The 72,089-nt window shown below is 41.3% G+C and overlaps 1 pseudogene; it reads left to right on the forward strand.

Moving 5' to 3' along the window:
• The first annotated feature begins 17,951 nt into the window (after nucleotides 1–17,951).
• Nucleotides 17,952–19,747, forward strand: LOC148005610 (igE-binding protein pseudogene; annotated as a pseudogene).
• The last annotated feature ends 52,342 nt before the right edge of the window (nucleotides 19,748–72,089 follow it).

Below are 72,089 nucleotides of genomic sequence, written 5' to 3' on the forward strand. Positions count from 1 at the left end.
AGGTAAATGAATTAAAAATGGAAATAAAAGCACAAAGGGAGACAACCCTGGATATAGAAGACCAAAGGAAGAAACAAGGACCCATAGATATAAGCATCACCAACAGAATACAAGAGAGAAAAGAGAGACTCTCTGGAGCAGAAGATTCCATAGAAATCACCAGCACAACAGTCAGAGATAATGTAAAGCGGAAAAAGCTACTGGTCCAAAAAATATAGGAAATCCAGGACTCAATGAGAAGATGAAACCTAAGAATAATAGGTATGGAAGAGAGTGAAGACTCCCAGCTCAAAGGACCAGTAAATATCTTCAACAAAATCAGAGAAGAAAACTTCCCTAACCTAAATATAGAGATGCCCATAAACATACAAGAAGCCTACAGAACTCCAAATAGATTGGACCAGAAAAGAAACTCCTCCTGTCACATAATAGTCAAAACACCAAATGCACAAAACAAAGAAAGAATATTAAAAGCAGTAAGGGAAAAAGGTCAAGTAACATATAAAGGCAGACCTATTAGAATCACACCAGACTTCTCACCAGAGACTATGAAAGCCAGAAGATCCTGGACAGATGTCAGACAGACACTAAGAGAACACAAACGCCAACCCAGGTTACTGTATCCAGCAAAACTCTAAATGAACATAGATGGAGAAACCAAGATATTCCATGACAAAACCAAATTTACACAACATCTTTCCACAAATACAGCCCTACAAAGGATAATAAATGGCAAAGCCCAACATAAGGAGGCAAGCTACACCCTAGAAAAAGCAAGAAACTAATCGTCTTGGCAACAAAACAAAGAGAAGAAAAGCACACAAACATAATCTAACATCCAAATAGGAATATAACAGGAAGCAACAATCACTACTACTTAATATCTCTCAACATCAATAGACACAACTCCCCAATGAAAAGACATAGATTAACAAACTGGATACACAATGAGGACCCTGCATTCTGCCACCTACATGAAACACACCTCAGGCACAAAGACAGACACTACCTCAGAGTGAAAGGCTGGAAAACAACTTTCCAAGCAAATGGTCTGAAGAAGCAAGCTGGAGTAGCCATTCTGATAGCGAATAAAATTGATTTTCAACTAAAAGTCATCAAAAAAGATAAGGAAGGGCACTTCATATTCATCAAATGAAAAATCTACCAAAGTGAACTCTCAATCCTAAATATCTATGCTCCAAATACAAGGGCACCTACATACATAAAAGAAACCTTACTAAAGCTCAAAGCACACATTACACCTCACATAATAATAGTAGGAGATTTCAACACCCCACTCTAATCAATGGACAGGTCATGGAAAGAGAAATTAAACAGAGACATAGAGAGACTAAGAAAAGTCATGACCCAAATGGACTTAACAGATATTTATAGAATATTCTATCCTAAAACAAAAGTATATACCTTCTTCTCACCACCTCATGTTACTTTCTCCAAAATTCACCATATAATTGGTCATAAAACAGGCCTCAACAGATACAGAAAAATAGAAATAATCCCATGCATCCAATCAGACCACCACAGGCTAAAGCTGGTCTTCGACAACAATAAGGGAAGAAGGCCCACATATACATGGAAATTGGACAGTGCTCTACTCAATGATAACCTGCTCAAAGAAGAAATAAAGAAAGGAATTAAAAACTTCTTAGAATTTAATGAAAATGAAGGTACAACATACCCAAATTTATGGGACACAATCAAAGCCGTGCTAAGAAGAAAACTCATACCTCTGAGTGAAGAAACAGGAGAGAGCAAATATCAGTAGCTTAACAGAACACTTAAAAACTCTAGAACAGAAAGTCAACGAGATAGATAAACCCTTAGCCAGACTAATGAGAGTACACAGAGAGTCTGTCCAAATTAACAAAATCAGAAATGAAAAGAGAGACATAACTACAGAACCAGAGGAAATTCAAAAAAATCATCAGATCCTACTACTAACGCCTATATTCAACAAAACTTGAAAATCTGCAGGAAATGGACAATTTCCTAGACAGATAACAGGTACCAAAGTTAAATCAGGGACAGATAAACCATTTAAATAACCCCATAACTCCTAAAGAAATAGAAGCAGTCATTAAAGGTCTCCCAACCAAAAAGAGTCCAGGTCATGATGGGTTCAGTGCAGAACTCTATCAGACCTTCATAGAAGACCTCATATCAATGCTATCCAAACTATTCCACAAAACTGAAACAGATGGAGCGCTACCGAACTCCTTCTATGAAGCCACAATTACTCACAATTTCCTAAATCACACAAAGACCCCAAAAAGGAAGAGAACTTCAGACTAATTTCCCTTATGAAAATCGATGCAAAACTTCTCAATAAAATACTGGCAAACAAATCAAAGAGCACATCAAAACAATCATCCACCATGATCACGTAGGCTTCATCCCAGGCATACAGGGATGGTTTAATATACAGAAAACCATCAACGTAATACATTATAAAACAAAATGAAAAATAAAAACCACATGATCATTTCATTAGATGCTGAGAAAGCATTTGACAAAATTCAACACCACTTCATGATAAAAGTCCTGGAAAGAATAGGAATTCAAGGCCTATACCTAAACATAGGAAAAGCCATATACAGCAAACCAGTAGCTAACACTAAACTAAATGGAGAGAAACTTGAATCAATCCTACTAAAATCAGGGACTAGACAAGACTGTCCACTCTCTCCCTACTTATTCAATATAGTTCTCGAAGTCCTAACCAGAGGAATCAGATAACAAAAGGAGAACAAAGGGATACACATTGGAAAAGAAGAAGTAAAAATATCACTATTTGCAGATGATATGATAGTATATTTAAGTGATCCCAAATGTTCGACCAGAGACCTACTAAACCTGATAAACACCTTCAGCAAAGTGGCTGGGTTTTAAATTTACTTAAATAAATCAGTAGCCTTCCTCTCCACAAAACAGAAACAAGCCGAGAAAGAAATTAGGAAAACGACACCGTTCATAATAGTCCCAAATAATATAAAATACCGCGGTGTGATTTTAACCAAGCAAGTAAAAGATCTGTATGTTAAGAACTTCAAGCCTCTGAAGAAAGAAATTGAAGAAGACCTCAGAAGGTGGAAAGATCTCCTATGCTCATTGATTGGCAGGATTAATATAGTAAAAATGGCCATTTTACCAAAAGCGATCTACAGATTCAGTGCAATCCCCATCAAAATGTCAATCCATTTCTTCAAAGAGTTAGACAGAACAATTTTCAAATTCATCTGGAATAACAAAAAACCCAGGATAGCTAAAATTATCCTCAACAATAAAAGGACTTCAGGGGGAATCACTATCCCTGAACTCAGGCAGTATTACAGAGCAATAGTGATAAAAACGGCATGGTATTGGTACAGAGACAGACAGATAGACCAGTGGAATAGAATTGAAGACCCAGAAATGAACCCACACACCTATGGTCACTTGATTTTTAACAAAGAAGCCAAAACCATCCAATGGAAAAAAGAGCATTTTCAGCAAATGGTGCTGGTTCAACTGGAGGTCAACATGTAGAAGAATGCAGATCGATCCATGCTTATCACCCTGTACAAAGCTTAAGTCCAAGTGGATCAAGGACCTCCACATCAAACCAGATACACTCAAACTAATAGAAGAAAAAATGGGGAAGAATCTCAAACACATGGGCACTGGAGAAAATTTCCTGAACAAAACACCAATGGCTTATGCTCTAAGATCAAGAATCAACAAATGGGCTCTCATAAAACTCCAAAGCTTCTGTAAGGCAAATGACACTATCGTTAGGACAAAATGACAACCAACAGATTAGGAAAAGGCCTTTACCAATCCTACAACAGATAGAGGGCTTATATCCAAAATATACAAAGAACTCAAGAAGTTAGAAAGCAGGGAGACAAAAAAAAACCTATTAAAAATGGGGTTCAGAGCAAAACAAAGAATTCACAGCTGAGGAATGCCGAATGGCTGAGAAACACCTAAAGAAATGTTCAACATCTTTAGTCATAAAGGAAATGCAAATCAAAACCACCCTGAGATTTCACCTCACACCAGTGAGAATGGCTAAGATCAAAAACTCAGGTGACAGCAAATGCTGGCGAGGATGTGGAGAAAGAGGAACACTCCTCCATTTTTGGTGGGATTGCAGACTGGTACACCCATTCTGGAAATCAGTCTGGAGGGTTCCTCAGAAAATTGGACATTGAACTACCTGAGGAACCAGCTATACCTCTCTTGGGCATATACCCAAAAGATGCCCCAACATGTAACAAAGACACATGCTCCACTATGTTCATTGCAGCCTTATTTATAATAGCCAGAAGCTGGAAAGAACCCAGATGCCCTTCAACAGAAGAATGGATACAGAAAATGTGGTACATCTACCCAATGGAATATTACTCAGCTATCAGAAACAATGACTTTATGAAATTCATAGGCAAATGGATTGGACTGGAAAATATCATCCTGAGTGAGGTAACCTAATCACAGAACAACACACATGGTATGCACTCATTGATAAGTGGATATTAGCCCAAATGCTTGAATTACCCTAGATGCACAGAACACATGAATCTCAAGAAGGATGACCAAAATGTGAATACTTCACTCCTTCTTTAAAAGGGGAACAAGAATACCCTTGGGAGGGAATAAGGGGGCAAAGTTTAGAACAGAGGCCGAAGGAACACCCATTCAGAGCCTACCCCACAAGTGGCCTGTAACATATACAGCCACCAAACTAGATAAGATGGATGAAGCAAAGAAGTGCAGGCTGACAGGGACCAGCTGTACATCTCTTCTGAGAGACACACCCAGAATACAGCAAATACATAGGCGAATGCCATCATTAAACCATTGAACTTAGAATGGGACCCTCGTTGAAGGAATCTTAGAAAGGACTGAAAGATCTTGAAGGGGCTTGAGATCCCATATGAACAACAATGCCAACCAACCCAAGTTTCCAAGGACTAAGCCACTACCCAAAGGCTATATACATGGACTGACCCTGGACTCCAACTGCATATGTAACAATGAATAGCCTAGTAAGAGCACTAGTGGAAGGGGAAGCCCTTGGGTTTGCCAAGTCTGAACCCCCAGGGAATGTGACTGTTTGGGGGGAGAGCTATAATGGGGGGAGGATGGGGAGGGGAACAACCATTGAGAAGGGGAGGGGGGAGGGGGATTTTGGCCAGGAATCCAGGAAGGGGAATAACAATTGAAATGTAAATAAGAAATACTCTAATTAATAAAGATGAAAAATGATAAGGAAGGGCACTTCTACTCATCAAAAGAAAAATCTACCAAGATGAACTCTCAATTCCAAATACAAGGACACCCACATTCATAAAAGAAATTTTACTAGAGCTCAAAGCATACATTGCAACACGCAAAATAATACTGGGAGATTTCAATGCCCCACTGTAAGCAATGGTCAGATCATGAAACGAAAACTAAACAAAGACACAGTGAAACTAACAGAAGTTATGATCCAAATAGATTTAATAGATCGCTGTAGAACATTTCATTCTATAACAAATGAATATAACTTCTCAGCACCTCATGGTACCTTCTTCAAAACTGACCATATATTCAGTCATAAAACAGGCTTCAAAAGATATAAGAAGATTGAAATAAGCCCATGCTTCCTATCAGACCACCATGAACTAAGGCTGGTCTTCAATAACAACAAAAACAACAGAAAGCTCATATAGGCATGGAAGCTGAAAAATGTTCGACTCAAAGATAACTTGCTCAAGAAAGACAGAAAGAAATTAAAGACTTTTAAAATTTAATGTAAATGAAGGCACAATAATAACCAAACTTAAAGGATACAACGAAAGCAGTGCTAAGAGGAAAACTCATTGCTCTGAGTGCCTCCAAAAGACACTGAATAGAACATACGCTAATGGCTTGATAGCACAACTAAAAGCTCTAGAACAAAAAGAAGCAAATACACCCAAAAGGAGTAGAAGGAAGAAAATAATCAAACTAAGGGCCAAAATCAATCAAGTAGAATCAATAAGATTAAAAAAAAAAACACTTAGCCAGATTAATCAGAGGGCACAGAGACAGTATCCAAATTAACAAAATCAGAAATGAAAAGGGAGACATAACAACAGAAAATGAGGAAATTAAAAGAATTATCAAATCCTACTACAAAAGCCTATACTCAACAAAAATGGAAAATCTGGAGGAAATGGACAATTTTCTAGACAGATACCAGGTAACAAAGGTAAATCAGGATCAGATAACCCATCTAAACACTTCCATAACCCTTAACAAAATAAAAGCAGTCATTAACATTCTTCCAAACAAACAAACAAACAAAATACCAGGATCAGATGGGTTTAGTGCAGAGAATTCTATCAGACCTTCAGAGAAGAATGAATACCAATGCTCTTCAAATGATCCCACAAAATAGAAACAGAAGGAACACTACCCAATTCCTTCAATAAAGCCACAATTATGCTTATACCTAAATCACACAGAGACCCAACAAAGAAAGAAAACTTCAGGACAATTTTACTCATAAATATAGATGCAAAAATACTCAATAAAATTCTTGCAAACTAAAGCCAATGACATATCAAAACAATCATTCACGATGATCAAGTAGGCTTCATCTCAGGGATGCAGAAATGATTCAATATAAGGACATAGTCCACTGTACAAACAAACTCAAAAGAAAAAAAAACACATGATCATTTCATTAGATGCTGAGAAAGCATTTGACAAAATTCAATGCCCCTTCATGTTAAAAGTCTTGGAAAAAACAGGAATTCAAGGCCCATACCTAAACATAGTAAATGCAATATACAGCAAACCAGTAGCCAACATCAAACTAAATGGAGAGAAAGTTGAAGCAATCCCATTAAAATCAGCCACTAGACATGACTGCCTCACACCCTACCTATTCAGTATGGTACTCAAAGTACTAACCAGAGCAATCAGACAATAAACAGAAGTTAAAGGGATACAAATTGGAAAGGGAGAAGTTAAAATGTCACTATTTGCAGTTGATATGATAGTATACTTAAGTGACCCCAAAAGTTCCAGGAGAGAACTTCTACAGCTGATAACTAACTTCAGCAATGTGGCTAGATATAAAATTAACCTACACAAATCAGTAGCCTTCCTCTATTCATAGGATAAACAAGCTGAGAAAGAAATTAGGGAAACGAAACCCTTCACAATAGTCACTAATAATATAAAATACCTTGATGTGACTCTAATCAAACAAGTGAAAGATTTGTATGACAAGAACTTCAAGTCTCTGAAGATAAAAATTGAAGAAGATCTCAGAAGACAGAAAGATCTCCCATGCTCATGGGTTGGCATGATTAGAATATTAAAAATGGCCATCTTGCAATCTACAGATTCAATGCAATCCCCCACCAAAAACCTAACTCAATTCATCAGATAGTTAGAAAGAGAAATTTGTAAATTCATTTGAAATAACCATTAACACAGGATAGGCAAAATTATTCTCCACAATGGAAGGAATTCTGGGGAATCACCATCCCTAACCTCAAGCTGTATTACAGAGCAATAGTAATAAAAACTGCATGGTATTGGTACAGAGACAGACAGATAGACCAGTGGAATAGAATTGAAGACCCAGAAATGAACCCACACACCTATGGTCACTTAATTTTTGACAAAGAAGCCAAAACCATCCAATGGAAAAAAGATAGCATTTTCAGCAAATGGTGCTGGTTCAACTGGAGGTCAGCATGTAGAAGAATGCAAATCTTCTTATCACCCTATACAAAGCTTAAGTCCAAGTGGATCAAGGACCTCCACATCAAACCAGATACACTCAAACTAATAGAAGAAAAAGTGGGGAAGCATCTCAAACACATGGGCACTGGAGAAAATTTCCTGAACAAAACACCAATGGCTTATGCTCTAAGATCAAGAATCAACAAATGGGTTCTCATAAAACTCCAAAGCTTCTGTAAGGCAAAAGACACTGTTGTTAGGACAAACAGCAACCAACAGATTGGGAAAAGGCCTTTACCAATCCTACAACAGATAGAGGGCTTATATCCAAAATATACAAAGAACTCAAGAAGTTAGACCGCAGGGAGACAAATTAAAAATGGTGTTCAGAGCTAAACAAAGAATTCACAGCTGAGGAATGCCAAATGGCTGAGAACACCTAAAGAAATGTTCAACATCTTTAGTCATAAGGGAAATGCAAATCAAAACCACCCTGAGATTTCACCTCACACCAGTGAGAATGGCTAAGATCAAAAACTCAGGTGACAGCAAATGCTGGCGAGGATGTGGAGAAAGAGGAACACTCCTCCATTTTTGGTGGGATTGCAGACTGGTACAACCATTCTAGAAATCAATCTGGAGGTTCCTCAGAAAATTGGACATTGAACTACCTGAGGGCTTTCTTGGGCATATACCCAAAAGATTCCCCAACATGTAACAAAGACACATGCTCCACTATGTTCATTGCAGCCTTATTTATAATAGCCAGAAGATGGAAAGAACCCAGATGCCATTCAACAAAGGAATGGATACATAAAATGTTGTACATCTACACAATGGAATACTACTCAGCTATCTAAAACAATGACTTTATGAATTTGATAGGCAAATGGATGTAACTGGAAAATATCATCCTGAGTGAACTAACCCAATCACAGAAAAACACACATGGTATGCAGTCATTGACAAGTGGATATTAACCCAAGTACTCAAATTACCCAAGAGGCACAGACCACATGTAACTCAAGAAGGATGACCAAAATGTTTATGCTTCATTCTTCCTTTAAAAGGGGAACAAGAATACCCTTGGGAGGGAATAGAGAGGCAAAGTGTAGAACAGAGGCTGAAGGAACACCCATTCAGAGCCTGCCCCACATGTGGCCCATACATATACAGCCACCAAACTAGATAAGATGGATGAAGCAAAGAAGTGCAGGTTGACAGGAACCGGATGTAGATCTCTCCTGAGAGACACACCCAGAATACAGCAAATACATAGGCAAATGCCAGCAGCAAACCACTGAACTGAGAACGGGATCTCCGTTGAAGGAATCAGAGAAAGAACTGAAAGAGCTTGAAGGAGCTCAAGACCCCATATGAACAACAATGCCAAACTACCAGAGTTTCTAGGGACTAAGCCACTACCTAAAGACTATACATGGACTGTCCCTGGTCTCCAACTGCCTAGGTAGCAATGAATAGGCTAGTAAGGACACCAGTGGAAGGTGAAGCCCTTGGTCCTGCCAAGACTGAACCCCCAATGAACATGATTGTTGGGGGGAGGGCATAATGGCTGGAGGATGGGGAGGGGAACACCCATAGAGAAGGGGGGAGGGGTTAGGGGGATGTTGGCCCGGAAACCAGGAAAGGGAATAACAATCGAAATGTGAATAAGAAATACCCATGTTAATAAAGATGAAAAAAAGAAAAAAAAAAGAATCGACATATAGGACCTCAAAACATTGCAAAGGTTCTGTAAGATAATGGACAGTGTCAATAGGACAAAACGGTAACCAACAGATCGGGAAAAGAGCTTTACCAATCCTGCATCTGATAGAGGGTTAATATCCAATATAGACAAAGAACTCAAGAAGTTAGACTCCAGAGAAACATATAACTCTATTAAAAACTGGGATACAGAGCTTATTTGTTTCAAGGTTCCCCAGCTTGAGTCTACGGGACTTGTCCCTGGGCCACCCCTCTCTCACTTAGAAAATGAAACTCTAACTCTCAGGCTGATAATCTGAAATTTCTTGGTGCCAACCTCTTCTCACTTAGAAAGCAAAACTCTAATTCTCATGCTGATTTGGCTCTCCTGCCCGGAGCAGCACCACAGGGGACCTAGAGCCTGGGCAGAGACCTCCCCCACCCCCCACCCCAGGTTTCTTTGTTTCCAGGTTCCTGCTCAAGTCCATGTGACTAGTCTCTCAGCAGCACCTTTCTCTCACTTAGAGAATAAAACTCTCTCAGGCTGATAATCTTAAATTTCTAGTGGATTCTTTTTTTTTCTTTTTTTTAGGAGCTGGGGACCGAACCCAGGGCCTTGCGCTTGCTAGGCAAGCGCTCTACCACTGAGCTAAATCCCCAACCCCTCTAGTGGATTCTTGTCTAACACGTTGGTTGGTCACCTGTATGAATGGGGGACAGAGAGTAACAAGAGGTAGCGTGGCATGGTGCCTGGTGCCCTGCACCATATTTTTATTAATTGCTACTGCATCATTATCCTTAGGTTCATATTCCGGGTATCAGTTTGCCTTTCTTGACTATTTTCCATTGGGAGATTTACAAAATGCTTTTGTTATTGTCAGTAATTTCCTAGAGAAGGAATCTGTTAAAGCAAAACAAGATAATAGGCTTGTTACATTTGTGCTCTTTACCAGTGTTAATTTTTTATCAGATATATTTCTTTACTTACATTTCAATTGTTATTCCCTTTCCCTGTTTCCTGTCGATAAGCCCCTATCCTCTCCCCCTCCCCTATATGGGTATGCCCTTCATCTGAAAGATCCCCAGAGCAGGGAGACCCTCACTCAAGTCTCGGGATGACGCGACCCCCCTGCCAAGAACTCACACAAGACCATCCTTGCTGTAATCACATGAAGTTCATTGATAGGAACCAGTGCACTGGGGTCGAGACTCATATCCCATGCAGGGCAGTGGAGTTTGACCACCAGAGGCTGGGAGAAAGAGTATTTAAAGGAAGAGGCTGTGAGCCCCAGGGGATGAGGGGATGTCAAAGGGGAATGTCAAAGATACCACAAGTTACAGGATTGTTTTATGGCTCCAGGAGATAAGGGGATGCCAAAAGGTTTCATGGCCCCCTGGTTCCTGGAACAGAGCTACTAAATCAGGAGAAGGGTCGGTTCCTCAGGTCCTCACTATTTTTATCTCTTGTCCTATCAGGGTAAAAGTTTGTCAGAGTTGATGAAGCATCTGCATTTGAAACACATCTGGTTAGGCTTGGGCAGCAGGTTTCCTGGAATGCTCTCTGCAGGATGCAATGGCTGGAAGGCACAGTGGGGGCTTAAACAAACATCACAGGGGCAGAACAGTTACTCACACCGGGTGATAATCGAAGTAGTTCTCCTGTATTTTTAACAATCTGTCTTCCTGAGGCAGGTCCTGTTGCTGAGTTTTGCGCTAATTTAAAACTCTATCTCTCACATCCATCCCCCTTACTGCCCCCTCCATATTCCCCTGCCCTGGGGGTCCAACCTTGGCAGGACCAAGGGCTTCCCCTTCCACTGGTGCCCCAACAAGGCTATTCTCTGCTACATATGCTGTTGGAGCTCTGTTTAGTCCCTGGGAGCTCTGATTGTTTGTCATTGTTGTTCTTATGGGGTTGCAAGCTCCTTCAACTCTTTCAATACTTCTTCTACTTCTCCCCAAGGGGTTCCTGTTCTCAGTTCAGTGGTTTGCTGCTAGCATTGACCTCTGTATTGGACATGCTCTGGATGTATCTCTCATGAGAAATCTCTATCCAGTCCCTTTCAGCGTGCATTTTTTTTTTGCTTCATCAATCTTATCTAGTTTTGGTGGCTGTATATATATGGGCCACATGTGGGGCAGCCTCTGAGTGGCCATTCCTTCACTCACTGCTCTAAACTTTGCTTCCATATACCCTCCTATGGGTATTTTTTTCCCATTTTAAGAAGGAGTGGGAGCATCCGCATATGGTCATCCTTCTTCTTGAGCTTCCTGTGGTCTGTGGATTGCATTTTGGGTAGTTCCAGCTTTTTGGCTAATATCTACTTATCAATGAGTGCATACCAAGTGCTTTTTTTTTCTGTGATTCGGTTACCTCACTCAGGATGATATTTTCTTTCTTTTTTTTTTTTTGGTTCTTTTTTTTTTCTTTTTTTTTTTTTCGGAGGATGATATTTTCTAGTTCATTCCAGTTGCCTATGAATTTCATGAAGTCATTGTTTTTGATAGCTGAGTAGTCCTCTATTGTAGAAATGTATCACATTTTTTGAATCCATTCCTCTGTTGAAGAGCATCTGGGTTCTTTCCAGCTTCTGGCTAAAAGGCTGCTATGAACATCGTGGAGCGTGTGTCTTTGTTGTATGTTGAAGCATCTTTTGGGAATATGCCCAGGAGAGGTATAGCTGAGTCCTCAAATAGTTCAATGTCCAATTTTCTGAGTAACCTCCCACCAACAATGGAGGAGTGTCCCTCTTTCTCCACATCCAGGCCAGCATCTGCTGTCACCTGAGTTTTTGATCTTAGCCATTCTGATTGGTGTAACGTGGAATCTCAGGGTTGTTTTGATTTGCATTTTCCTGATGACTAAGGATGTTGAACATTTCTTTAGGTACTTTTTGGCTATTCGATATTCCTCAGCTGAGAATGTTTTGTTTAGCTCTGTACCCCATTTTTAATAGGGTTGTTTGACTCTCTGGAGTCTAACTTCTTGAGTTCTTTGTATATTTTGGATATTAGCCCTCTATCTTTTCCCAATCTGTTGGTTGCTGTTTTGTCCTAATGACAGTGTCATTTGCCTTACAGGAGTTTTGTAGTTTTATGAAGTCCAATTTGTCCATTCTTTATCTTAGAGCATAAGCCATTGGTGTTTTGTTCAGGAAATTTTCTCCAGTGCCCATGTGTTCGAGACTCTTCCCCACTTTTTCTTCTATTAGTTTGAGTGTATCTGGTTTGATGTGGAGGTCCTTAATCCACTTGGTCTTAAGCTTTATACAGAGTGATAAGAATGGATCAATTTGCATTCTTCTACATGCTGAACTCAAGTTGAACCAGCACCATTTGTTGAAAATGCTATCTTTCTTCCATTGGATGGTTTTGGCTCCTATCCCAAAGATTAAGTGACCATAGATACTTGGGTTCATTTCTGGGTCTTCAATTCTATTCCACTGATCTATCTGCCTGTATCTGTACCAATACCATACAGTTTTTATGACTATTGCTCTGTTATACTGTTTGAGTTCAGGGAGGTGATTCCCCCAGATATTCTTTTATTGTTGAGTATAGTTTTAGCTATCCTGGGTTTTTTGTTATTCCAAATGAATTTGCAAATTGCTCTTTCTAGCTCTATAAAGAATTGAGTAGGAATTTTGATGGGGATTGCATTGAATCTGTAGATTGCTTTTGGCAAAATGGCCATCTTTACTATATTAAACCTGCCAATCTATGAGCAAGGAAGTTGTTTCCATCTTCTTGTTCTAGAGTTTTTAGGTGTGCTGTCAAGTTGCTGGCATATGCTCTCTCCTGTTTCTTCTTGCAGGCATGCAGAGCTATGAGTTTTCCTCGTAGCACTGACTTCATTGTGTCCCATAAGTTTAGGAACGTTGTATCTTCATTTTCATTAAATTCTAAGAAGTCTTTAATCTCTTTCTTTATTTCTTCCTTGACCAAGTTGTCATTGAGTAGAGCATTGTTCAACTTCCATGTATATGTGGGCTTTCTGTCATTATAGTTGTTATTGAAGACCAGTCTTAGTGCCTGGTGATCTGATAGGATGCATGGAATTATTTCTATCTTCCTGTATCTGTTGAGGCCTGTTTTGTGACCGATTATATGGTCAATTTTGGAGAAGGTACCATGAGATGCTGAGAAGAAGGTATATCCTTTTTGATTTAGGATGGAGTGCTCTATAAATATCTGTTAAATCCATTTAGTTCATAACTTCTGTTAGTTTCTCTATGTCTCTAATATCTGTTTCCATGATCTGTCCATTGATGAGAGTGGGATGTTGAAATCTACTACTGTCAGGTGAGATGTAATGTGTACTTTGAGCTTTAGTAAGGTTTCTTTTATGAATGTAGGTGCCCTTGCATTTGGAGCATAAATATTTAGGATTGAGAGTTCATCTTGGTGGATTTATCCTTTGATGAATATGAAGTGTCCTTCCTTATCTTTTTAAATGACTTTTGGTTGAAAGTCAATTTTATTTGATATTAGAATGGCAACTCCAGCTTGTTTCTTTGAGCCATTTGCTTGGAAAGTTGTTTACTAGCCATTTACTCTGAGGTAGTGTCTGTCTTTGTCTCTGAGGTGTGTTTCCTGCATGCAGGAAAATGCTGGGTCCTCTTTACATATCCATTATGTTAGTCTACGTCTTTTTATTGGAGAATTGAGTCCGTTGATATTGAGAGATATTAAGAAATAGTGGTTGTCGCTTCCTGTTATTTTTGTTGTTAGAGGTGGAATTATGTTTATTTGTCTCTCGTTTGGTTTCATTGCAAAGAAATTATATTCTTGCTTTCTGTACGGTATAGTTTCTTTCCTCATGTTGGAGTTTTCCATCTATTATCCTTTGTAGGGCTGGATTTGTAGAAACATGTTGTGTAAATTTGGTTTTGTCACAGAATATCTTGGTTTCTCCATCTATATTGAGAGTTTTCCTGGAGATAGTAGCCTAGGTTGTATTTGTGTTCTCTTAGGGTCTATATGACATCTGTCCAGGCTCTTCTGGCTTTTATAGTCTCCGGTGAGAAGTCTGGTGAAATTCTTATAGGTCTGCCTTTATATGTCACTTGACCTTTTTCCCTTACTGCTTTTAATATTCTTTCTTTGTTTTGTGCATTTGGTGTTTTAACTATTATGTGACGAGAGGAATTTCTCTTCTGGTTCAATCTATTTGGAGTTCTGTAGGCTTCTTCTATGTTTATGGGCATCTCTTTCTTTCGGTTAGGGAAATTTCCTACTATAATTTTGTTGAATATATTTACTGGCCCTTTAAGTTGGGAGCCTTCACTTTCTTCTATACTTCTATCCTTAGGTTTGATTTTCTCATTGTGTCCTGGATTTCCTGGATGTTTTGGGCTAGGAACTTTTGCATTTTACATTATCTTTGACAGTGTGTCAATGTTTTCTATGGTATCTTCTGCCCTGAGATTCTCTCTTCTATCTCCTGTATTCTGTTGATGATGCTTGTATCTATGGCTCCTTGTCTCTTCCTTAGGTTTTCAATATCCAGGGTTGTCTCCTTTTGTGCTTTCTTTATTGTTTCTATTTCCATTTTCAATTCCTTCACCTGTTTGGTTATGTTTTCCTGTAATTCTTTCAGGATTTTTTGTGTTTCCTCTATAAGGGCTTCTACTTCTTTACTTGTGTTTTCCTGCATTTTGTTAAGAGAGTTCTTTATATCTTTCTTAAAGTCTTCCATCATTATCAAAAAATGTGATTTTAAATCTAAATCTCGCTTTTCTGGTGTGTTTGGATATCCAGTATTTTCTTTGGTGGGAGAACTGGGCTCTGATGATGCCAAGTAGTCTTGGTTTCTGTTGCTTAGGTTCTTGCGCTTGCCTCTAGCCATTGGGTTGTCTCTGATGTGTGTTTGTCTTGCTGTTTCTGAGAGTGACTTGACCCTGCTATAGGCCTTTGTGTCAGCACTCCTCTAGAACTGTTTTCCTCCTTTCTTTCAGCCTTTTCTGAGAACAAGTGCTGTCATTTCAGGTGTGTTGGTGCTCCTGGGGACTGTCTTCCAGCTCTAGGCATGGGCAGGAATCAATGGGTCCTGCCCCTGATTGCTCCTAGGTCCTTGCACCCAGGGGGCACAGTTGGCACTATATGATTCCCTCTTGGGTCTGGACTGTGGGCAGAGGGTAGTCTCCTCTGACTTCTCAGGAGTGTCCAAACTTCTGAGGGTCCAGCTCTCTCCCCAATGGGATTTGGGTGCAGGGAGCTGTTTGAACAGTTCAGTTTGATCCTGGGCACAGACCAGAACCGCAGGTATCAGCAACTGTCTGTTCCTATATACCTGTGTCCAGAGGCCCTGTGCCATTTCCCCTTGGACTGGGGATGTGGGCAGAGGTGTGCAGAAGTGGCAGTCTGTGCTGCGGACTCAGGATGTCTACATTCCTGGGTGTTTAGCTCTCTTCCTCATGGGATTTGGGTGCAAGAAACTCCAGTGTTAATTTCTTAAACCAACCAGCCTAATATAAAGGTAACAAGACTGCTGAGAAATCAGCTAATACAGACAGCTAGGAAACCACACAAGGTGAGGCTGGGTGCTAGCCTACCAGATACCACATGTATCTCAAACCATGGTGTGATCCTATCTCTCCACAGCTGGAATGTATAAATCCAGGAGCAAAGAGATGCCAACATTTTCTCTTACCATTCTGCCTGGTGACTTTTTTAAATCTTGTGTAAACAACTCAGAGGAATTCTGTGTTCCATGATCATGAGTCTGGACTCAGTAATAAGTCTGGAAACCTTAGTGTCCAGGGAATCATGGTTCTACCAGGAAACATGGTCACCATTCTGATGAATTCTGAGACTGCCCTTTGCCTATGAGTTAATAGACAGAGGAAGGTAGTCGTTCTGTTTGTCAGGGTGATTGAGCTCAATTACCAGAAGGATGTTAAACTGTGCTACACAATGGGAACAGAACTGACCATGCCTGAAAAACAAAAGGGTCACTGGGACACTATAAAGTCTTCCTGTGCCCAGGTCAAAAGAATACTACAACCCAATTAGGATAAAACACCCAAAGACTCAGGTCCTACCACAAAATGAATGTTTGAGTCCTTTTTTCAGGTAAAGCATTCTGCTTGAGTCCATAGTTTAGTTCAGGCTGCTATGGTAGAATACCAATCCCCAGCTGGCTTAGACACTGAGCTGCTCTATTTATATATAGCTCTAGGAGCTGGAAGCCTGACATCAGGCGTCAGCATACTTGTCTTCTAGACTTCTGGTGTATCAACATGTAGCCAAAAGCATGGAGCTGAAAGACTCTCCTTCATCACTCTAAACAATGGCAATAATACCACTCATGAAGATGCCAGAACCTCACCTAACTCTAATTACTCCTCAAAGGCTCTGCCTCCTAGGGGCACATAGGAGTAGGGATTCAACACACAATCATTTTATCTTAATCATCAGGGAAAATGCCAGCAGAAGATGAGGCAAATAAAAGCAATCATGAGTATGAGGTAAGTCTTATAAAGATCAGTCAGGAAGAAGTTATAGCAGCTATATTTTATAGTAATAAATTTTTATCTACCCTCTTCTCTCAGAATCTCATCACCTTAAATGAAGAATAATGGTGATTCTTAACAGTCTAGCATTTAACTGAGTGTGTGATGAAATTGGTAGAATACTGTGAGGAGCTGTCCGAGGAGCTGTCCTCACAGAGATGTGAGGAGCTGTCCGAGGAGCTGTCCTCACATATGTGAGGAGCTGTCCTCACAAACTCCATTACAAGATGGCACCGGCATCCGGCAGAACGCACCTAGTAAAAAGGGCAATACGCAGGCGCCTGGTAACGTCCCTACTCAAAGGGACACGTACGTTTTGGTACGTCATCTGGCATAATTGGCAGCGACCAGTCAGAGAGTGACACGTCCTAGGCGAGGATAGTTTCCTATATAAAAGACGGTTATTCCTCACTCTCCGCATTGTAAGCTTATGCTCTCCCTCTCAAGACGCATTAAAGCTTTTCTGTAGTAGGATCCTGTGTGTACCGCGTCGTTCCTGCTGGCGAGACGTAGCGCAGGACATCTGGTGCCAAAAACCCGGGAAAGACCTCACCATTGTCAGCACCTTCGGAGATCCCTTGGCGACAAGGAGGATTCAGAACTGCAGGTAGATACGTTCGGAGAGGCAGCCCTCTCTTGGACTTTGGTCTGGGGTTGTCACTGCCTTGGGAAGGATTTGTTGAGGCTATAGTATTTGTCCTGGGAGCCACACTATTCTTTATGTTCTGTTTTCACCGTTTTCGCTGTTAAAAGGACGATCACAGCAGCTGAAGGCGCGTCTCAGTCTCTCGTATATAAGTGAGCTTCGCGCAGCTCCCTTTTACCTTCGATTTTGACTATTGAGGAACAAGGACGCGATAAGGCCGACGTAGATAAGCGGCACCGTCCGGGGAGGCACGTGTAAGACTCCCGTACATAAGAGAGCAGCGTGTCCGTCTCTACCCTTTCACCTCACGCCTTGTCAGACAGACGTAGATAAGCCGCCGGCGTTCCTGGCCCATCATGGGATCCTCACAGTCTGTGGTCACGGCCTTGGAAACAGTGTTAAAGCAGAGGAACATCAAAATTGGAGGAGGAACACTTAAAAACTTTGTGAAGGAGGTGGAGAGGGTGGCGCCTTGGTTTGCCTGTTCAGGCTCGTTTACGATTGCCTCATGAAACAAACTTGGAAAAGACCTTGACAGAAAATTGGCGGAAGATGATCTGCGCCTAGGGACCAAAGCTATATGGAAGCTGGTTAAGAATTGTTTAAAGGATGAAACGTGTAAGGCAGCAGTAGTAGAAGGACAGGCCACTCTCGAGGTAGTCTGGGAAAGTCTGTCAGAAACCGAACGTAGTGAGAGGTTGGACGCGCGCAAGAAAAAAGACATCCTAAGAAACAAAAAGTGCCCTCCCGGTAAGTCCAAAGACAAGGGAGCGTTGAAATTTTCAGATTCCAGCACTTCCTCCTCGACACATAAACCAGGAGGGGAGCCAGCCTATACCCTGTGAAAGAGCTAGAAGCGCTGAACCTCGACAGTTCTGAAAGCTCTGAAAATAAAACCTTAGACTCAGAGGAGGAGGCTGAGCTAGATGAGGAAGCAGCTAAATATGAGGAGGAAAGATATTACCCAGATGAATGTAGGGGAAGTAATAGAAGCCTTCTAGCGTGGCCGCCACCAACGGCGCCTCCTCCATATGAGACACACTCACGCGCCTTCTCACTAGTCCCCAAGAGGGTGAGAAGAAAGCTGAGTATGACATTTCCTATCTTTGAGACTCCGGAGGGAGGACGGGTCCATGCCCCTGTTGAATATAATCAGATTAAGGAATTAGCGGAATCAGTTAGAAAGTATGGAGTCACGGCCAACTTTACTCTAACACAACTCGACAGGTTGGCCATGACAGCATTGACACCAGCTGATTGGCAGATGATTGCTAAGGCAGCCCTTGCCAGCATGGGCCAATACATGGAATGGAAAGCGCTCTGGTATGAGGCAGCCCAAACACAGGCCAGAGCAAATGCTACGGCCTTAATACCTGAGCAACAAGAATGGACTTCCGAACTCTTAACAGGACAGGGCCGCTTTGCAGCTGATCAGTCTGCTTACCACTGGGGCGCCTATGCTCAGGTCTCCAGCACAGCTATTAGAGCCTGGAAGGCACTGTCCAGGAGAGGAGGGATTGATAATCAACTTACAAAAATCGTTCAGGGACCCCAGGAAAATTTCTCAGATTTTGTAGCTAGAATGACAGAGGCTGCAGGACGAATCTTTGGCGATCCTGAACAAGCAGCACCACTAATAGAACAGCTCGTTTTCGAGCAAGCCACCCAGGAGTGCCGAACAGCCATAGCCCCCCGAAGAAATAAAGGGCTACAGGATTGGCTTAGAGTTTGCAGGGAACTTGGAGGGCCCCTTACTAACTCAGGCCTGGCGGCTGCCATTCTCCGGTTCCAGCGACGCCCCGTTAAAGGGACGGATAAAAGATCATGCTTTCAATGTGGGAAAACAGGCCATCTAAAAAGAGACTGCAGGATGACAAAAAGAGACAGGGGGTCTGCAACCCTCTGTGTCCGATGTGGCAAAGGCTACCATAGGGCTGACCAGTGCCGATCAGTGAGAGACATTAAAGGCAAACTACTCCCTCCTTTGGAGACTCGATCTAATGAGATGTCAAAAACCGGGCTGGTGGGCCCCCGGTCCCAGGGCCCTCAAAGATATGGGAACCGCTTTCACAGGGCCACGACCCTGGCAGAGGAGGTCCCCCAAGAGGCGACACAAAATTGGACCTGCGTGCCGCCTCAGACTTCTTTCTAATGCCCCAGATGGGCATTCAGCCAATTCCTGCTCAGACTGTGGGGCCTCTACCCCCGGGAACCATAGGCCTTGTCCTTGGGAGAGGATCTCTCGCCCTACAAGGACTGATAGTCCATCCAGGCCTTGTTGAAGCTCAGCGCTCTCTTGATATTCAGATTCTTTGTTCAAGTCCTGATGGGGTTTTTTCCATAAGTAAAGGAGATAGAATAGCACAGTTATTACTCCTTCCGTGCTTCCAGGCCACGATACAGGATATTAAGGGACCCATGGGGTCCACTGGTCATGATTCGGCATATTTGGTGGTTCACCTTAAGAACCGCCCAAAATTGAGCTTAGAAATTAATGGAAAGAAATTCGAAGGCATACTGGATACTGGGGCTGATAAAAGTATAATTTCCTCAAAATGGTGGCCTCAATCATGGCCTACCACAAAATCTTCTCACTCACTACAAGGATTAGGCTACCAGTCATGCCCTATGATCAGCTCTGCCACTCTAACTTGGACAACTGCCGATGGCCGACAGGGACAATTTATTCCTTATGTACTTCCCCTGCCTGTTAATCTTTGGGGGAGGGATGTTATGCAGACCATGGGACTGACCTTATCTAATGAATACCCCCCACAAGTGGCCCACATGATGTCAAGGATGGGCTATAAGGAAGGGAAAGGCCTTGGGCGATTAGAACAGGGTTGTCTCACGCCCATTGAACCGATCGCCAACCCCCATAAACAAGGCCTGGGTTTTTCCTAGGCGCCATTGGGGCAGCACGACCCATACCATGGAGGACGGAAGACACAGTGTGGGTTCCCCAATGGCCATTAACCTCTGAGAAATTACAGGCAGCTACAGGACTGGTGGATGAACAATTAAGATTGGGACATTTTGAGCCCTCTACCTCTCCTTGGAACACCCCAATTTTTGTAATAAGGAAAAAATCAGGAAAATGGCGACTACTCCATGACTTGAGGGCCATTAACGATCAGATGGAATCCCTTGGACCCATTCAGCGGGGCCTTCCTATACTCTCGGCCCTACAAAAAGATTGGAATTTGGTAATAATAGATATCAAGGATTGTTTTTTCTCTATTCCTCTTTACCCCCCAGATAGGCCCAGGTTTGCTTTTACTGTTCCATCAATTACTCATATTGAACCTGATAAAAGATACCAGTGGAAGGTCCTACCTCAGGGCATGGCCAACAGCCCTACGATGTGTCAGTTATATGTTCAGGAAGCCCTCAAACCAATCAGGGAGACCTATCCAAATTTACTGTTAATCCATTACATGGATGATATATTGATGTGTCATAAAGACTTAGAATTACTCAAACAAGCCTATTCCTTATTACAAAAAACCCTTAAACAATGGGACTTACATATTGCTACAGAAAAGGTCCAAATTGCTGACACAGGTCATTTTCTAGGATCCATTATTTTCCCTGATAAGATTATACCCCAGAAACTGGAAATCCGTAGAGACCACCTCCATACTCTTAATGACTTTCAGAAGCTCTTGGGAGATATCAACTGGTTGAGACCATTTTTGAAAATCCCTTCCGCGGAATTAAAACCTTTGTTCGAAATATTGGAAGGGGACGGCCACATCACCTCCCCTCGTGTGCTAACTCCCGCTGCAACCAAGGCCTTACTAAAAGTAGAAGATGCCATAAAACAGGCCCAATTGCAACGCATTGATTGGTCTCTACCTTTTTCACTCTGTGTACTAGATACCAAGGATTTACCCACTGCCGTTTTATGGCAACAAGGTCCACTGTTATGGATCCATCCACATGCTTCCCCTGTGAAGATTATTGATTGGTATCCAGCCGCAGTAGCACATCTGGCTATTAAGGGCCTAAAAGCTGCCATCTGTCATTTTGGGACTCCACCTCAATCCTTGATTATCCCATATACACCCTACCAGGTCCAAACTCTAGCCGCTACCTCTGATGATTGGGCAGTGCTGCTCACATCCTTTACAGGGAAGATAGATAATCATTATATTAAACACCCCCTATTGTGTTTCACAAGATCACAACCTATTGTTTTTCCTCGCATCACATCCCACAAACCATTAAAGGAGGGGATAACGGTGTATACGGATGGGTCAAAAACAGGGGTGGGAGCATATGTGGTAAACTCCCAAGTATTCTCACGACAATATTTTGAAACCTCATCCCCAAGTGGTAGAATGCCTAGTGGTCATGGAGGTCATTGAAAAATTCCAGGTTCCTCTAAATATTGTTTCAGATTCCTCCTATGTGGTTAATGCTGTTAGTATTCTTGAAACCGCCGGTATAATTAAAACCACTAGTAAGGTGGCAGATATTTTCCGAAAAATCCAAATTATCCTATTAAATAGAAGATTCCCAGTATACATTACTCATATACGGGCCCATTCTGGACTCCCTGGCCCAATGAGTTCACAGAATGATTTGGCTGACAAAGCCACAAAAATGATAGCTGTGGCCCTGGCCTCTCCTTTAGAGGCCGCTAAAGCCTTTCATGGCAATTTCCATGTCACCTCAGAAACTTTACGCCACCGCTTCTCTATAACTAGAAAAGAGGCACGTGATATAGTCACCCAATGCCAACAGTGCTGCCAGTTCCTCCCAGTTCCTCACATCAGGGTCAACCTGAGTGGAATACAGCCATTGCAAATCTGGCAAATGGATGTTACTCATAATTCTACTTTTGGAAAATTACAGTATGTGCATGTATCTATAGACACATGTTCTGGCATTCTACATGCCACCCCACTTACAGGAGAAAAAACAACACATGTCATTCAGCACTGCCTTGAAGCATGGAGTGCTTGGGGAAAGCAAAAATGTGTAAAAACTGACAATGGCCCCGCCTACACATCTCAAAAATTCCGTCAGTTTTGTGCTCAGATGCAGGTTACCCACCTGACGGGCCTGCCCTACAACCCTCAAGGACAGGGAATCATAGAGCGTGCTCATCGGAAGCTCAAATCATATTTAAATCTTGATGAAGCTGGACAAACAGCGGCTGAGCGACATTGCTCAGAGCCCAAGAGGACAAAAGAATTAGTCAAATGGAAGGATGTATTAACAAATGAATGGAAAGGCCCGGATCCTGTTTTAATAAGATCCAGGGGAGCTGTCTGTGTTTTTCCACAGGACAATGAAAATCCCATATGGATCCCAGGACTACTTACTCGGAGCATCACAGCAAGTGATCAAGAAGGGACTGGGACTCCTGCACCTCCTCACTCTTCTTCCATGGATGCCAGCAACGGTGCAGGGCGAGCTACGATGGGGAATAATGTCAACCTTTCCACTCCCGATGCCGGTGATGTACCACTAACAGGGATTTAGGGTTGGCCTATTTACCTAAGGATCCACAGGTTGAACGACTAAAAGAAAATAGGACTATTCCCCTTAAGGGCAGCCTTTGTTTTGGCATATTCAACAAAACATCTTTTGATCTCCCTTGCATTATGTTATATAATCAATCTTCTGCTTGGTTAAGGGAGGCCACATGGGGAACTGGTGAGGAGGACATTGTGGCTAACGCCACAGTTCTCTATGGTGGTGGCCTTACATTGGGTTAATGGTAGCTGCACTGATCTTACGCCCATAGCGATGCTACTTGGAGGAAAGGGCGAAAAGGGACGGTTGTCATTTTCCTGGACGGGGAACATCAAACCTGCTGCCTCTGTCTGGACAGCTACTCATATAAAATATCGCAGTAGTTACCCGCATGCCTCGCTTTATCCCGATCCCTGTTGATGCCCCGGGGACCATGACCTTATTTAGAGGAAAAAGAGATTTTGGTACTTCTGCAATTATTGCTGGCATTATTGCTACGACAGCAGTCGCTCCCTCGGTTACTGCCTCGGCATTGGCCTTGTCAAATTCAGTACAGACAACCCAAACTATCAACGATTTATCGGCCACCATCTCTGTGGCTCGGGACAGACAGGCCTCAGCCAATACTCAGATATAGGGAGGCCTTATGCTTGTCAACCAACGTATAGATCTGGTCCGAGAGCAATTAGACATTCTATGGCAACTGGCCCAGCTTGGCTGTGAGCAAAACTCCCAGGCCTTTGTGTCACCTCCATATAATATGACAAATTTACCCGAGCTGCTAATCTAAGAGTCTTTCACAGCATCTGTTACAGAATTGGACCTCGGAGTTTGAACAGACACTTCGGGAGCTGAGAGCGACCATCATTCAAATAAATTCTACCCGACTGGACCTGTCTTTGACAGAGGGATTGTCGTCCTGGATCACCTCAGCAGTCTCTTATTTCAAGGAATGGGTGGGAGTGGGACTTTTTGGAGTGATCCTCTGCTGTGGATTAGTGTTACTCCTCTGGTTGCTTTGCAAATTGAGATCTCAAACAAGAAAGGACAAAGTAGTGATCGCCCAGGCGCTTGTAGCCCTTGAACAAGGAGCGTCAGCCGATATCTGGTTGACCATGCTCAAGCAACAGGTCGCCGGCTGGACAGCTCTTGCACTCCTAGAACCTCGGTTCATTGCACAGGATTAGAGTGTCCAGCTTGAGCAGCCCATGAGGGGTGACGAGCTTAGCATCGCACAGGGAAGTTCTACCAAATATGCTCCCTGGAAGGCATGTCATATTACATGAGGGTTTCTGCCCCAGTTTTCCCTCCCTCGAAAAATGGCAGTGCGATGGGTCGGGAGTGCCCTGGGTCCTAACAACAGCCTAAGGGTATCTCTCTTGTACAGGTTCGCCAACTTCGTACGAGGATATGACCTCTGTCTTCACCCTCCTATATCTGGGTGTCCTGTTTGCTTAAAAAAAAAAAAACAGAAAGGGGGGAGATGTGAGGAGCTGTCCGAGGAGCTGTCCTCACAGAGATGTGAGGAGCTGTCCGAGGAGCTGTCCTCACATATGTGAGGAGCTGTCCTCACAAACTCCATTACAAGATGGCACCGGCATCCGGCAGAACGCACCTAGTAAAAAGGGCAATACGCGGGCGCCTGGTAACGTCCCTACTCAAAGGGACACGTACGTTTTGGTACGTCATCTGGCATAATTGGCAGCGACCAGTCAGAGAGTGACACGTCCTAGGCGAGGATAGTTTCCTATATAAGGGACGGTTATTCCTCACTCTCCGTCTCCGCATTGTAAGCTTATGCTCTCCCTCTCAAGACGCATTAAAGCTTTTCTGTAGTAGGATCCTGTGTGTGCCGCGTCGTTCCTGCTGGCGAGACATAGCGCGGGACAGAATACTATCGATGATATGTTGACAGATGCAGAGCTATATGCTTCTTGTTTTAGGACACAAACTTGGCTGCATAAAGGATGAAAGTGGGCATAGAAGTGAAAGGAACAGACTCTGCTTAACTTGTTTGTCTCTTCACATTTTCTGTTCCCTCCTTCACTCCATCTCCTGCCTCCCAAAACTAAAGCAGTGACCCTCCTTGTCTTCTAGCCCCTGGTAGTGTTCAGATGGTGATAAATATCCAAGCAATAAATGGAGGTCAGGAGACTGAGGGTGGGAGTTTCTACCCACCTCCCTCACTTTGGCCTCACCCCATCCCCACCTGTATCCCTCAGCATAAAGTGTTAGCTCTGCTCTCTCAGCTCTGTCATCATCTATTTCAAAAGTATTCTCCTTTCATCTACTCTTCCAAAGCCAGGCCTTCCTGGTTCCCAGATTCATCTTTCTCCCTTTTGAGTTATACCCTGCCCTGTGAGTAATTGTATTATTACATTCTCTTCCATTTATCCTGTGGCACTGCCATCAGCCTGCTGCTGAGATCCATCCACTCTCCCAACTAAAACACAGGTTCCAAAGGCAAGGTCTGTGTCTCACTCAGTGCTTCATCAATTAAAGCATATAGATAGCCTCATATTTAGCGTGTGTCTCTTAAACATCTGTTGAGCAAGTAAAGGAATAAGTGAGTATCTGCAATACAGGACAGACTACAGTAGTATAAAGACAGGACCAAACTCAGCAGTGAAAGGCTGCTGGCTGAGAACCAATCTATATAGCCTCAGAGCTGTTCTAATGAATATGTGGGTAAATCTTAGTTATCAGCTCAATTAGATCAAGAGATACCTAAGAAATTAATCAAGTAAACTTCTGGGTGAGACTATGAGGGCATCTCTAGAGGTGACAATGGAAGAGCAACCAATGAGGAAAGACAGAGTGATCTAAGAGTAGTAAGGGAACCCAAGTGGGAGAAGGAAATGAAGGAAGTCTCTCTCTCTCTCTCTCTCTCTCTCTCTCTCCATCCCTCCTCCCTCCCTCACTCCCTCAGACTGTCTTGATGTCAGATGATAAGCAACTTTATTCTATCTGTCCTTCTATCATGATGTTCTGCCTCACCGCATGATGAGATATAATATCCCAAAGCCTAAACTGACTGGTGCCCTTTTGAAATAAGTCTGACCAACATATACGTTTGACAGTACACATAATGCAATGGTGTGCTTTATTATTACATTATATTTATTTGTAGTTCACACAGTGACGAAATCCTAGCAAGACCTTTAGCTAAACATTTCCCCATCAAGTTCTTGTATGAAATAAACAGCTGCAGCAGCTCTCTGCTCCCAGTCCCTGTGAGAGAGAGACCCAACCGCCTGGTCAGGTGGGCACTCCTGAGGCTGCAGAGCGGAAGAGACCACCAACACTGCTCACCCCTGCCCACATCCCTGGCCCAAGAGGAAACTGTATAAGGCCTCTGGGCTCCCGTGGGGGAGGGCCCAGGAGCGGCAGGACCCCTGCCTGAGACACCGCCTGAACCTGAAGGAAACAGACCGGATAAACCGTTCTCTGCACCCAAATCCCATGGGAGGGAGAGCTAAACCTTCAGAGAGGCACACAAGCCTGGGAAACCAGAAGAGAATGCTCTCTGCACACACATCTCGGACGCCAGAAGAAAAAGCCAAAGACCATCTGGAACCCTGGTGCACTGAAGCTCCCGGAAGGGGCGGCACAGGTCTTCCTGGTTGCTGCCGCTGCAGGAAGCCCGTGGGCAGCACCTCACGAGCGAACTTGAGCCTCGGGACCACAGGTAAGACCAACTTGTATGCTGCAAGAAAGCTGCCCGGTGAACTCAAGACACAGGCCCACAGGAACAGCTGAAGACCTGTACAGAGGAAAAACTACACGCCCGAAGGCAGAACACTCTGTCCCCATAACTGACTGAAAGAGAGGAAAACAGGACTACAGCACTCCTGACACTCAGGCTTATAGGACAGTCTAGCCACTGTCAGAAATAGCAGAACAAAGTAACACTAGAGATAATCTGATGGTGAGAGGCAAGCGCAGGAACCCAAGCAACAGAAACCAAGACTACTTGGCATCATCGGAGCCCAATTCTCCCACCAAAACAAACATGAAATAACCAAACACACCAGAGAAGCAAGATCTAGTTTCAAAATCATATTTGATCATAATGCTGGAGGACTTCAAGAAAGACGTGAAGAACTCCCTTAGGGAAATACAGGAAAACATTAATAAACAAGTAGAAGCCTACAGAGAGGAATCGCAAAAATCCCTGAAAGAATTCCAGGAAAACACAATCAAACAGTTGAAGGAATTAAAAATGGAAATAGAAGCAATCAAGAAAGAACACATGGAAACAACCCTGGATATAGAAAACCAAAAGAAGAGACAAGGAGCTATAAATACAAGCTTCACCAACAGAATACAAGAGATGGAAGAGAGAATATCAGGAGCAGAAGATTCCATAGAAATCATTGACTCAACTGTCAAAGATAATGTAAAGCAGAAAAAGCTACTGGTCGAAAACATACAGGAAATCCAGGACTCAATGAGAAGCTCAAACCTAAGGATAATAGGTATAGAAGAGAGTGAAGACTCCCAGCTCAAAGGACCAGTAAATATCTTCAACAAAATCATAGAAGAAAACTTCCCTAATCTAAAAAAAGAGATACCCATAGGCATACAAGAAGCCTACAGAACTCCAAATAGATTGGACCAGAAAAGAAACACCTCCCGTCACATAATAGTCAAAACACCAAACGCACAAAATAAAGAAAGAATATTAAAAGCAGTAAGGGAAAAAGGTCAAGTAACATATAAAGGCAGACCTATCAGAATCACACCAGACTTCTCGCCAGAAACTATGAAGGCCAGAAGATCCTGGACTGATGTTATACAGACCCTAAGAGAACACAAATGCCAGCCCAGGTTACTGTATCCTGCAAAACTCTCAATTAACATAGATGGAGAAACCAAGATATTCCATGACAAAACCAAATTTACACAATATCTTTCGACAAATCCAGCACTACAAAGGATAATAAATGGTAAAGCCCAACATAAGGAGGCAAGCTATACCCTAGAAGAAGCAAGAAACTAATCGTCTTGGCAACAAAACAAAGAGAATGAAAGCACACAAACATAACCTCACATCCAAATATGAATATAACGGGAAGCAATACTCACTATTCCTTAATATCTCTCAACATCAATGGCCTCAACTCCCCAATAAAAAGACATAGATTAACAAACTGGATACGAAACGAGGACCCTGCATTCTGCTGCCTACAGGAAACACACCTCAGAGACAAAGACAAACATTACCTCAGAGTGAAAGGCTGGAAAACAATTTTCCAAGCAAATGGTCAGAAGAAGCAAGCTGGAGTAGCCATTCTGATATCAAATAAAATCAATTTTCAATTAAAAGTCATCAAAAAAGATAAGGAAGGACACTTCATATTCATCAAAGGAAAAATCCACCAAGATGAACTCTCAATCCTAAATATCTATGCCCCAAATACAAGGGCACCTACATATGTAAAAGAAACCTTACTAAAGCTCAAAACACACATTGCACCTCACACAATAATAGTGGGAGATTTCAACACCCCACTCTCATAAATGGACAGATCATGGAAACAGAAATTGAACAGAGATGTAGACAGACTAAGAGAAGTCCTGAGCCAAATGGACTTAACGGATATTTATAGAACATTCTATCCTAAAGCAAAAGGATATACCTTCTTCTCAGCTCCTCATGGTACTTTCTCCAAAATCGACCATACAATTGGTCAAAAAACGAGCCTCAACAGGTACAGAAAGATAGAAATAATCCCATGCGTGCTATCAGACCACCACGGCCTAAAACTGGTCTTCAATAACAATCAAGGAAGAATGCCCACATATACTTGGAAATTGAACAATGCTCTACTCAATGATAACCTGGTCAAGGAAGAAATAAAGAAAGAAATTAAAAACTTTATAGAATTTAATGAAAATGAAGGTACAACATACCCAAACTTATGGGACACAATGAAAGCTGTGCTAAGAGGAAAACTCATAGCGCTGAGTGCCTGCAGAAAGAAACAGGAAAGAGCATATGTCAGCAGCTTGACAGCACACCTAAAAGCTCTAGAACAAAAGGAAGCAAATACACCCAGGAGGAGTAGAAGGCAGGAAATAATCAAACTCAGAGCGGAAATCAACCAAGTAGAAGCAAAAAGGACCATAGAAAGAATCAAGAGAACCAAAAGCTGGTTCTTTGAGAAAATCAACAAGATAGATACACCCTTAGCCAGACTAACGAGAGGACAAAGAGAGTGTGTCCAAATTAACAAAATCAGAAATGAAAAGGGAGACATAACAACAGATTCAGAGGAAATTCAAAAAATCATCAGATCTTACTATAAAAACCTATATTCAACAAAACTTGAAAATCTTCAGGAAATGGACAATTTCCTAGACAGATACCAGGTACTGAAGTTAAATCAGGAACAGATAAACCAGTAAAACAACCCCATAACTCCTAAGGAAATAGAAGCAGTCATTAAAGGTCTCCCAACCAAAAAGAGCCCACGTCCAGACGGGTTTAGTGCAGAATTCTACCAAACCTTCACAGAAGACCTCATACCAATATTATCCAAACTATTCCACAAAATTGAAACAGATGGATCACTACCGAATACCTTCTACGAAGCCACAATTACTCTTATACCTAAACCACACAAAGACACAACAAAGAAAGAGAACTTCAGACCAATTTCCCTTATGAATATCGATGCAAAAATACTCAACAAAATTCTGGCAAACGGAATCCAAGAGCACATCAAAACAATCATCCACCATGACCAAGTAGGCTTCATCCCAGGCATGCAGGTATGGTTTAATATACGGAAAACCATCAACATGATCCATTATATAAACAAACTGAAAGAACAAAAACACATGATCATTTCATTAGATGCTGAGAAAGCATTTGACAAAATTCAACACCCCGTCATGATAAAAGTCCTGGAAAGAATAGGAATTCAAGGCCCATACCTGAACATAGTAAAAGCCATATACAGCAAACCAGTTGCTAACATTAAACTAAATGGAGAGAAACTCGAAGCAATCCCACTAAAATCAGGGACTAGACAAGGCTGCCCACTCTCTCCCTACTTATTCAATATAGTTCTTGAAGTTCTAGCCAGAGCAATCAGACAACAAAAGGAGGTCAAGGGGATACAGATCGGAAAAGAAGAAGTCAAAATATCACTATTTGCAGATGATATGATAGTATATTTAAGTGATCCCAAAAGTTCCACCAGAGAACTACTAAAGCTGATAAACAACTTCAGCAAAGTGGCTGGGTATAAAATTAACTCAAATAAATCAGTAGCCTTCCTCTACACAAAAGAGAAACAAGCCGAGAAAGAAATTAGGGAAACGACACCCTTCATAATAGACCCAAATAATATAAAGTACCTCGGTGTGACTTTAACCAAGCAAGTAAAAGATCTGTACAATAAGAACTTCAAGACACTGAAGAAGAAAATTGAAGAAGACCTCAGAAGATGGAAAGATCTCCCATGCTCATGGATTGGCAGGATTAATATAGTAAAAATGGACATTTTACCAAAAGCAATCTACAGATTCAATGCAATCCCCATCAAAATACCAATCCAATTCTTAAAAGAGTTAGACAGGACATCCAGGCGCCAGAGGAAAACACCAAACGCCATCTGGAACCCTGGTGCACGGAGGCTCCTGGAAAGAGCGGCGCAGATCTTCCCGGTTGCTGCCACAGCGGAGAGGACTTAGGCAGTACCCCACGAGCAAACTTGAGCCTTGGAACTGCAGGTAGGACCAACTTTTCCCCTGCAAGAAACCTGCCTGGTGAACTCAGGACACACAGAGGCAAAATTCCTCTAAGGCCGGGCACTTCCTGTGTTTACCGGAAGTCCCACACCAGCGGATCCCGGACCGCAGCAGCTCCCTGCTCCCAAACCCCGTGGGAGAGAGACCTCACCACCTGATCAGGTGGGCACTCCTGAGGCTGCAGAGCGGAGGAGACCACCAACACTGCCCACCCCTGCCCACATCCCTGGCCCAAGAGGCAACTGTATAAGGCCTCTGGGTTCCCGTAGGGGAGGGCCCGGGAGCGGCAGGACCCCTGCGCCTGAGACACTGCCAGAACCTGAAGGAAACAGACCGGATAAACAGTTCTCTGCACCCAAATCCCGTGGGAGGGAGAGCTGAACCTTCAGAGAGGCGGACACGCCTGGGAAACCAGAAGAGACTGCACTCTGTGCACATCCAGGCGCCAGAGGAAAACACCAAACGCCATCTGGAACCCTGGTGCACGGAGGCTCCTGGAAAGAGCGGCGCAGATCTTCCCGGTTGCTGCCACAGCGGAGAGGACTTGGGCAGTACCCCACGAGCAAACTTGAGCCTTGGAACTGCAGGTAGGACCAACTTTTCCCCTGCAAGAAACCTGCCTGGTGAACTCAGGACACACAGAGGCAAAATTCCTCTAAGGCCGGGCACTTTCTGTGTTTACCGGAAGTCCCACACCAGCGGATCCGGGACCACAGCAGCTCCCTGCTCCCAAACCCCGTGGGAGAGAGACCTCACCGCCTGATCAGGTGGGCACTCCTGAGGCTGCAGAGCGGAGGAGACCACCAACACTGCCCACCCCTGCCCACATCCCTGGCCCAAGAGGCAACTGTATAAGGCCTCTGGGTTCCCGTAGGGGAGGGCCCGGGAGCGGCAGGACCCCTGCGCCTGAGACACTGCCGGAACCTGAAGGAAACAGACCGGATAAACAGTTCTCTGCACCCAAATCCCGTGGGAGGGAGAGCTGAACCTTCAGAGAGGCGGACACACCTGGGAAACCAGAAGAGACTGCACTCTGTGCACATCCAGGCGCCAGAGGAAAACACCAAACGCCATCTGGAACCCTGGTGCACGGAGGCTCCCGGAAAGAGCGGCGCAGATCTTCCCGGTTGCTGCCACAGCGGAGAGGACTTAGGCAGTACCCCACGAGCAAACTTGAGCCTTGGAACCACAGGTAGGACCAACTTTTCCCCTGCAAGAAACCTGCCTGGTGAACTCAAGACACAGGCCCACAGGAAGAGCTGAAGACCTGTAGAGAGGAAAAACTACACGCCCGAAAGCAGAACACTCTGTCCGCATAACTGGCTGAAAGAAAACAGGAAAACAGGTCTACAGCACTCCTGACACACAGGTTATAGGACAGTCTAGCCACTGTCAGAAATAGCAGAACAAAGTAACACTAGAGATAATCTGATGGCGAGAGGCAAGCGCAGGAACCCAAGCAACAGAAACCAAGACTACATGGCATCATCGGAGCCCAATTCTCCCACCAAAGCAAACACGGAATATCCAAACACACCAGAAAAGCAAGACCTAGTTTCAAAATCATATTTGATCATGATGCTGGAGGACTTCAAGAAAGACATAAAGAACTCCCTTAGAGAACAAGTAGAAGCCTACAGAGAGGAATCGCAATAATCCCTGAAAGAATTCCAGGAAAACACAATCAAACAGTTGAAGGAATTAAAAATGGAAATAGAAGCAATCAAGAAAGAACACATGGAAACAACCCTGGACATAGAAAATCAAAAGAAAAGACAAGGAGCTGTAGATACAAGCTTCACCAACAGAATTCAAGAGATGGAAGAGAGAATCTCAGGAGCAGAAGATTCCATAGAAATCATTGACTCAACTGTCAAAGATAATGTAAAGCAGAAAAAGCTACTAGTCCAAAACATACAGGAAATCCAGGACTCAATGAGAAGATCAAACCTAAGGATAATAGGTATAGAAGAGAGTGAAGACTCCCAGCTCAAAGGACCAGTAAATATCTTCAACAAAATCATAGAAGAAAACTTCCCTAACCTAAAAAAAGAGATACCCATAGGCATACAAGAAGCCTACAGAACTCCAAATAGATTGGACCAGAAAAGAAACACCTCCCGTCACATAATTGTCAAAACACCAAACGCACAAAATAAAGAAAGAATATTAAAAGCAGTAAGGGAAAAAGGTCAAGTAACATATAAATGCAGACCTATCAGAATAACACCAGACTTTTCGCCAGAAACTATGAAGGCCAGAAGATCCTGGACAGATGTCATACAGACCCTAAGAGAACACAAATGCCAGCCCAGGTTACTGTATCCTGCAAAACTCTCAATTAACATAGATGGAGAAACCAAGATATTCCATGACAAAACCAAATTTACACAATATCTTTCTACAAGTCCAGCACTACAAAGGATAATAAAGGGTAAAGCCCAACATAAGGAGGCAAGCTATACCCTAGAAGCAAGAAACTAATCATCTTGGCAACAAAACAAAGAGAATGAAAGCACACAAACATAACCTCACTTCCAAATATGAATATAACGGGAACCAATAATCACTATTCCTTAATATCTCTCAATATCAATGGCCTCAACTCCCCAATAAAAAGACCTAGATTAACAAACTGGATACGCAACGAGGACCCTGCATTCTGCTGCCTACAGGAAACACACCTCAGAGACAAAGACAGACATTACCTCAGAGTGAAAGGCTGGAAAACAATTTTCCAAGCAAATGGTCAGAAGAAGCAAGCTGGAGTAGCCATTCTAATATCAAATAAAATCAATTTTCAACTAAAAGTCATCAAAAAAGATAAGGAAGGACACTTCATATTCATCAAAGGAAAAATCCACCAAGATGAACTCTCAATCCTAAATATCTATGCCCCAAATACAAGGGCACCTACATATGTAAAAGAAACCTTACTAAAGCTCAAAACACACATTGCACCTCACACAATAATAGTGGGAGATTTCAACACCCCACTCTCATCAATGGACAGATCATGGAAACAGAAATTAAACAGAGATGTAGACAGACTAAGAGAAGTCATGAGCCAAATGGACTTAACGGATATTTATAGAACATTCTATCCTAAAGCAAAAGGATATACCTTCTTCTCAGCTCCTCATGGTACTTTCTCCAAAATTGACCATATAATTGGTCAAAAAACGGGCCTCAACAGGTACAGAAAGATAGAAATAATCCCATGCGTGCTATCGGACCACCACGGCCTAAAACTGGTCTTCAATAACAATAAGGGAAGAATGCCCACATATACGTGGAAATTGAACAATGCTCTACTCAATGATAACCTGGTCAAGGAAGAAATAAAGAAAGAAATTAAAAACTTTTTAGAATTTAATGAAAATGAAGGTACAACATACCCAAACTTATGGGACACAATGAAAGCTGTGCTAAGAGGAAAACTCATAGCGCTGAGTGCCTGCAGAAAGAAACAGGAAAGAGCATATGTCAGCAGCTTGACAGCACACCTAAAAGCTCTAGAACAAAAAGAAGCAAATACACCCAGGAGGAGTAGAAGGCAGGAAATAATCAAACTCAGAGCTGAAATCAACCAAGTAGAAACAAAAAGGACCATAGAAAGAATCAACAGAACCAAAAGTTGGTTCTTTGAGAAAATCAACAAGATAGATAAACCCTTAGCCAGACTAACGAGAGGACACAGAGAGTGCGTCCAAATTAACAAAATCAGAAATGAAAAGGGAGACATAACTACAGATTCAGAGGAAATTCAAAAAATCATCAGATCTTACTGTAAAAACCTATATTCAACAAAACTTGAAAATCTTCAGGAAATGGACAATTTCCTAGACAGATACCAGGTATCGAAGTTAAATCAGGAACAGATAAACCAGTTAAACAACCCCATAACTCCTAAGGAAATAGAAGCAGTCATTAAAGGTCTCCCAACCAAAAAGAGCCAAGGTCCAGACGGGTTTAGTGCAGAATTCTATCAAACCTTCATAGAAGACCTTATACCAATATTATCCAAACTATTCCACAAAATTGAAACAGATGGTGCCCTACCGAATTCCTTCTCTGAAGCCACAATTACTCTTATACCTAAACCACACAAAGACCCAACAAAGAAAGAGAACTTCAGACCAATTTCCCTTATGAATATCGACGCAAAAATACTCAATAAAATTCTGGCAAACCGAATTCAAGAGCACATCAAAACAATCATCCACCATGATCAAGTTGGCTTCATCCCAGGCATGCAGGGATGGTTTAATATAAGGAAAACCATCAACGTGATCCATCATATAAACAAACTGAAAGAACAGAACCACATGATCATTTCATTAGATGCTGAGAAAGCATTTGACAAAATTCAACACCCCTTCATGATAAAAGTCCTGGAAAGAATAGGTATTCAAGGCCCATACCTAAACATAGTAAAAGCCATATACAGCAAACCAGTTGCTAACATTAAACTAAATGGAGAGAAACTTGAAGCAATCCCACTAAAATCAGGGACAAGACAAGGCTGCCCACTCTCTCCCTACTTATTCAATATAGTTCTTGAAGTTCTAGCCAGAGAAATCAGACAACAAAAGGAGATCAAGGGGATACAGATCGGAAAAGAAGAGGTCAAAATATCACTATTTGCAGACGACATGATAGTATATTTAAGTGATCCCAAAAGTTCCACCAGAGAACTACTAAAGCTGATAAACAACTTCAGCAAAGTGGCTGGGTATAAAATTAACTCAAATAAATCAGTTGCCTTCCTCTATACAAAAGAGAAACAAGCCGAGAAAGAAATTAGGGAAACGACACCCTTCATAATAGACCCAAATAATATAAAGTACCTCGGTGTGACTTTAACCAAGCAAGTAAAAGATCTGTACAATAAGAACTTCAAGACACTGAGGAAAGAAATTGAAGAAGACCTCAGAAGATGGAAAGATCTCCCATGCTCATGGATTGGCAGGATTAATATAGTAAAAATGGCCATTTTACCAAAAGCAATCTACAGATTCAATGCAATCCCCATCAAAATACCAATCCAATTCTTCAAAGAGTTAGACAGAACAATTTGCAAATTCATCTGGAATAACAAAAAACCCAGGATAGCTAAAGCTATCCTCAACAATAAGAGGACTTCAGGGGGAATCACTATCCCTGAACTCAAGCAGTATTACAGAGCAATAGTGATAAAAACTGCATGGTATTGGTACAGAGACAGACAGATTGACCAATGGAATAGAATTGAAGACCCAGAAATGAACCCACACACCTATGGTCACTTGATTTTTGACAAAGGAGCCAAAACCATCCAATGGAAAAAAGATAGCATTTTCAGCAAATGGTGCTGGTTCAACTGGAGGGCAACATGTAGAAGAATGCAGATCGATCCATGCTTATCACCCTGTACAAAGCTTAAGTCCAAGTGGATCAAGGATCTCCACATCAAACCAGACACACTCAAACTAATAGAAGAAAAACTAGGGAAGCATCTGGAACACATGGGCACTGGAAAAAATTTCCTGAACAAAACACCAATGGCTTATGCTCTAAGATCAAGATTCGACAAATGGGATCTCATAAAACTGCAAAGCTTCTGTAAGGCAAAGGACACTGTGGTTAGGACAAAACGACAACCAACAGATTGGGAAAAGATCTTTACCAATCCTATAACAGATAGAGGCCTTATATCCAATATATACAAAGAACTCAAGAAGTTAGACCGCAGGGAAACAAATAACCCTATTAAAAAATGGGGTTCGGAGCTGAACAAAGAATTCACAGCTGAGGAATGCCGAATGGCTGAGAAACACCTAAAGAAATGTTCAACATCTTTAGTCATAAGGGAAATGCAAATCAAAACAACCCTGAGATTTCACCTCACACCAGTGAGAATGGCTAAGATCAAAAACTCAGGTGACAGCAGATGCTGGCGAGGATGTGGAGAAAGAGGAACACTCCTCCATTGTTGGTGGGATTGCAGACTGGTAAAACCATTCTGGAAATCAGTCTGGAGGTTCCTCAGAAAATTGGACATTGAACTGCCTGAGGATCCAGCCATACCTCTCTTGGGCATATACCCAAAAGATGCCTCAACATATAAAAGAGACACGTGCTCCACTATGTTCATCGCAGCCTTATTTATAATAGCCAGAAACTGGAAAGAACCCAGATGCCCTTCAACAGAGGAATGGATACAGAAAATGTGGTACATCTACACAATGGAATATTACTCAGCTATCAAAAACAACGACTTTATGAAATTCGTAGGCAAATGGTTGGAACTGGAAAATATCATCCTGAGTGAGCTAACCCAATCACAGAAAGACATACATGGTATGCACTCATTGATAAGTGGCTATTAGCCCAAATGCTTGAATTACCCTAGATCCCTAGAACAAAGGAAACTCAAGACGGATGATCAAAATGTGAATGCTTCACTCCTTCTTTAAATGAGGAAAAAGAATACCCTTGGCAGGGAAGGGAGAGGCAAAGATTAAAACAGAGACTGAAGGAACACCCATTCAGAGCCTGCCCCACATGTGGCCCATACATATACAGCCACGCAATTAGACAAGATGGATGAAGCAAAGAAGTGCAGACCGACAGGAGCCGGATGTAGATCGCTCCTGAGAGACACAGCCAGAATACAGCAAATACAGAGGCGAATGCCAGCAGCAAACCACTGAACTGAGAATAGGTCCCCCGTTGAAGGAATCAGAGAAAGAACTGGAAGAGCTTGAAGGGGCTCGAGACTCCATATGTACAACAATGCCAAGCAACCAGAGCTTCCAGGGACTAAGCCCCTACCCAAAGACTATACATGGACTGACCCTGGACTCTGACCTCATAGGTAGCAATGCATATCCTAGTAAGAGCACCAGTGGAAGGGGAAGCCCTGGGTCCTGCTAAGACTGAACCCCCAGTGAACTAGACTGGTGGGGGGAGGGCGGCAATGGGGGGAGGGTTGGAAGGGGAACACCCATAACGAAGGGGATGGGGGAGGGGGATGTTTGCCCGGATACCGGGAAAGGGAATAACACTTGAAATGTATATAAGAAATACTCAAGTTAATAAAAAAAAAGAAAAGAAAGAAAGAAACCGGACTGAGGAAGCCATGGGAAGCAAGCCAAAAAAAAAAAAAAAAAAAAAAAAAAAAATGGGGCTCAGAGCTAAACAAAGAATTCACAGCTGAGGAATGCCGAATGGCTGAGAAACACCTAAAGAAATGTTCAACATCTTTAGTCATAAGGGAAATGCAAATCAAAACAACCCTGAGATTTCACCTCACACCAGTCAGAATGGCTAAGATCAAAAACTCAGGGGACAACAGATGCTGGTGAGGATGTGGAGAAAGAGGAACACTCCTCCATTGTTGGTGGGATTGCAAACTGGTACAACCATTCTGGAAATCAGTCTGGAGGATCCTCAGAAAATTGGACATTGAACTGCCTGAGGATCCAGCTATACCTCTCTTGGGCATATACCCAAAGATGCCCCAACATATAAAAAAGACACGTGCTCCACTATGTTCATTGCAGCCTTATTTATAATAGCCAGAAGCTGGAAAGAACCCAGATGCCCTTCAACAGAGGAATGGATACAGAAAATGTGGTACATCTACACAATGGAATATTACTCAGCTATCAAAAACAACGACTTTATGAAATTCGTAGGCAAATGGCTGGAACTGGAAAATATCATCCTGAGTGAGCTAACCCAAACACAGAAAGACATACATGGTATGCACTCACTGATAAGTGGCTATTAGCCCAAACGCTTGAATTACCCTAAATGCCTAGAACAAATGAAACTAAAGACGGATGATCAAAATGTGAATGGTTCACTCCTTCTTTAAAAGGGGAACAAGAATACCCTTGGCAGGGAAGAGAGAGGCAAAGATTAAAACAGAGACTGAAGGAACACCCATTCAGAGTCTGCCCCACATGTGGCCCATGCATATACAGCCATCCAATTAGACAAGATGGATGAAGCAAAGAAGTGCAGACCGACAGGAGCCGGATGTAGATCGCTCCTGAGAGACACAGCCAGAATACAGCAAATACAGAGGCGAATACCAGCAGCAAACCACTGAACTGAGAATAGGACCCCCGTTGAAGGAATCAGAGAAAGAACTGGAAGAGCTTGAAGGGGCTCGAGGCCCCATATGTACAACAATGCCAAGCAACCAGAGCTTCCAGGGACTAAGCCCCTACCCAAAGACTATACATTGACTGACCCTGGACTCTGACCTCATAGGTAGCAATGAATATCCTAGTAAGAGCACCAGTGGAAGGGGAAGCCCTGGGTCCTGCTAAGACTGAACCCCCAGTGAACTAGACTGTTGGGGGGAGGGGGACAGTGGGGGGAGGGTGGGGAGGGGAACACCGATAAGAAAGGGGAGGGGGGAGGGGGATGTTTGCCTAGAAACTGGGAAAGGGAATAACACTCGAAATGTATATAAGAATTACTCAAGTTAATAAAAAAAAAAAAAACAAGTTCATGAAATTCGTAGGCAAATGGTTGGAACTGGAAAATATCAACCTGAGTGAGCTAACCCAATCACAGAAAGACATACATGGTATGCACTCATTGATAAGTGGCTATTAGTCCAAATGCTTGAATTACCCTACATCCCTAGAACAAACGAAACTCAAGACGGATGATCAAAATGTGAATGCTTCACTCCTTCTTTAAATGAGGAAAAAGAATACCCTTGGCAGGGAAGGGAGAGGCAAAGATTAAAACAGAGACTGAAGGAACACCCATTCAGAGCCTGCCCCACATGTGGCCCATACATATACAGCCACGCAATTAGACAAGATGGATGAAGCAAAGAAGTGCAAACCGACAGGAGCCGGATGTAGATCGCTCCTGAGAGACACAGCCAGAATACAGCAAATACAGAGGCGAATGCCAGCAGCAAAGCACTGAACTGAGAATAGGTCCCCTGTTGAAGGAATCAGAGAAAGAACTGGAAGAGCTTGAAGGGGCTCGAGACCCCAAAAGTACAACAATGTCAAGCAACCAGAGCTTCCAGGGACTAAGCCACTACCTAAAGACTATACATGGACTGACCCTGGACTCTGACCTCATAGTTAGCAATGAATATCCTAGTAATAGCACCAGTGGAAGGGGAAGCACTGTGTCTTGCTAAGACTGAACCTCCAGTGAACTAGACTATGGGGGGAGGGCAGCAATGGGGGGAGGGTTGGGAGGGGAACACCCATAAGGAAGGGGTGGGGGTGGGGATGTTTGCCCGGAAACCGGGAAAGGGAATAACACTTGAAATGTATATAAGAAATACTCAAGTTAATAAAAAAGAAAAAGAAAAAAAAAGAAATAAACAGCTAACCACATGCTCCAATCTCACTTGCAATCCTTAAATAATAGTGCAGATAAATTATGCCAAAGCTCAGTAGAAACTTCTGTCAATAAACTAGATCACAGATGGATTAAACCCACCAAAATACTTTATTTGGTAAGTCTAGTTTCATTGCAATTGCTGTTAGGAAATACTGAAAAATACTTTTCGTGATCATTTAAACACAGTAGCATTTGTGTCGTACAAGGAGAATTACCAAGGCTTCCCATATTTGAAAAAAAATTTATTTGGGGCTAGATAGATGGGTCAACAGTGAAGAACAACTTGTTGCTCTTGCAGGTGACTGGGTTTAGTTTGTAGCACCTACGTGGTAGCTCACAACTGTCTGGAACTCTAAGGGATCTGACACTCTCTTCTGGCTTCCACTGGTGCACATACACACAGTCAAAGCACTCATGCACATCAAAATAACATAAATCTTCTTAAAAGATATTTATTTTAAGTTTTCCATGGCAAAAGAACTTTTCTCAACAGAGAACTCACACACTAAAAATAGTTAAATCTGACCAGCCCTTTTGGCAAACTGTGCCCTACTGGGCTCATTTAAACCACACCTGTTTGAAAGAGGGTTACAGAATTTCTGTAAGTTATCTGCATCTCTTCATTTAGGGTTAATGAAGGGTTTTCTACATAATATTAATACTTCAGGATCCAGATTGTATATCTGCCATATCCTGGGTCACTCACTGCAGAAAACATCTCCTTTTACCTAATCTTGGATAATCAACCTTAATTTGTCCCACTCTATATCTAAAAAGAACATTATTTGGAGTCATCGTGACTTGAATTCAAATTCCATCATTTTTTTCAGACACACAGACTCTGAGATCCTTTGTCCCTATTTATAAAATTTAACTATTAATAACCACTTTACAGAGTTGTTATTGGGTATATCAAAAGTGGATATAATGTCTCCATTTGTATACCAGATATTTAACAAGTGACAGCCAAAGCAGTCATCCTTGTCCTTGTAGTCATGACAATCACACCCATCCAGGCATCCAATATTCTGCCTTAATTTTGAAAATGCTCAGTAGTTAGGAAGTTAAATTATTCAAAATTATTCAGGAGGGCAGGGTGAATCACTAGTGAATCAGTTGTACCTTTTTTTAATGATATATATTCTTGTGATAGTAAGACAGGTTTCTTGAAGCCATGTTACTATGGAAAACATATATATGTATAATTGAGAGAGCAAGCATATATCTCAGTTGGAGTCAGAGAGCCAGTGCAGGCCAAAATATAGGTCAAGTCAGGCATTGTGGCCCATGCCTGTAATCCCAGTGCTTAGGAGGCAAGACGTCAGTGAGTTAAAGGCCAGTTCAGGTGACTGGGTTGGGGATAGGCAGTACATTAAATGTAGTTTCTGTGCTTTCTGGTTACTGTGGATGTAGATAAGATAGATTGTTCATTTACTGTATGTGAGCACCTCACTTCATTTACAACATCACCAAAACCAAACAAAACAAAAATGAAAACAATAAACAAAATATAGGTAAAGTCTGAGCTGTAAAAAGCCCCCAAAGCCCATGAATATTGCCAAACACCAAAGCCTTTATAATGTGATTTTTGTTATTTGTCATTTGCTAACTATTATTCATTTAATCAACTATATTTCTCTAGTCACATAATGAATGTCACATGAATGGAAACAAAATGTCTGAACAACTTGAAACATTTAGCTACTAGTATCTTATATAAACAAGATGACAGCAGAGAACACTCAGTAAGCCCATCTAATAAAGTCATGGATCCCAAGAGTCCAGCTATATGATAATATTACTATTGGCACAGGAATTAGAAACTTTTATAAAATAATTAATATACCAGATTACCCTTTCTACTCCTCCTTTTTCAGACAGCCTATGAGCCAAAAATTTGGCACATTCTTTCAAGTTATCAAGCATCATTTTTTTTATTTGAATAGTTTAGTACAAGAATGATTTGGGAAAAGATTAAGCATATCAGATTTTGCAACAAGCCACATGGGTAGAGGGTTTTGATGGATAAACTGATTTTATGTCTTGTTGTAGTCTCCTGTTTTTCTGATAGTGAACAAGCCTATCAACAAACACGCTAAGCTCCAGCAGGTGCCCAGAACTAATTTTGCTTGGAAACGATTTTTGAAAGCTAAGTTTAATAACAAGTCCTACCAAACATCTCCTCTACCTAGTTTCTAACTCCCTACAATGCAAGTAATTGGCAGATATAAAATTTCTATATTCTTGCTCTCTGCTCCCAGACCCTGTGAGAGAGAGACCCAACCGCCTGGTCAGGTGGGCACTCCTGAGGCTGCAGAGCAGAAGAGACCACCAACACTGCTCACCCCTGCCCACATCCCTGGCCCAAGAGGAAACTGTATAAGGCCTCTGGGCTCCCGTGGGGGAGGGCCCAGGAGCGGCAGGACCCCTGCCAGAGACACTGCCGGACCCTGAAGGAAACAGACCGGATAAACAGTTCTCTGAACCCAAATCCCGTGGGAGGGAGAGCTAAACCTTCAGAGAGGCAGACAAGCCTGGGAAACCAGAAGAGACTGCTCTCTGCACACACATCTCGGACACCAGAAGAAAAAGCCAAAGACCATCTGGAACCCTGGTGCACTGAAGCTCCCGGAAGGGGCGGCACAGGTATTCCTGGTTGCTGCCGCCGCAGAGAGCCCGTGGGCAGCACCCCACTAGCGAACTTGAGCCTCGGGACCACAGGTAAGACCAACCTTTCTGCTGCAAGAAAGCTGCCTGGTGAACTCAAGACACAGGCCCACAGGAACAGCTGAAGACCTGTAGAGAGGAAAAACTACACGCCCGAAAGCAGAACACTCTGTTCCCATAACTGGCTGAAAGAAAACAGGAAAACAGGTCTACAGCACTCCTGACACTCAGGCTTATAGGACAGTCTACCCACTATCAGAAATAGCAGAACAAAGTAACACTAGAGATAATCTGATGGCGAGAGGCAAGCGCAGGAACCCAAGCAACAGAAACCAAGACTACTTGGCATCATCGGAGCCCAATTCTCCCACCAAAACAAACATGGAATATCCAAACACACCAGAAAAGCAAGATCTAGTTTCAAAATCATATTTGATCATGATGCTGGAGGACTTCAAGAAAGATGTGAAGAACTCCCTTAGGGAAACACAGGAAAACATTAATAAACAAGTAGAAGCCTACAGAGAGGAATCGCAAAAATCCCTGAAAGAATTCCAGGAAAACACAATCAAACAGTTGAAGGAATTAAAAATGGAAATAGAAGCAATCAAGAAAGAACACATGGAAACAACCCTGGATATAGAAAACCAAAAGAAGAGACAAGGAGCTGTAGATACAAGCTTCACCAACAGAATACAAGAGATGGAAGAGAGAATATCAGGAGCAGAAGATTCCATAGAAATCATTGACTCAACTGTCAAAGATAATGTAAAGCAGAAAAAGCTACTGGTCCAAAACATACAGGAAATCCAGGACTCAATGAGAAGATCAAACCTAAGGATAATAGGTATAGAAGAGAGTGAAGACACCCAGCTCAAAGGACCAGTAAATATCTTCAACAAAATCATAGAAGAAAACTTCCCTAACCTAAAAAAAGAGATACCCATAGGCATACAAGAAGCCTACAGAACTCCAAATAGAATGGACCAGAAAAGAAACACCTCCCGTCACATAATAGTCAAAACACCAAACGCACAAAATAAAGAAAGAATATTAAAAGCAGTAAGGGAAAAAGGTCAAGTAACATATAAAGGCAGACCTATCAGAATCACACCAGACTTCTCGCCAGAAACTATGAAGGCCAGAAGATCCTGGACTGATGTCATACAGACCCTAAGAGAACACAAATGCCAGCCCAGGTTACTGTATCCTGCAAAACTCTCAATTAACATAGATGGAGAAACCAAGATATTCCATGACAAAACCAAATTTACACAATATCTTTCTACAAATCCAGCACTACAAAGGATAATAAATGGTAAAGCCCAACATAAGGAGGCAAGCTATACCCTAGAAGAAGCAAGAAACTAATCGTCTTGGCAACAAAAGAAAGAGAATGAAAGCACACAAACATAACCTCACATCCAAATATGAATATAACGGGAAGCAATAATCACTATTCCTTAATATCTCTCAACATCAATGGCCTCAACTCCCCAATAAAAAGACATAGATTAACAAACTGGATACGCAACGAGGACCCTGCATTCTGCTGCCTACAGGAAACACACCTCAGAGACAAAGACAGACATTACCTCAGAGTGAAAGGCTGGAAAACAATTTTCCAAGCAAATGGTCAGAAGAAGCAAGCTTGACTAGCCATTCTAATATCAAATAAAATCAATTTTCAATTAAAAGTCATCAAAAAAGATAAGGAAGGACACTTCATATTCATCAAAGGAAAAATCCACCAAGATGAACTCTCAATCCTAAATATCTATGCCCCAAATACAAGGGCACCTACATATGTAAAAGAAACCTTACTAAAGCTCAAAACACACATTGCACCTCACACAATAATAGTGGGAGATTTCAACACCCCACTCTCATTAATGGACAGATCATGGAAACAGAAATTGAACAGAGATGTAGACAGACTAAGAGAAGTCATGAGCCAAATGGACTTAACGGATATTTATAGAACATTCTATCCTAAAGCAAAAGGATATACCTTCTTCTCAGCTCCTCATGGTACTTTCTCCAAAATCGACCATATAATTGGTCAAAAAACGGGCCTCAACAGGTACAGAAAGATAGAAATAATGCCATGCGTGCTATCAGACCACCACGGCCTAAAACTGGTCTTCAATAACAATCAAGGAAGAATGCCCACATATACTTGGAAATTGAACAATGCTCTACTCAATGATAACCTGGTCAAGGAAGAAATAAAGAAAGAAATTAAAAACTTTATAGAATTTAATGAAAATGAAGGTACAACATACCCAAACTTATGGGACACAATGAAAGCTGTGCTAAGAGGAAAACTCATAGCGCTGAGTGCCTGCAGAAAGAAACAGGAAAGAGCATATGTCAGCAGCTTGACAGCACACCTAAAAGCTCTAGAACAAAAAGAAGCACATACACCCAGGAGGAGTAGAAGGCAGGAAATAATCAAACTCAGAGCAGAAATCAACCAAGTAGAAACAAAAAGGACCATAGAAAGAATCCACAGAACCAAACGTTGGTTCTTTGAGAAAATCAACAAGATAGATACACCCTTAGCCAGACTAACGAGAGGACACAGAGAGTGCGTCCAAATTAACAAAATCAGAAATGAAAAGGGAGACATAACAACAGATTCAGAGGAAATTCAAAAAATCATCAGATCTTACTATAAAAACCTATATTCAACAAAACTTGAAAATCTTCAGGAAATGGACAATTTCCTAGACAGATACCAGGTACCGAAGTTAAATCAGGAATAGATAAATCAGTTAAACAACCCCATAACTCCTAAGGAAATAGAAGCAGTCATTAAAGGTCTCCCAACCAAGGGGAGGTGTGAGGGGGATGTTTGCCCGGAAACCAGGAAAGGGAATAACACTCGAAATGTATATAAGAAATACTCAAGTTAATAAAAAAAAAGAAAAAGAAAAAGAAAAAAATTTAAACATTTAAATTTACAAAAAAAAAAAAAAAAAAAAGGTCTCCCAACCAAAAAGAGCCCAGGTCCAGACGGGTTTAGTGCAGAATTCTACCAAACCTTCATAGAAGACCTCATACCAATATTATCCAAACTATTCCACAAAATTGAAAGAGATGGATCACTACCGAATACCTTCTACGAAGCCACAATTACTCTTATACCTAAACCACACAAAGACACAACAAAGAAAGAGAACTTCAGACCAATTTCCCTTATGAATATCGACGCAAAAATACTCAACAAAATTCTGGCAAACCGAATCCAAGAGCACATCAAAACAATCATCCACCATGACCAAGTAGGCTTCATCCCAGGCATGCAGGGATGGTTTAATATACGGAAAACCATCAACATGATCCATTATATAAACAAACTGAAAGAACAAAAACACATGATCATTTCATTAGATGCTGAGAAAGCATTTGACAAAATTCAACACCCCGTCATGATAAAAGTCCTGGAAAGGATAGGAATTCAAGGCCCATACCTGAACATAGTAAAAGCCATATACAGCAAACCAGTTGCTAACATTAAACTAAATGGAGAGAAACTCGAAGCAATCCCACTAAAATCAGGGACTAGACAAGGCTGCCCACTCTCTCCCTACTTGAAGTTCTAGCCAGAGCAATCAGACAACAAAAGGAGGTCAAGGGGATACAGATCGGAAAAGAAGAAGTAAAAATATCACTGTTTGCAGATGATATGATAGTGTATTTAAGTGATCCCAAAAGTTCCACCAGAGAACTACTAAAGCTGATAAACAACTTCAGCAAAGTGGCTGGGTATAAAATTAACTCAAATAAATCAGTAGCCTTCCTCTACACAAAACAGAAACAAGCCGAGAAAGAAATTGGGGAAACGACACCCTTCATAATAAACCCAAATAATATAAAGTACCTCGGTGTGACTTTAACCAAGCAAGTAAAAGATCTGTACAATAAGAACTACAAGACACTGAAGAAGGAAATTGAAGAAGACCTCAGAAGATGGAAAGATCTCCCATGCTCATGGATTGGCAGGATTAATATAGTAAAAATGGCCATTTTACCAAAAGCAATCTACAGATTCAATGCAATCCCCATCAAAATACCAATCCAATTCTTCAAAGAGTTAGACAGAACAATTTGCAAATTCATCTGGAATAACAAAAAACCCAGGATAGCTAAAGCTATCCTCAACAATAAAAGGACTTCAGGGGGAATCACTATCCCTGAACTCAAGCAGTATTACAGAGCAATAGTAATAAAAACTGCATAGTATTGGTACAGAGACAGACAGATTGACCAATGGAATAGAATTGAAGACCAAGAAATGAACCCACACACCTATGGTCACTTGATTTTTGACAAAGGAGCCAAAACCATCCAATGGAAAAAAGATAGCATTTTCAGCAAATGGTGCTGGTTCAACTGGAGGTCAACATGTAGAAGAATGCAGATCGATCCATGCTTATCACCCTGTACAAAGCTTAAGTCCAAGTGGATCAAGGACCTCCACATCAAACCAGACACACTCAAACTGATAGAAGAAAAACTAGGGAAGCATCTGGAACACATGGGCACTGGAAAAAATTTCCTGACAAAACACCAATGGCTTACGCTCTAAGATCAAGAATCGACAAATGGGATCTCATAAAACTACAAAGCTTCTGTAAGGCAAAGGACACGGTGGTTAGGACAAAACGGCAACCAACAGTTTGGGAAAAGATCTTTACCAATCCTACAACAGATAGAGGCCTTATATCCAAAATATACAAAGAACTCAAGAAGTTAGACCGCAGGGATACAAATAACCCTATTAAAAAATGGGGTTCAGAGCTAAACAAAGAATTCACAGCTGAGGAATGCCGAATGGCTGAGAAACACCTAAAGAAATGTTCAACATCTTTAGTCATAAGGGAAATGCAAATCAAAACAACCCTGAGATTTCACCTCACACCAGTCAGAATGGCTAAGATCAAAAACTCAGGGGACAACAGATGCTGGCGAGGATGTGGAGGAAGAGGAACACTCCTCCATTGTTGATGGGATTGCAAACTGGTACAACCATTCTGGAAATCAGTCTGGAGAATCCTCAGAAAATTGGACATTGAATCTGCCTGAGGATCCAGCTATACCTCTCTTGGGCATATACCCAAAAGATGCCCCAACATATAAAAAAGACACGTGCTCCACTATGTTCATTGCAGCCTTATTTATAATAGCTAGAAGCTGGAAAGAACCCAGATGCCCTTCAACAGAGGAATGGATACAGAAAATGTGGTACATCTACACAATGGAATATTACTCAGCTATCAAAAACAACGACTTTATGAAATTTGTAGGCAAATGGTTGGAACTGGAAAATATCATCCTGAGTGAGCTAACCCAATCACAGAAAGACATACATGGTATGCACTCATTGATAAGTGGCTATTAGCCCAAATGCTTGAATTACCCTAGATGCCTAGAGCAAATGAAACTCAAGACGGATGATCAAAATGTGAATGCTTCACTCCTTCTTTAAAAGGGGAACAAGAATACCCTTGGCAGGGAATAGAGAGGCAAAGATTAAAACAGAGACTGAAGGAACACCCATTCAGAGTCTGCCCCACATGTGGCCCATACATATATAGCCACCCAATTAGACAAGATGGATGAAGCAAAGAAGTGCAGACCGACAGGAGCCGGATGTAGATCGCTCCTAAGAGACACAGCCAGAATACAGCAAATACAGAGGCGAATGCCAGCAGCAAACCACTGAACTGAGAATAGGACCCCCGTTGAAGGAATCAGAGAAAAAACTGGAAGAGCTTGAAGGGGCTCGAGACTCCATATGTACAACAATGCCAAGCAACCAGAGCTTCCAGGGACTAAGCCCCTACCCAAAGACTATATACATGGACTGACCCTGGACTCTGACCTCATAGGTAGCAATGCATATCCTAGTAAGAGCACCAGTGGAAGGGGAAGCCCTGGGTCCTGCTAAGACTGAACCCCCAGTGAACTAGACTGGTGGGGGGAGGGCGGCAATGGGGGGAGGGTTGGGAGGGGAACACCCATAACGAAGGGGAGGGGGGAGGGGGATGTTTGCCCGGATACCGGGAAAGGGAATAACACTTGAAATGTATATAAGAAATACTCAAGTTAATAAAAAAAAATATATATTAAAAAAAATTTCTATATTCTTAAGCCTGTCACAACCCCTGAAAGGAAAATGTAAAATGCTTGTACCATATTTCCACTTAACGCAGTGCTTCCTGGACTCTCTGATTTCCCTTTAAGTCTAGGCAGCCTCAACTCTGGCTAGCAGCTATGCAAGGTGTTTCTCAGGAGCCAGTGCAGCTTCACTCAAAGGCTCAGCTGCCTGCCTGCCAGCCAACGGCATGTGCTTTGGCTTAGGGCTATCAAGATGGACATTTACTGTCTGTGTGGAATCTCATAGCAGTCTGGCCAGTTGGCATTCTTCTAATGCTTCTGGATTAAACACCCACTTAGATGTGGTGTCTGAGGAACCATCAGCTTTGACTCTTTCTGACATTGCCACTAAGCATGTCCTTCCCTTTCCCAAATACAGAAGTCCTGTTTTGAACTAAGAGGGGAGATAGAGAATATAAATTTGGGGGGGTTGCTATTGTTTTATATCTGCATATGCAAGCAGAGAAGCTACTAATGAACTACCTAGAGGCAAAGTCTGCACTTGCTCTTCAACTGAGAGAGCAGGTGTTGGACAAAGGGTCAGAGTACTAAATGTCCTAGACTTGAGTTTTGATAAGGCTCCCTGGCAGTGCATCATCTTAATCACTCTGAAAAGTATGGAGACATAATAATTGCCATCAGAGAGGTGGGTATTTGCTATGAAGAGCAAGCATGAGTATATATGTAACATACAATCCCACTTTCCTTCCAACTGTCTTTGTTTAACAAGGCAATGCAAACTTGCTTTGTGTGCACTTCATCACAGAGAGTGCACCAACAGAAAGCAAAGCAAACACCTTCCCTCATCGTAGCCCTGGAACATGACTTTAGCAGCTATTATTGTCCTGTTTTGTAGATAAAAAAAGCTGAACTGTAAATGGGTAGAATCATTTTTCTAAAGCCTAGAGAAAAAGATAAGAGCCCATATTTCATCTGGATCAACCAACCCTCAAACCCAGTTCTTTTTCTCCAATTCTATCATTTGACATAGAATTTTGCTCACAGATAATACTCTGAGTTATTCCAGGTAGTTCCCTGTATTCTTTGAAGATTTGATAAATAAAATGATGAGGACCTATTCTTGAGAATTGTAAGAAGGCAGGGCTATGTCCCTGTGACTGTCCCTGACAGTGTAACAACCAGACCCCAGGTGTGGGAGAATAAGGGTGCTTTGTACTGATGAAATTCAGAAATATGAAAAGGACCAGGAAGAGAAAATGGTGGCCCAAAGCCAAGGCCAAGAGTTAAATATTAACGTTTTGAGGTTGAAGAGACAATGGGACAGCTGGCCAATTGTCAAGCATTCTGCCCTCATTCAAGAGCTTGTGTGTCACACCCAGACTTTTGCTGCCCTGGGATGCATAGTGTAAGTGTACTATCTGATTCAAGCTTGAGCCTCAAACTCCTAAAACTTATCACTCTTCTATGTGGTCCCCAAGAAAGCTATATGTCAGTGTAAACATATCTTAAATTTATAATTGGAAGAGGATTTTGTTTGTTTCTGTTGGCCCTGCTTTAGTTGACCATCAAAATCACACTATACTATAGACAAGCTGGCACTGCATTCCTGAGGGGTTTGAGGGCCAGAGATGTCAGTGGGTAAGAAATAACATCTGAAGAGGAAACCAGGCATCTAACTGTACATCCCAATTCCTATGTAACAACCACTGACCATTGTGATAGCCATGGGAACCCAGTCACTTTGCCTTCTTGTCTCCTGCTACAATGCATTAAGGGAAATCTGTAAACAATTGCTAAATAGACTTGCAAAGGGACAAGATGTCTGAATATTCCTTTTTTTTTTTCTTTCTTCATTCTGACTGCCTAGTATTCTGAATGAAATACTTAGGACACTGAGCAAAACTAATCAACTCACTCTTCTGTTCTGATAAGCTGTAATGTTGCAACATTGCAACAAGCCACAATAGTAACTAAACCAGGTCAAGAATCCCAGAATATATTGAGTAAGGATACTCCACAGGGGAGGATCCCATGAAGCATTGTGAAAGATCAGAGGAAGAAGTCAGGCTGTATCTTTGTCTGGTAGACATGTGAAGTTCTCAACGCACTATTCTATAAAAATCTTACATGTCATTCTTAGAACATGAGTGGAATAAAGTAAGATGCTTCAGCCCATTAGACATTAGACCTCTCCTTGCCTGGTATGAATCTATTTAAGTTCTCTATATTTTTTATTGGATATTTTTTATTTACATTTCAAATGTTATTCCCTTTCCTGGTTTCCCATATATAAGCCCCCTATCACTGCCCTCCCCCTTCTTCTATAAGAGTGATCCCCTTCACCAATAACCCCACTTCTCACCTCCCTCCCCTGATATTCTCCTATACTGGAGGAGGGTCTGGCCTTAGTAGGACCAAGGGCTTTTCCTTCCTTTGGTGTCTAACAAGACCATCTTCTGCTACATATGCAGCTGGAGCCATGGGTCTGTCCATGTGTGCTCTTTGAGTAGTGGTTTAGTCCCTGGGAGTTCTGTTGGTTGGTATTATCATTCTTGTGGGGTTGTAAATCCCTTCAACTTCTTCAATCATTTCTCTAATTCCTCCAATGGGAACCCCGTTCTCATTTCAATGGTTTGCTGCTACCATTCACCTCTGTATTTGTCATGCTCTGGCTGACCCTCTATGGGGACAGCTATATCAGGCTCCTGTCAGCATGTACTTATAGACTTTATCAACATTGTCTAGGTTGGTGGCTGTATGTATATGGGCTGGATGCCCAGGCAGGGCAGGCTATGAATGGCCATTCCTTCAATCTCTGTTCCAAACTTTGTCTCAATATCTCCTACTATGAATATTTTTGTTCCCCTTCTAAGAAGGACTGAAGAATCCACACTTTGGTCATCCCTCTTCTTGAGCTTCATGTGGTCTGTGGATTATATCTTGAGTAATTCAAGCTTTTGGGCCAATATCCACTTATCAGTGAGTGTATGTGTGTTTTTGTGATTGGGTATCTAACTCAGGATGATATTTTCCAGTTCATTCAATTTGCCTATGAATTTCATGAAGACATTGCTTTTGATAGCTGAATAGTACTCCATTGTGTAGATGTACCACATTTTCCATTTCCATTCCTCTGTTGAAGGGCATCTGGGTTCTTTCCAGCTTCTGGCTATTATAAATAAGGCTGCTGTGAAATAGTGGAGCATGTGTCTTTGTTGTACATTGGAGCATCTTTTGGGTATATGCCCATGAGTGATATAACTGGGTCCTCAGGTAGTACTATGTCCAATCTTCTGAGGAACCTCCAAAAGATTTCCAGAGTGGTTGTATCAGCTTGCAATCCCACAGCAAGGGGATTCTCCACATCCTCACCATCATCTATTGTCACCTGAGTTTTTTAATCTTAGCCATTCTGACTGGAGTGAGGTGGAATCTCAGGGTTGTTTTGGTTTGCATTTCTCTGATGACTAAGGATGTCAAACATTTCTTTAGGTGTTTCTCAGTCATTCCATATTCCTCAGCTGAGAATTCTTTGTTTAGCTCTGTACCCCATTTTTAATAGGGTTATTTGGCTCTGTGGAGTATAACTTCTTGAGTTCTTTATACATTTTGGCCTCTATCAAAAGCAGGATTGGTAAAGATCTTTTCCCAATCTGTTGGATGCCGTTGTCCTAATGACAGTGTCATTTGCCTTATAGAAGCTTTGCAGTTTTATGAGGTATCAATTGTTAATTGTTGATCTTAGAGCATAAGTCTTTGGTGTTTTGTTCAGGAATTTTTCCCCAGTACCCATGTGTTTGAGGCTGTTCCCAAATTTTTCTTCTATTAGTTTCAGTGTATCTGGTTTTGTGTGGAGGTCCTTGAACCAATTGGACTTAAACTTTGTACAAGGTGATAAGAATGGATCAATTTGCATTCTTCTACGTGCTGACCTCAAGTTGAACCCGCTCCATTTGTTGAGAATGCCATCTTTTTTCAACTGGATGGTTTTAGCTCCTTTGTCAAAGATCAAGTGACCACAAGGTATGTGGGTTCATTTCTGGGTCTTCAATTCTATTCCATTGATCAACCTGCCTGTCTCTGTATGAATACCATACAATTTTTATCACTATTGCTCTGTAATAAAGCTTGAAGACAGGGTGATTCTCCCAGAAGTTCTTTTATTATTGAGGATAGTTTTCACTATCCTGGGTTTTTGTTATTTCAAACAAATTTGCAAAATTGCTCTTTCTAACTCTGTGAATAATTGAGTTGGAATTTTGATGGGGATTGCATTGAATCTGTAGATTGCTTTTGGCAAAATGGCCAATTTTACTATATTAATTCTGCCAATCCATGAGCATCAGAGGTCTTTTCATCTTCTGAGATCTTCTTCAATTTCTTTCTTCACAGACTTGAGGTTCTTTTCATACAGATCTTTCACTTGCTTGGTTAGAGTCACACCAAGGTATTTTATGTTATTTGTGACTATTATGAGGGGTGTCATTTCCCTAATTTCTTTCTCATCCTATTTATCCTTTGAGTAGAGGAAGGCTACTGACTTCTTTGAGTTAAGTTTATATCCAGCCACTTTGTTGAAGTTGTTTATCAGTGGTTCTCAGGGGGTACTTTTGGGTCACTTAAGTACACTATCACATCATCTGCAAATAGTGATATTTGGACTTTTTCCCTTCCAATTTGTATCCCTTTGAACTCCTTTTGTTGGCTGATTCCTCTCGCTAGACCTTCAAATACTATATTGAATAAGTAGGGAGAGAGTGGGCAGCCTTGTCTAGTCCCTGATTTAGTGGGATTGTTTCAAGTTTCTCTCCATTTAGTTTGATGTTGACTCCTGGTTTGCTGAATATTGCTTTTACTATGTTTAGATATGAGCCTTGAATTCCTAATCTTTCCACGACTTTTAACATGTTAAATTTTGTCAAATGATTTCTCAGCATCTAATGAAATGATCATGTGGGTTTTTTTCTTTGTGTTTGTTACATAGTAGATTACATTGAGGGATTTCCATATATTGAACCATCCCTACATCCCTGGGATGAAGTCTACTTGATCATGATGGGGATGATCTTTTGATGTGTCCTTGGATTAGATTTTTAAGAATTTTATTGAGCATTTTTGCATTGATGTTCATAAGGAAAACTGGTGTGAATTTCTCTTTCTTTGTTGGGTCTTTGTGTGGTTTAGGTATAATCATAATTGTGACTTCACAGAAGGAATTGGGTAGTGTTCCTTCTATTTCTATTTTGTGGAATAGTTTGGACAGTATTGGTATTAACTCTTCTATGAAGGTCTGATAGAATTCTGCACTAAACTCATCTGGACCTGGGCTTATTTTGGTTGAGAGAGTTTTAAAATCTGCTTCTATTTCTTTAGGAGTTATGGGATGGTTTAGATGGTTTATCCAATTCTGATTTAACTTTGGTACCTGGTATCTATCTAGAAAATTTCATCCATTTTTCATCCATTTCATCCAGATTTTTCAATTTTGTTGCATATAGGTTTTTGTAGTAGGATCTGATGATTTTTTTAATTTCCTCAGATTCTGCTGATATGTCTCCCTTTTCATTTCTGATTTTGTTACTTTGGATACTGTCTCTCTGCCCTGTGGTTAGTTTGGCTAGGGTTTATATATCTTGTTGATTTTCACCAAAAACCAGCTCCTGGTTTTGTTGATTCTTGTTTTGTTGTTTCTACTTGGTTGATTTCAGCCCTGAGTTTTATTATTTCCTACCATCTCCTCCTCTTGGGTGTATTTGCTTCTTTTTGTTCTAGAGATTTCTTGTGCAGACAAGCTGTTAGTGTATGTTCTCTCTAGGTTTTTTGTTTTGTTTTGTTTTGTTTTGTTTTGTTTGGTGGCACTCAGAGCTATAAGTTTTCCTCTTAGCATTGCTTTCATTGTGTCACATAAGTTTGGGTATATTGTGCCTTCATTTTCATTAAATTCTAAAAATTCCTTAATTTCTTTATTTCTTCCTTGACCAAGTTTTCACTGAGTAGTGCGTTGTTCAACTTCCATGTGTATGTGGGCTTTCTGTCATTTTTGTTGTTATTGAAAACCAGCCTTAGTCCGTGGTGATCTGATAGGATGCATGGGATTATTTCAATCTTCTTGTATCTGTTGAGACCTGTTTTGTGACCTATTATATGATCAATTTTGAAGAAGGTACCATGAGGTGCTGAGAGGAAAGTTTATTCTTGTGTTTTAGAATGAAATGTTCTATAGAGATTTGTTAAATCCATTTAGTTCATAACTTCTGTTAGTTTCTCTATGTCTGTGTTTAGTTTCTGTTTCCATGATCTGTCCATTGCTGAGAGTGAAGTGTTGAAGTCTCCCATTATTATTATGTGAGGTGTAATGTGTACTTTGTGCTTTAGTAAGGTTTCTTTTATGAATGTAGGTGCCCTTGTATTTGGAGCATAAATATTCAGAATTGAGAGTTCATCTTGGTAGATTTTTCCTTTGATGAGTATGAAGTGCCCTTCCTTATCATTTTTGATAACTTTTGGTTGAAGGTAGATTCTGTTCGAAACTCCAGCTTGTTATTCTTTCTTTTTTATGTGCATTTCGTGATTTGACTATTGTGTAATGGGAGGAATTAATTTTCTGGTCCAATCTATTTGGAGTTCTGTAAGATTCTCTTATATATTTACGGGCATCTCTTTCTTTAGGTTAGGGAAGTTTTCTTCTATAATTTTTTGAAGATATTTACTGGCCCTTTAAGTTGGGACTCTTCACTCTCTTCTATACCTATTATCCTTAGGTTTGATCTTCTCACTGTGTACTGAATTTCCTGGATGATTTTTGGGTTAGGAGCTTTTTGCAATTTACATTATCTTTGATGGTTGTGTCAATGTTTTTTATGGTATCTTTTGCCCCTGAGATTCTCTATCTCTTATATTCTGTTCTTGATGTTTGTGTCTATGATTCTTGATCTCTTTCCTAGGTTTTCTATCTCCAGAGTTGTCTCCCTTTGTGCTTTCTTTATTGTTTCTATTCCATTTTAAAATCTTGGATGGTTTTATTCAATTCCTTCACCTATTTGGTTGTGTTTTCCTGTAATTCTTTAAGGGATATTTGTGTTTCCTCCTTAAGGTCTACTTGTTTACGTGTGTTGTCCTGCATTTCTTTAAGGGAGTTATTTATGTCCTTCTTAAAGTCCTCTATCATCATCATGAGATGTGATATTGAGTGCAAATCTTGCTTTTATGGTATGTTTGGATATCCAGTATTTTTTTTTTAGTGTGAGAACTGGGCTCTGATGATGCCAGGTGGCATTGGTTTCTGTTGCTTAGGTTCCTGGGCTTGCCTCTCACCATCAGGTTGTCTCTGGTGTTAGCTTGTCTTGCTCTGACAGTGGCTTGACCTTCTGTAAGCCTATGTGTCAGCACTCCTGTATACCTGTTTTCTTTCAGCCAGATTTGGGTACAGAGAGCTATGGAACGTGGTCAGCTCGGAGTGCAAGCAGAAACTGGAAGGGTCCTATCCCAGACTGCTCCTGGGTTTGTGTATCCTGAGGCCTCCAAGCAGGTCACTTGGAGCAGAAAAGTTGGTCTTACCTCTTGCTCTCAGGTGTGTCAGCACTCCTGGCGAACTGACTTTCAGCTCTGGGCTCAGGCAGAAACCAGAAGTGTCCGGCCCCTGACTGCTCATAGGTTCCTGCACCCAGAGGGCACAAAGGGCACTAGGTGAGTTTCTTTTGGGCCAGGAATGTGAGCAGAAGTAGTTGTCTCCTCTGAGCTTTCAGGATTGTCTGCACTTCTGGGAGTCTAGCTCTCTCCCTCATGGGATTTGGGTATAGATAGTTGTGGGACTGGTTGAGCTCCAGGTGCAGGAAGAAACCAGAAGTCTTTACATGTTTTAAATTTATTTTTGGGCTAATATCCATTTATCAATAAGGGCATACCAAGTGTGTTTTCTGTGATTGGGCTACCTCACTCAGGATGATATTTTCCAGTTCATTCAATTTGCCTATGAATTTCATGAAGTCATTGTTTTTGATAGCTGAGTAATATTCCATTGTGTAGATGTACAACATTTTCTGTATCCATTCCTCTGTTGAAGGGCATATGAGTTCTTTCTAGCTTCTGATTATTGTAAATAAGGCTGCTATGAACATAGTGGAGCATGTGTCTTTGTTATATGTTGGAGCACCTTTTGGGTATATGCCCAAGAGAGGTATAGCTGGGTCCTCAGGTAGTGGAATGTCCAATTTTCTGAGTAACCTCCAGACTGATTTCCAGAGTGTTAGTACCAGTTTGCAGTCCCACCAACATTGGAGGAGTGTTCCTCTTTCTCCACATCCTCACCAGCATCTGCTGTCACCTGAGTTTTTGATCTTAGCCATTCTGACTGGTTTGAGGTAGAATCTCAAGGTTGTTTTGATTTGTATTTCCCTGATGACTAAGGATGTTGAATATTTCTTTTGGTGCTTTCGGCCATTCAATATTCCTCAGCTAAGAATGTTTTGTTTAGCTCTGTGTCCCATTTTTAATAGGGAGTGTATGGGGGAACACCCATATGGGGGAGGGAGGTGATGAGGGCTTATGGACAGGAAACCAGGAAAGGGAATAACATTTGAAATGTAAATAAAGAAATATATCTAATAAAAAAACAAAAATATTAATTTTGACAGGTCATTTGGTTTGGAGTGTTTATTCATTTTTTCTACATATTCCAATTTGTTTTTTAAGAAGTGTTTCTTTAAAAAAAAACTTAAAAAGTGTTTCTGTATTGTTTCTCTGAATTTCACTAGAATCTGCTTTAATTTTCCCATTGACCTTTTAAAATTCATTAAATTCATAAAATTAAAATTCATTAATTTGAGTCGTATTTTTCTTTCTGCTGGTTAATTTATCTAGGATTTTATCAGTGTTTTATTTTCAAAGAAATATATTGTTCCTTTGGTCTCTGTTTCATTAATTTATGCCCTGATTATTTCTTATAGTCTATTGCTCTTGGTTTGTTTTTCTAAGACCTTGTGCCACTAGGTTAAGACCTCTCTGATGTTTCAACATAAGCTATCATAGCTATAAAATTTCTCTTAGAACTACCATGCTGGGTCTCCTTCCTAATTTTTGCAGTGGTCTATATTTGCTCATCACTGTATTATTCAGTTTCCCAGTATTGTAAGCTCTCTGTGGCTTCTCTTCCTACTAGTGTCTATTTTTATACCATTATTATCTAATAAGATATAATGAGTAATTTTAACTCTTGAACTTGTTTTAAGACTTGATTTGAGAAAACATACAGAGTAACTTTATATGGACTCAACAGTTTATACTAGGGAATACATACATAAATACACACACACACACACACACACACACACACATATAAATATATGTGTGCATACAATATGGACTGTTGAAAAAGAGGCCATGAATTTGAACAGAGCAGTGATGGGCATATTGGAAGGTTTGGAGGAGAAAGAGGGATGGAAGAAATGTTGTAATTAAAATACAATTTCAAAAATAAACAAAAGAAAAACTCTTGATTTGAAGCAGAATTTCCCTAGGTTTTCTAGGCCAACCTCAGACTCAAGCAATCCTCCTGCCTCAGCCTCTACAGTAGCCTGGACTACATAGGTGCACCCCATTGCATATAACAGGAACAGTCTTCTTTATTCTCCACAGCTGGACTGCTGGTCACCAAGATATTTATTGAAAATACTTTTTATTTCTTTGTGGAGAAATACACTTTTCTAATAGAGACTTCTATTTTCTGACCACATTTCTGTTGCAGACTCTGATCTAAACTTAGGAATCTTATGAACCAAACCTTTTACAGTGAAGTTTAGGATATCTCCAACTGTAAGAAAGAGAAGGCTGGAGTGGGTCTGGAGCCTCAGTTGCAGTCCTAGGAAATGCCCATCATCCTAATCTTACCAGAGGGATCATTAACCTTTTCTATTTTAAAATATTTTTAACTTTCTCATTGTATGTGAATGAATGTTTTGTCTGCAGTCTGCATGTATGTATATATGCCTGGCCCACTCAGAGGCCAGAAGAGAGCATCAGACCCACTGGAATTGGAGCCACGGAGATTTGTGAGTTGGACTCCAAGAGACCAACTGGTGCTCTTTACCACTGAGTGATCTCTCCAGCTCCAGAGGTCATTAATCTTTCCTTTCTTCCCACAGGATGATACATATGGTGAATCATGCCATTTGACAATGTTCTCCTGTAGAGAAGCTAACATTTACTCTTCATTCCCCAAAATCATACAGGTCATTGGCATTGCTGTTGATTACTGTTATGTTTGATATTATCAATGTGACAGGATGAAGAATCACCTAAGAGACAAGCTTCTAAGGATGACTATAAGCTCCTGCTGCCATGAATCCCCTGTCATAATGGAATGCTAAGTCAAGCTAAGACTTAAAGCCCTGGAGACCCTGAAGTAATGATAGGAGCTTTACCTGCTTCCTGCACCAGGCTCCTGTCATGTAGCCACAGCCCCCCAAACCCTGTAGAGAGAATTGTGGCCATCAGTCACATAGGGGTAGTGTCCCCAAGCCCCTCCTCATGTAGATGAAGCATTTCAGGCCAAGCCAATAGGAAGTACATGCTGTCAGACCCAACCCACTCCAAAACTGTATATAAGATCCTATTCAGAAGGAATAAACATGTGTGAGAATTACTCTGCCCTCTTATCTGTCACAAGAACTGTAACACTGCCTGGAAAGAGAAAGCTCTCCCAAAGCTTTTACCACCAGAAATTCCCCTGCACTTTGCTCACCAGCCAGATACTTTCCCCTCCCTGCTCATAACCTTTCCCCTTCACTCTAATCCTCCCACCAGGCCTGGCCAAAGGTCTTCATGGATAAGATCTTAGAGGATAGCATTCAGTACATAGACTGACAAAAAAGTAATTGGAAGTCTTCCCCAGTTGTGGACTGTATATGCTACAATACTGACTTTCAGGCAAGATGTACCTACTGGTGCAACAGTGCTATGACTGTTTTGTGGGTAACCAGCCCCTTTCTAATTTGTGTGGAGGATACTTTTATGTAAACCTGACACAAGGAAGTCATTTGCAAGGAAGATAACTCAATTGAGGAAGTTATCCCATCAGGTTAGACTGTATAAATACTTGTCATACATTTTCTTGATTATCAATTAATGTGAGAGGGTCTAGCTCACTGTGGGCTATATCATCCCTTCATTGGTGGTCTTACATGCTATAAGAAAGCAGTGTGAGGAAGAAGCCAGTTAGCAACATTCCTCTACATCCTCTGCATCAGTTTCTGTCTCAAGATTCCTGCCTTGTTTTCCCTCAGTGATGGATTACAAGCTATAAAATGAAGTCAACCCTTTTCTTTCCAAGATGTTTTAGATCATAGTGTTCTATCACAGCAATAGAAATACAACAAGTGGATTTGATGTCTGCTGTAAAAGAGGGAATTCATACCTAGTACTATAAACCTGGTGAAGTCATAGGCCCCGCCGAGGTACAATACTTACTATTGTTTTGCTAAATGGACATTGTGTCAAATTAAATATTTATATTTATATACATATATTACTGATAATCTCCACCTTAGCCAGAGAAGCATAGTTTTGCTATAACTGCTAAAACTTATAACTGGTCAAAGTACTGAGAATTGGTGACTGTTAAGTCTTCAGACCTAAATAGGACAACTCTACCACCCTCTAGGCACAGAGAACATCATGCAAGAGGGAACACAAAGTATGTAAAAGTGATGACAGGGAGGAGTGCTGCAGAGTGAGTGTTCTTCTGTCCATGACATGGCTGTCCCACTGACTTACTCAACTATTGTTATATGCACAAGACCCATACAATATCTAGTCAGTCAATATTCCAGAATGTATGCAGGGGGAGGGAGCCTATAAGGTCTCAACCCCAACTGTCAACATTCCAGAATGGGTATGGGAGGAGCTGATAAGGTCTCAGCACCAACTGAGGAGTTAGTTATTGGTAGCTGATGTGCACAGGGAAAGGGCATCATTTTCTTCAGTGATGTAGCCACTTGTGAATTACCCATGCCCCAGTAAATAAACCCCCAGCCAATCCTCACACCAGAAAACTTAATTAAACTCAGAGGCTCATTTAAGAGTTGGGAGGGGTGCAATGAGAGCTTGTTTGGAAGAAAAGTGGTCCAGAGGGAGTGAGGGAAGTAAGAGATGGTAATGGGAATATGCCAAAATACATTATGTACACTTATTTAATCATCAAAAACTACATTTAAAGTTGGGCCAGTGTAGTATCTCAGTAAGTAAAGACAACTGTTACCAAATCTGATGATCAGAGATCAATCTATAGATGTACATAGTGGAAAAAAATAACCAATTTCCACACGTTTCCTCAGACTCCCCCACACACATACTCATAGTATAAATGTTCCCTGATCACTATGCAGCAGCACACATGTACACATACACCCATAGATATAATTGCAAAAATGTTTAAGGAAACTAAAGCTTTAAAAAAATAAAATCTTGTTGCTCACTGAAGCTTCAATAATTTTAGACTACAAAATAAAGTAACAGCTGATAAATTCATAGAGAAAAACCATAACAAATTTATTCATGTGTAGGAACATAAGAACTATACAATAAGGAGAACTCAAAGGACATCTTGAAATTGATGTTTACATAGAGTTACACAAAGAGGTAAGAGCTTGAGAAAACCATAGACATTTGTCTTATTACACAGATGACATTTCCTAGTAATAGCCACCTGTGGCTCTAGGTCAAGTATGAGACACCAATCGTTTCTTCCTGTGCTGTGTTATTTTATATCATGGACCTTCAAAGCACTTATAACTGACACAGACTGGTGATGGTTTAAAGGTTATAATATCAGGTTTCTCAAATTTTTCTTTTTGTTCTTTCCAAGGCAGAAAGGTAGATATAAAATAGAAAACCTTGCTTATGTCTTCCTGGTAATTATTTAATTATTTCACTAATAATACAGGCTACAGGCATCCTTTATATATATATATATATATATATATATATATATATATATATATATATATATATATATAACAAAATGGCATTTAGAGTCATTCTTGTGTCCTTAGAGGTTTCTCTGAATAAACAATTGCAAATAAGCCTAGGAGATCAAGGTATGGTGGTAGATGGCTGAAATCTCAGTACACTTGGAGATAGCTGGACAGATAGACAGACAGGTAGGCAGACAGACAGACACATGCTGAAGAAATATATCTGGGGTTGAGTGTTTCACTTTTCCAAAGCCCCAATCTTCAACTCAATACATTATCAAAGCCTTAGGTACCAACAGACCAATTTAGATGAACTAAAGAGGCATAAGGCAAATAGACAAGGAACTAAGAAATTATTTAGGAACATCAAGAGAAAATTTAGTATCTATGCTGTTGCTGATGCTGATACTGTTGCTGATGTCATCACTACTGTTGCAATTACTAGGACAAGTTGGGGCATCAGGAGTGAACAGGTTTCTATGTTTGTGAGAAAGCTTAGAACAATATTTTCTAACTGATGTTACCACCTCTAGTGGTTTTGGAACATTTGCATGAGTTATTTTATTATCTAGAAAACTGGAAGATGTTGAGTACATTTAGTAGGTCATATCAAAAACATCAGATGAACAGGCTGATAATGATACTCATTAATGTTTTGTCAACTTGGCACAAGCTAGGGTTATCTGAGTACAGAACATATCAATTGAAAATACATCTGCATCAGATTAATCTATAGGCAAGCATGTGTGGCATTTTCTTGATTAATGATTGATATTGGAAAAACTCAGACCACTATGGGCAGTGCCACCCTTAAGAAAGTGGTCCTGGGGTATATAAAGAGTATTCAGCCATGGAGAATCAGCCAGTAAGCACCACTCCTCCATACTCTCTGCTTCTGTTCCTGCCTCCAGGTTCCTGCCTTGAGTTCCTGCCCTGACTTCCCTCAGTGATAGAGTGTGACCTGAGAATTGTAAGCTGAAATAAACCCTTTCCTCTCCAAGTTGCTTTTGCTTGTGGTGTTTTATCATAGCAACAGAAACATAACAAGGATATGCTGCATGAAATATCCAGATCTTAGTGGGTATATCAAACATTCTGCCCAGCTTCCACATGGATTAAATGCCTATTTATAATTATCCAAAATGTATATATCTTTGATGTAAATTAAAAGAACATTCCTGGTTTGGTTTTTGAAACAGGGTTGTCCTGTGTAGCTCAAACTCAAGGATTTGTTCATTTGTCTAACTGTTTAGTTGTCCATTCACTTGTTTCAGATATCACATGCTTGATACACAGACCCAGCTGGCCTCAGAGATCTCCTTGTCTCTGCCCCACAAGTGCTGGGGTTTAAGTGTGCACCACCCTACACAGTACACTCATGGTTCTCTTGTCTTAGCCTGTGGTATGACTACAGGCAATCAAAACACCTGGATTAAGTACTTCTTGCACTGCTTTATGTACATCAACATTTCAGAATTGTCAATCTTGGACATACTGGGAGAACATTGGGTGTGGTTCAGGGATAAGAGTGCTTACCTGGTTTCAAGTTCCAGAATTGAAAAAAAGTTGAGAAAATATTTGGTACTGCTTTGTACAAGCTGCCCATTGTTTTCAGAAGTGATGCTGCCAAGGGGACTAACTAGGAGCATCAGTAGGTCCCTTTCTACATGGACATTGTAGAGGCAGAAGAAGGCTTTCACTGGGACAAACTCATAGAATAATTCAGAGAAAGGTCACAACATTTATTTTTGTGTGGATGTCTTATGGAAGACACACAAAGTATGAGATTGAAAGGAGGCTTCTACAGATGGTTGAACATAAACATCTTGTTCATTGGGGAGGAGGGGATAACTAGTATTTTCTAGGGTAACTCAATGGAGTTGGAGAACATAATAGCCTGGGGCAAAGTCTGTTTCGCCTCCAGAAAGATGAGTATAATTCTCTGTGGAATACTGCATGGGAGTATTAATAGAAGACAGTGGGGTGTAGCCTGAATCCTTACCAATGCATGCCAAGTATGTTGAGTTGCTCTGGCCCTCAGGGCAGTCAGTGGAGGTTGGGGACCACCTAGGAGAGAATGGGGGACAAGAGACGTGAAGAAGGACGCCAAGACAAGAGTCTGATCAAGGCGACAATTTTATTTTTCCCCAAGGCTGAATTTATACCATCGCAGGGGTAACAGAGGGAGGGGAGAAGTGGGAAACATTTACGCAGGTTAAGGACACAGCTCTTGTGGCCAGGCAATCGGCTGATGTCAACAAGTTGTCAGAAAGGTCACAGGTTTGTCATATCATTAGGCATCCTGACCACCACAAGTTTGTGATATCATTAGGCAGATGTTGGTTTCTCAGGAAGGTCATAAGTTTGTCATATCACTAGTCATCCTGACCACCAGATTTGTATTAGTCTTCTGCAGCTGGCTGGGGATTTTCCATAAACCCAGTCATATGTAACTCTAACCATAATATTAACATCAATAATGGAGGATTTTAAGGGCATCGCTCCTAACATTGAGTCACTATGTCTTTCTTCCTGCAGTGTGAACTTGGTCTTCTCTAATTAATGATATATTTCTTTACATTGAAAATAATCTTTATAGAAGGGGTAGATGCAGGAAGTTCAGTAGGAACTTGATTCTGAGGTGGCTCTGAAGCCACTCCGCAAGTCAAAGCAACCATCCCTGGGATGTCATTTGATGAACCTCAACATCAGCTATCCACCACTGTGATTTCTTACATAAAATCCTAATGTGGGATTTTATTTTTAGACTTGCTATGTAGTTGAGTATGACTATAAACTTCTTCTCTTCCTCCTTTTGCCTCTCAAAAACTGGGGTGATGGTTTATCCAGGGCTGAGGACCAAAGTGGGGATTCTGTGAATTCTGGGCAGGCGTTCTACCAACTGAGCTACATCCCCGACCCTTCAATGGTTGCTCTGGTGTAGAAGTACCAAGAAGCACATTTAATCACAAATCACTATCAATTCATTTATCCTTCAGGTTATAATTGAAGATATATTCAGGTAAGTTTTATCATCTACAAAATACTTTCCAGAATAGTAAAGACAGTGCTACACAGTATCACCTATGAAAATAGAGTTTTGAGTTTCTAACTCCAGTGTTTCCTTTACCTTTATTACTTGGTGTGATAGAGTTAAGAATTATCAGTGCACGCTAAGGAGTATATGAAAGTTTGATGACAGAACGTTTTCATAATTGTGAGGTTTTCCTCCATAAATTGTTTTCTAATGCAAAGAGAAAAAGACTTCATAGTAGAAAACTCTTAATCAAATAAATATTTTTTAAAAATATTGTATTATTTTATATATACATGTATGTTGAGAGAAAAAAATAAAAATGGAATTAAAGATTGAAGCTTGATGTGGTGGCCTAGATCTGAAGTCCCAGCATTTGGAATGGAGAGACAGGAGAATTGTTGTGAATTAAAGGCCATGTCTACACAGTGAGTTCTAAGCCAACCAGGGCTGCTATAGCAAGACAGTGTCTTAAAAGAACAAAAAGAAAATGTTGAGAAACCTGATATTATAACCTTTAAACCATCACCAGTCTGTGTCAGTTATAAGTGCTTTGAAGGTCCATGATATAAAATAACACAGCACCTTTGTGCTTGACTCTACCTTCAACTCTTCCACTTATTTATAGTGAACAGTGGTCCAAAGACACTAATTAGGAAGGTTTTAGGAATCGTGGAATCAAATTTTAAATTGCATGTTGTCCTGAGTAACATGATGAAACTTAAGTCATTCTTTTCCAACAGTCCTGAGATGTCAATTATCCCTCGTGTAGCATATCCACACTGCATAAACTATCCACCTGTTCATCACTGAGGAGCCATCTTGGTTATCATATCAAATACTATAGAATGACCATGCTTGGGACTAGGTCACCCTTATTATTCTTTATATTGCCCCAGAGGAACAAGAAGAGTAATTCTGATACTTTAGATATGTCCAAGAGAAGGTTTAAGCTATTTTCTCTAAGTAAAGAATGAACATTTGCTACAGGTATACGTATATAAAAGAGCTCATAATTTGGTATAATCTGAGGTTTCAGGCATGTGAAACTGGGGTTTATACCCCATGATAAAGAGAAAACACTGTATTAAGTTCTCATTTCATAGATATAGACATGTCTAAATAGATATAGAAAATGTCTAAAAAGGTAAGAACAATAGAAGATGTTATGAAGGAGAAAGGAAGAGAGCACAGGCTGGAATTTATTTTTCTTTTCTTTTTTTTTTTTTAAGTACAGCGACCAAACCGAAGGCCTTTTGTTGTTGGCGCTCTAACATGGGGCTATCTCTCCAACTATAGAATCAAGATTGTTTAAAGCTAATTAATTGCCTTTAAACATTTACTAATGAACCTTACTCATGTTTGCCAATCTTTCTTTTTATAAAAACCCAGTGGGAGGTCTGAACATCAGATAATCTGATTGAATTTTTATTACAAGTAAACAAAACCTTCATATTAAAACCATTTGAAAGGTAGCTCCAACTCTTCACATTCCCTGATGCAAGAGACTTTACCTAGGTTTTGTTATTTTACAACCTGTAGCATTTTCCCAAGTAGCATCAGAGCATGCTGTGTCCTCACCATCAGAGTCTCTCAGGTACAAAATGTTAAGAATGTGGTTAAGTGATCAAAGAAGAATTTAGAAGATGGGAAGATAGGCAGGATACAGCCAAATCTTTAATAATAATAATAATAATAATGTAAATAAAAATAAAAACTGAAACTGAACACATTCCCAAGTAATAGGCATGAACTAGCCATTTCCCTGTCAGTGAATATGGAGACTACAGCAGACCCATGAGGCTCCTGAGGCTTTGGAGCAAACAGGAAAGGGTTTCTCCTTCACCCGTGCAGTTGCCATTTTCCTGGCAAACACGCCAGGTGCCCGAAACTTTATCCAGACTGTCAGAGACGTGGATTAGAGTGAAGAACAACAAGGACAAGGGGAAAAAAACAGATTTAGGAGAAAGACTGAAAGATGGAGTCAAAATGCTTACAACCAGAAACAATTCCAGACAAGTTATGTGTTTTTAAAGCACCTAAAAAGCCGCCCACTGTCAGAAATGGAATAAGGCAGCATGGAGACCCACAGATGGCCCAGAAGCTTCCCCACCAAACACAGAAGAGAGGTCTGACTCAGACTCACAAAAGCATGGAAGGCTGCATGAGCACACAAACAGCTGGAGCTTTGCCTCCTTCTTCCTGAACCAAAAAGGCATTTGGAGTTCTCAACAACCCCAGATCCCCCTTGCCTGCCTGCTTCCCAGTACTCCATGATGCATAGCTTTTGCAACACTTACCTCTTCCTATTTATCTATTTATCCCTGCCTGACATCTGAACAACACACAGACCTCCTCTAAGCCCCTTCATTAACCTTTATTTTCTTTTGCAGCTATCATGAAAGCACAAAGTCATCTGGGGTCATCTAGTCAAGGTTGAGAAGCCTGAGCCACCCACCTGTTTCTGCTCATCAAGGTGAAAGCTGCCAAGTGCTGAGTTGCTTGAAAATGTCCTGTTAAGTCATTTAAAGACATAGATCTTTTTGTGTTCAGCAAAGCATAACCTTAAGAGAGCATTCTCTTTGCCACAGTCACAAAACCTTTCACTGAGTGTTGTTTGCTATAAAGTAAAACAAGAGTCTGAAAATCTTCTCAACAGAGTTCCTGTCAGTTTATTCCCTTTACAAATAATCGTATTCTTTCATGCAGCCAACCATGTGATCGTGCTCACAGTGAAGTGCATCTTAAAGTTAACTAATCTCTTTTATCTCCAGTACTTTGTTCCTTAGGAAGTAGCTGAGCTGGACAGAAGAGGCGTGTGAATAGCCTTAGGCCCAAGAGCTTGGCTGTCAATCTTACTGTCACATCATAAATTCATTCTAGCTCTTCCAGCTGAACTGGAAAACTGTCATTACTTCCTGGGTATCTTCACCCAATCCACTTGCCTTAAAAGTCAAGATGTCTGACCTAGAGCATGATATATAACCCCCTAACTGACGCCCATCAAAACCGTAGGATTTGGATCCAGAACGTGCCCCTGGTGACCCATGTTATAAAGACCTAATGAGAAAGTTCAAGAAGTAGGTCCCGGTTAGAGGGCTAACGGCCACTGGGGACTAACAGCCTCTGAAGGGATAGTGGAAGCCTAGACCCTCCTTTTCAATTTATTTCATATTCCAGCTATAGGAGATAGTAATGGAGTTTTGTGCTTGTCCTGGATTTGATCCCCAGTGTCACAAAACAAAGGAAAAGTATAAAAATGCTGTTGCAGGATATATGATCACACTGTGAACTGAGATTGTGTTGTTTACTGGAAAACCAGTTTCTAGTTGTATTGTGGATCAGCCTTAGCACACACCTTTAATCCCTCTGGTTAGAAAGCAGACACACCCTTAGTACACACCTTTAGTCACAAACAACAAAGGTGAAGTTAGTTTGTTGTAGGAAGCATCCATGTTTGAAAATGATGCCGCTCTGAGTGGCAGACAGAATAACAAATCAGAGAAAGATTTGACAGAATAGTATACGCCCAACTCTCAGAGAGAAAAGAGAAACTACTTAAGATGAGAGCAGTGCAGACAGAAAGGAGGCAGTCTTACTAAGACAGTTGAAGAAAAAATAAGCAGGAACAGAATGAGAAGAAACCAGAAGACTAGAACAGATTGCCAAAGTTAGTTTGAGGCCAAGCAGAACAATTCAGGAGAAGCCAAGAGAAGCCAAATTGAATCAGTCAGCATGGAGAGGGGGTTGAGCCTGAAGTGATGAGCTGACCAGCCAGCCAGAGCTCAGAAAGAACTAGGAAGGCTGAGCTTATTCAGCAGTAAATCTCAGAAGCTGAAAACATTCTGGGCCTATTTAAATTGTATGGAGTCGAGAAGCCTTCAGAACTTTGACTGGTTTAGCAGACTGAAGCAGTAAGTTCTGAGATGACAATTACATCAGGCAAATAAAGATTCTATTACAACATCTCAGTAACTGTGGGCCACAAAAAACCTCTTTCTTTATAAATTGGTTATGTCATGCATTTATTACAGTAGCAGAAAACCAACACAAGCCCTGTGTGTGTGTATGGCTGTGACAATGGCTGACCTGGGTCATAGTCTTGCAGCTGATGTAGCTTCCAGAGTCATCTTTCATAGCCACCGCATAGAAGATTCATAACATTCCTATGAGATAGGTAGTTCTTGGGGTTTTATCTTCATTTTACTAACAATATTTGAGTTTCAGAGAGAATCTTATCCAATTAAGCACAGATATTATGAAGCAGGACCTTGTCTCAAACCCTACCAAAATTATTGTCCTTATATAATTTCTCATCAATTTCAACAATCACTAAACTGATAGTATGGGAAATTCTCACATGCTGCTGTTTCCTTCTACCTACATTAAACTAGAAAATTCACACATACAACATGGCTCTAGCATTTTCATCCCAAGAAAAAGTAGATACTATTATCCTTGACATACTAGGTGGCCAAGATACTTCTGGGAACCATGAACTGGTCACATTGTCCAAGACTCTGTGGAAAATGCTATGTTGTCTCAATGATCCTTCCCCTTCCTGGTAGTCACAGTCTTGGTGAAAGGACAAGCTGTACTGAAAGTTGGTAGAGGACACTCTGTGCTCAGGGAGGCAGCACAGGGTCCCTGAGAACTGACCTCAAGAGAGTCAGACAATGCCCATTGGCTACACACCATCTCCTGTATAAGTTTTCACAACCCTAGCTGGCTTGGACCACAGGAATTTGTTCTAACATAATTCTGGAGGCCCAGAGCCTAAAATCAGCATCAGCAGAGGCAAGGTCCTTCCAAGACTGTAGACAAGAATCCTCTTTGGCCTCTTCTAGTTCTTGCTGGCTCCTGCTGTTTGTTCTTATGAGCACAATTGATGCTGTCTATGTTTTTATCTTGACTTGGCCACCTTCCCTGGGGTGCTGCATCCTCTGCTTCTCAGGAGGTCATTGACCTGAGCCTCTGCTTCCAAATAAGTTCATAATCTGATGCCAGTCTGTGTACTGGGCGCTATTCATGGGGGTCTGCAGGACTCTGGCCAGAATGGACAAAGAGTTTTGGCTCTCAGAGGGGAAGCCAGAGCAAGGCAGGTTGCCAGGCCTCTTTCCTGGTGGCCACTGCTAGGGAGTCAGTGGCAGGCAGCAGGACTTAGCAGGCAGCCAGGGGCCAAGGTCAGGACCACTGAGCAGGAAGTGGCTGCAGTAGACTCGAGTGGCTTCCAGTGATGAAAACTTTGGGAAAGAACACTCAATAAGACAAGCACTCTCATACAGTCATTAGTGAAATAACTCATGCACTTTGTTCCTTGTGGATAGGGTCTTATAACACAATGGGGTGGCATGGGATCTAAAGGCAGATGCTTTCTATTGGCTTGGTATGAGAGGTTAGGGATGCCTCATCTACATGTAGAAGATCTGGCTTCAGGTGTTGTCCCTATTTGACTGATTGTCACAACCCTCTCCTTGGGGTGTTGTGGCCACATGTTTCGGGACAGGAATAGGTTGGGAGTAGATTTAAATGCCTACCATTCTCAATTATGAGGATTGCTGGGGTTCCTGAATCCACTCAACTTTACCAGGTTTTCTGTCTGGTGGCATGGTCCACTGCCCCACAATCTGAACTTCCAGTAGCCATAATGTTCATCCTACTACACAAAGTTGCTGTATCAGTCAGCATTCTCTCAAAAAAAAAAAAAGTGAGCTAATAGACTGTGTAAATTTGTATACATAAATAATACCTGCATATGCATAAGAATGTGTGTATGTGTGAACATGTGTGTATGTGTGAGAGAGCGTGTTTGTGACTATGTATATATGTGTGTGAGAGATTGTATGTGTGTATGTGAGTGTATGAAAGAGTATGTGTGTGTGCTTGTGTGAAAGAGTGTATATATATGAGTGTGTATGCTTGTACGTACTTGCGTTTACTGGAAGGAATTGTTCACAACGTGAGGAGTTGTAAATTACTGTCTGTAGTTTGGAAAACCCAAAAACAGAAGCTTCTCAGAAGCCTCAGAACAAGAGTCAGGCCAAAGGCAGACCCCAGTTCAAGATCAAAGACCTCGCTGGGGAGACTGTGTGTTCAAACGTTTAAGAACCTGGATTCTGATGTTCTTTGGCAACAATCTGTTCAAGGGAGCGTTCCCATGAGCAGGAGCACAAGGCTCTTCCTGCTGCTCTTTCACTCCTGTACCAGCAGATCAGATGATGATGCCTCCCACGTCAGGACAGGCGTCTGCACTCAGTTTCCTGGCCCCTTTGCCAGTCTTTCCACAAAATCCTCATAAGCACCCAAAAGTGTGCTTTACCAATTCTCTAGGTGGCCCCTAATCAGTCACACTGGTCCTCAGGATTCACTATCACCCATTTGTTATTTTAAAACAACAGTTAGCCTGTTGATAACTGTTGTTTTCTCCTAAGATTGACATAGAGCAGCTTCACATAGAGCACTAGGGACCTGCTGGCCCTCAAACAGCATCATCAAATGTGCATATGCTATGGCAGAAAAAAAGTTCTCATAAAACCTTTTATTTACATCCTACAGTTCTGGACTGCTTGGCTTTCATCTGGAGGAATGTTCATGACATTCTTCTAAGACCTTATCCTTTCTTATCCAGTTTCTTTAAAAAGGTCTGAGTTCTGGTCATTTTTAACACCCTACTTAGTAAAGTATCAATTGATGAACAGTATTGAATCCTAGCGAGACAGTGGTGGCAGGCCACTTCTGAGATCACTCGTGCTGACTCTCACAACACAGAGAAGCAAGCTGGAGTTCAAAGGGATGCAGTGACTGCCCCTGAGATCCAAGTGCTACTTGCTGGAAGAGATTGTCTGACACAAACAAGAAATAAGCTTTGGAGGTCTAGGAACCACTCTGAGATTTAACCCATTTTCAGTATTTGTTATTTCCCAGGTGCTGTTTGAAATCAGTTTCTCAGACATTAGCTTGCATGAAACACATCTACAGATCTTGTCAAAATGCACATTCTGACATAGACGTTTGGTTCCAGGTCTGAATCCCTACATTTCCCCAAGCCACCACAAGACCACATTTGGAGTAGCAGGTGC

This window comes from Rattus norvegicus, chromosome 5, assembly GCF_021556685.1.
Source record: "Rattus norvegicus strain SHRSP/BbbUtx chromosome 5, alternate assembly SHRSP_T2T, whole genome shotgun sequence".
NCBI lineage: Eukaryota > Metazoa > Chordata > Mammalia > Rodentia > Muridae > Rattus > Rattus norvegicus.